The 71,325-nt window shown below is 42.9% G+C and overlaps 2 protein-coding genes across 4 annotated transcripts in view; one reads left to right on the plus strand and one right to left on the minus strand.

Moving 5' to 3' along the window:
• Positions 1–9,406: 9,406 nt before the first annotated feature.
• Positions 9,407–60,583, minus strand: LOC147256975 (dual specificity testis-specific protein kinase 2-like). Of its 3 annotated transcripts, XM_086210706.1 has the most exons (12): positions 60,431–60,583; positions 59,872–60,019; positions 59,305–59,546; positions 43,037–43,158; positions 39,499–39,547; positions 28,783–28,929; positions 28,042–28,124; positions 26,020–26,110; positions 21,784–21,867; positions 21,334–21,420; positions 18,043–18,136; positions 9,407–16,179 (listed from the first exon to the last, which is right to left on the minus strand). In XM_086210706.1, exons 3-12 carry the CDS (start codon positions 59,509–59,511, stop codon positions 14,975–14,977), a joined length of 2,169 nt encoding a protein of 722 aa, XP_086066832.1. In that variant the 5' UTR covers positions 59,512–59,546; positions 59,872–60,019; positions 60,431–60,583; the 3' UTR covers positions 9,407–14,974. The 3 variants fall into 3 exon arrangements, with proteins under 3 accessions (XP_086066832.1, XP_086066830.1, XP_086066831.1); XM_086210704.1 differs by having other exon boundaries at positions 59,305–60,019; XM_086210705.1 differs by having other exon boundaries at positions 59,305–60,019; positions 60,328–60,583.
• An 851-nt stretch (positions 60,584–61,434) lies between these two features.
• Positions 61,435–71,325, plus strand: part of LOC147256976 (thioredoxin-related transmembrane protein 2-B) — a 38,125-nt gene continuing 28,234 nt past the window's right edge. The window contains exons 1-2 of the mRNA XM_086210707.1: positions 61,435–61,716; positions 62,182–62,242. Coding sequence (XP_086066833.1) covers positions 61,528–61,716; positions 62,182–62,242 — 250 coding nt within the window. The 5' untranslated portion in view covers positions 61,435–61,527. The remainder of the gene's footprint in view (positions 61,717–62,181; positions 62,243–71,325) is intronic.

The raw sequence follows: 71,325 nt of genomic DNA on the forward strand, positions 1-71,325 counted from the left end.
ACAAAAGAGATGGAACGAGCAGGTGCACTAGCCCAGCTAAAGGCTAGCAGACCACCAATACCAACTCTTTCTGGACATTGTCCACCAGCATGTCACCTTCCCCACACGGGGAGGCAACACTCTGCACTGTGTGTACGGCAACATGGTACGTACAGAGCTCTTCTCTGCCCCCATCTTGGCCATCTGACCACATCTGCATCCTGCTTGTGCCAGCGTACTGCCCCCTGCTGAGATGAATGAGGCCAGCAATGAAGACAGTCATTGTGTTGCCCACTGATGCAGCCTCTGTGCTCCAGGACTCTTTCCAGTACACAGACTGGCAGGTCTTCAGAGAGGCAGCTACCTATGAGGGAGAGGTCGATCTGGAAGAATACACCTCCTCTGTCCTCGGCTTCATCTCCAATTGTACTGATGATGTCACCACCACCAAGACAGTCACCTGCTACCCGAACCAGAAACCCTGGCTGAATGCTGAGGTGAGAGCACTGCTGAAAGCCAGGGACACTGCCTTCAAGACAGGTGGGGCATCAGCACTCAGAGAGGCGAGGAAAGAACTGAATGCAGGTATTGCGGGGGCTAAAGCCACATACGTCCAGAAAATCCAGGGTCACTTCAACGCAAATGACCCTCAGTGCATGTGGAAGGGCATCAAGTGCATCGCAGACTACAACACCAGGGATGCACAATGCCCAAAGGACACCTCCTTGCCAGAGGCACTCAACCTCTTTTATGGCCACTTCGAGGACCCTGACCCCGCCCCAGCACCAGACTCACACCACCACCTGACGACACGTCCCTCAGTGTGACCACAGCAGACGTGAGGAAGACCCTTCAGGGAATCAACCCCGCAAAGCTGCAGGCCCTGACAACATTCCGGGCTGGGTACTTAAGGACTGTGCACACCAGCTGTCCAAGGTGCTGGCAGACATCTTCAACACCTCACTGGCACTGTCATCTGTCCCCACTTGCCCAAATTTTCACTGTCCCCAAGTGCTCCACAGTGACAGGCCTAAATTACTACCAGCCCATTGCACTCACCCCAGTAATCATGAAGTGCTTCGAGAGGCGGGTAAAGGCCCACATCAAGGACTCCATCGATGTCACCCCCACCAGTACACCTACAGGAAAAACAGCTTCACTGATGATGCCATTTCATCAGTGGTCCACACAGCCCTCACTCATCTGGAGAGCAGGAACTCCTATGTCCATCTGCTCTTCCTTGACTTCTTCTCTGCTTTCATCACCATGATCCTACAGACTCTGGTGCAAAAGCTCTCCTCCCTTGGACTGAGTTCCACATTGGGGAATTGGTTCCTGAATTTCCTGAACAACAGATCTCAGACCGTCAGGATCCACAACACCATCTCCTCCTCCATCACCCTCAGCACTTGCTCACCACAGGGTTATGTGTTGAGCCCCCCCTACCTGTTCACTCTGCTGACGTACAACTGTCCTGTGAGATACTCCAGCTGCCACATAGTTAAGTTTACGGATGACACAGCAGGGGACACATCACCAACAACGATGAGTCCGAATACAGAGAGGAGGTGGAACACCTGGTGCATTTGTGCAGAGTTAACAACCTGTGCATCAATGTGGAGAGGACTAAGGAGATGGTGGTAGACTTCTGGAAGGACCAGCAACCCCCCCCCCCCCAACGCGCTTCCCTGCAAATTGGTGATGCAGCTGTGTGTCTCCAGCAACAGGTACCTAGGTGTGCACATATCCAAGGACCTTATCTGTAATGCCAACACTTCCAGACTGGTCAAGAAGGCCCACCAGCACCTCTACTTCCTCAGGAATCTGCAGAGAGCTAGACTGGGGAGCTCCGTCCTGAGGAACTTCTACGGCTGTGTAGTGGAGAGTGTCCTCTGCACCTGCATTACTGTGTGGCACTGCAGCTTCACTGCTGCTGAACAGAAGTCTCTGCAGAGAAAAAGTAAAGGCAGTACAGAGAACTGTGTGAAGCACTCCTCCCACCATCTCGGACCTCTACACCTCACGATGCAATGGGGGGGGGGGCTTTCCATCATGAAGGAAAACACCCATCCTGCTCACAGTATGTGTCTGCCTCTTTCCTCTGGCAGGTGGCTGAGGACCATCCTGAGCAAGACCACCAGGCTCAGGAACAGTTTCTTTCCTGCAGATGTCAGACTGTTGAACTCAAACCATGCTCTGTAGTCTCCCACACTCTTCCATCTCTCAGTGCAATATCTCCTCCCATTAAGTGCAATATCACTCAAATTACTGTTTACATGTACATACTGTTTATATTTATATCCCTGTACAGTGGTCCCTCGTTTATTGCGGGGAATACGTTCTAAAAATAACCCACAATAGATGAAATCTGCGAACTAATCAGCTTTATTTTTTACAATTATTATACATGTTTTAAGGCCGTAAAACCCCTAACCACACACTTTTATACACTTTTCTCAGACAGGCATTAACATTTTCTCACAGTTCTCTCTTATTTAAACACTCTCAAAGTTCAAACATTTGCAGATTTAAAAAAATTATTACAATATTAGTAAATGAAACCAAAGATCAAAACCTGTTTTCAAGCCCAAACATTTTTAACAAATTTAATTTTAATGATCAATCTACGAGGTTTGACACATAAAAAATTATTACCAGTAACTCACACGTATTTCACAGTTCCTCTGACGGTACCTCTTTGTCCTGGGGCTGCTCCGCTGTAACGTCTTTTTCCTTTGAAGGCCTTGGTGCAAGTTTTCGACCCGAAACCAAGTTTTAAGCTTTTACGTTTTAAGTAGAAAACTTGCAAACATACAGCACTTCAGAGTCACACTGCTAGCGATTGAACATTTATGTAATATATATATATATATATATATATATATATATATATATATATATATATATATATATATATATATAAAACTCCTCCATTAGTGCAATATCTCCCACCCTCAACAGCACTGTTTACATTATACAGACTGTTAGTTTCATTTTGTATTTTATTTATATAGATATACTGTATGTACATACCTTATTCTTTACGTGATTTTATTTAATTTATTCTATTTTTCATCTTCTAATTACCGAGGCTTATACCAGGACCTGTGTCCTAATTTCGTACCCCTAACATGGAAATGTGAAATGGTATGACAATAAGAATCCTTGAATTTATGAAAAAAAAAACCTACCCATTCACCCTTGCTACATTTACCCTCTCCTTTCTATAAAACAAGTTCTCAATCACTCTTCGCCAGGACACCCCTCCTCTCTCTTCTTTTCTCTCTGTTTTGCATTACCTTCTCTCTTCCCCCTCCCTCTTCATACCAATTCTTTTCTCTCCCTCCGAAACCCTCTCCACCTACCTCAACCACTCACCCTCTCACACCTCACACAGCACATCCAGACAACCCCAGAAACACACATGAATCACACACACACACACACACACACACACACACATATTAAGTCTATTTCATAATAATTCCACCATATCTCAAAAGGATAACCCTGAAATCCATCCGATAATCAACTCAGTCGAATCAGCTTCAATCTAACAAATGAGAACAAAACCCAAAATAACAAAAATCACTTACATCAGCATGTGAGAACCCTCACGGAAACTTCATATGCAACTCCATACACAACATAAACAAAACTTTCAACAAATACTAGCAAAAACTGTACCAATCAGATAATGTGCTTAATACCAATTATATCAACTCGTCTTAACAGTATTGAACTCTTCATACAACAAGCCAAAATGTGAGACAAATCTATAACATTAGAAGAACTGAGTAAAGTTCTCTGTCTCTGTAATCAATTATAATATCTGTGTAGATCTCCTAGCTAGGAGTGAATTTTAGACCTCTCTAATTTCCAACATACAAAAGTTCATAAAGGAGAAAAAATTTAGGTCAAAAGTTGGGGTGACTGGTCTGATCAGCCAGTCACTCCAACTCCCAGCAAACCATTCAGTTCAAGATAATAATAAGCTCCATAAATCTCCTGACTATAGGGAGGGAAAAATCCCTCAGGATAAGGACACAAAATAGAAACAAAATAAAAGCTTGTATTAAATCATCCCCTGACTGAGGACAACTAACCAGACCTGACTCAGACGGACTATGTTTGTGTTTGGTAAGTGTTTTATGTTGATTGAGTTTGTGTCCATGTGAGTTAATGTGTGTTAAAGATCTGTAGTGTGACTGAGCTTAATTCCGGAATGTGGCTAACAAGGGAGCACCTTCGGGATCGCGTTTTTCGGCAGCGGAGTCCAACGAAAAGTCCAATTTATCAGCCGGCCAATCGGCGGCTCGCTTTAGCCAGCAGATGATTTGATTGGTCGACGGCATCTGGCTACCTTTTTCCGGGTGTGCTCGGCATTTCCCGTCACTGTTCTTCTGCGCCTCCGACAGGTAAGTCTCGCTAGGCCCTTCCTCACGCTACAAAGACCAGAAACTTTAGAAAAACTTGACCACGCCGAATGACAAACTTTGTGGGTGTCTTATCCTTGATATTTCTTGTGACTGTTTGCACTTTATCACACCGAATGACGGACTACTTGGCGTTGCTATTTCTTGGGACTGTTTTGAGGTTTCCGGCTTCTGCCAGCAGACTTTGCACTGTGCGTTTGAACGAACGAATGAATGAAAAAGTGAGACTCGATATCGGTTCCATGCAAACGACCTACTTTGAGCAATAAACACCACATATTTAAGTCTGTGTCGCGTCAAAACATTTAGCTACCGTTTGTGTGTGATGGAAGTTGGACAACTTCCGCCACAGCCGCCGCCATGGATGGTGCCAGCAGTTGTGACATATTTTTTTAATCAGTTGATGAATATACATTGCTCATTATACTTGAATGCATGAATCAGGCAGGCGTTGTGTGACAAAGAGTCCATTTTCTGTAGTTTGTGTGTGACACTTGTGTCTAATGTACAGAGGGGCCTGGACACCAGAGGGTGGTACTTCATGGGCACAGAGTACCTGGAATGCCGCTTTTGTCGGAGGAAGTGTGCTGCGTGGGCGCAGAACATTGTGAGGCAGCTGAGTCTGGCCCACCAGACAGTGTTCCCAGCTGTCCTTACATACACATGTGAGAAGGCGTTTTGAATATTCATTCTTCCATCCTCCTCCCCTCTTTGACAGGCTGTCCTGTGACAAGTTGGTCATCAGGCAGCTAAAGCAGCGCATCCTGGGGAACTCGAAACGGGGGATTCCGGGAGGAGGAGGAGGAGGAGGAAGACAATGACGAAGACACTCTGAGGGGCATGGCATTTGCAGACCACATTGTGCCTCTGTTGCTGCAGGGCAGACCTCTTCCGCCCACTAGCTAACGATGCTGCGTTGCTACAGTGCAGAGATGAAGCACTGCTTCAACCCAGGAGTTCCTGGGTCAGATGCTGGTTGAAAAACTGGGAAGTACACAGGTATACTGTCAGGGAAGAACAGTCATTTGTCACACAAGCATCTGTTCTCACATTTAAAGTCATGGCATCTGTTCACGTGTACTCCATTCAGGGGAACTCATTGGAGTGCCTGTACTCACAGACGGGTGCTCTGCTAACAGGCCAGGATCCAGACACGCTGGACGAGGGGGAACAGGCGGAAGTACCTTCCGACGAGGGCTCCCAGTAAGAGATTCAGATTCAGATTCAGATGACTTTATTTATCCCCGAGGAGCAATTAATTACACAACTCAAAGCCTGATACAACTATCACAAGCCGACACAATTATTACAGATTGAAAGTAATAATGGTACACTTCAGAAATTTAACAACAGCACATATACATTTGTTGTGTATGTACGCTAAACTTGAGCAGTCCGTTGACCCAATGGAGGCAAGTGAGAGTGAGGCGTCGCAGCAGGGCCGCGCCACTAAGCCTGGGCGGGGCAGGCTGCAGCTAACAGGCGCTGCCACCCCAAGGGAGGTGGAGAGGGCAGAGGCGGGGGTCAGGAACACACGGGGGAGGGGGGGATAGTACGTGCCATTTGCGTCACCAAGGCAGAAGGAGTTCTCCTGGAGGATAAACAGTGGGCCAGATGACCTTCAGTAGCCGATAAGGAAGCTGTGTTTGGGTTTGGGCAGAGGAGCACACATTCCAGTCTGTCTTCTCTTTCAGTCCAATCCAATTTGTAAGTTAAACATTTTCTGGTCTTCAACATCCCTCTCCTCTTCGCAAAGCGGCCAACTGCTCCGAGATGGTTTCCATCCTGCGTTTCAGTTCAAAAGTCTGTTGTTTCAGTTCAAGAGTCTGTTGTTGCCCCGCTTTGCCAGCCTCAATAATTGCGTTGTAAATGACGGTCAGTTGTGGAGATCCAGATCTGGTGGCAGCCGTCGTCTTGCCAATTTTGCGATATGTGAGGGCACCTCCAAGTCCGAGGAGGAGAAGCCCCACAACCATGAACCCAAATAAGTAGAAGTCCTCGATGTCCTCCACGGAGAGAGGTGTCAAGCACGCGGTACGCCATCTCCCCCAGGAATTAAGAACGTAGCCCGCAGGGTCGGTTCCATGCGGACAGGCAGGTTCCTCCGATCCTGATTTCCTTGTCAAAAATATGGTGTCAGTAGCGTTGAGAGACCAGCTGATCAATTCCATGATTAGTTTTTAGGTAGAGAGCTCACAGCTGCGTTGGATAGGAGTTGAGACAAAGAATGATAGTCAGATAGAAAAGAAAAGGAGGAGAGAGGAGGAGTGCGACTGCTCTCGCCAAGTCCCAACCCAGAACCCAGGAGGAGGAAGATGGCGATGACGAAGACCCTCTATGCTGCTACAGGCTTAGACTGCTGGGGGACACATCAGGTTACATGGAGCCCTTCCCTCCTCTCCTCTCCTCTCCCCCTCTCTCCTCCTCTCCTCCCGGCACATTTTTGGAACTGTCACTACCACTACTTGTTGCACTTTGTAGTTTGGCCTTGGTGTCTCGCAGTCTCTCTGTGTTTCCACAGATCCACCAGAGCCACAACCGCCGCCTGCATCGCCGCCCCCCCCCCTCTTATTCCCTACTGTTACACCGGCCTGCGCTCCCCTTCCATGAACCAGTCTGCCATCCAGTCCCCCATCAAGCTGGCTTGCTCTCCCTGCCTCCCCTACCAGAAGCTTCCTTCTTCAGCTGTTATTAACATTTCCGTGTTTCACATTCTGCATTGTAAACTTTTTTCTTGTCTGTAACAACATCTACTGCATGTCTGTCCGTCCTGGGTGAGGGATCCCTCCTCTGTTGCTCACCCTGACGTTTCTCAGATTTTTCCCTGTTAAAAGGGTTTTCTATGGAGTTTTTCCTCAGTCGATGTGAGGGTCTAAGGACAGAGGATGTTGTTATGATGCCATGTGAAGCCCTTTGAGACAAACTGTTTGTGAAAACGGGCTATACAAATAAAATTGCCTTGCCTCGCCTTGCCTTGCCTTGCCTCTAGGGGGCATGGTGTACCGAATATTCGTTCTTCCTCCCCTCTTTGACAGGCTGTCCTGTGACGAGGTGGTTATCGGGCAGCTAAAGCAGCGCATCCCGGGGAACTCTGCATCCCGCTTCCGCGCCATTCTGGAGGAGCAGCACACGACTGTGTATGGGAGGTCCCTCCTCAGTACGTGGGCCAGGACCGCTGCGTCACTGGTGGTGGACATTGCACAGTAAGGAGCCATGACGCAGTGGGGGGAGGGAGAGAAGCGCTGCTTCCGTTCCCGCACAGAGTGCAAATGCATTTTCCACTTTTTCGACAGGTGGCAGCAATGTTCGGACTGGGATCAGGTGATGGACGGTGCGCCTTGATGTGCTTAACCTACTCGCTGTACCCCACCTTCACGGCCCGCTTGTCCGTTGCCATTTTGAGTGGGACGGCGGGGACGTGGCCCACCTGGCGGAGGCCGAGCAGTTGGAGCAGTTGGCAGTGCACAGGTACGCTGTCAGGGAAGTGCGCTGACTCGCTCGCTGGTTTGTCCAAGGGTCCGACATAATAACCAGTCAGGGTTTCTCAATCCAACTAAATTCAACTCAAACAACAAATGCCGGTGAGCCGGCCAAAAGGAACAGAAGAAGAGCAGACACCCAGACCAGCCCACAAAGGGTCGCAGGATCTGAGCCCTGCCCTCTGACCCTAAGCCAAGCCCCCAGCTGATCCTCACTGAAATAAAGCCGCGAAAACAGGACTACCGGACTCACTGGCCAAACCGAATCAAACAAAGAATACAGCAACTACTCTGGCTGCCGCCGCTGCTCAGGCTGAGACCAAAAAGAGGCGAGAGACAAAGAGAGAGAGAGGCCCTCCCCGATCAATCCCATCATCTGATTAGTTTCACCTGGGAGCAAACGTAGACAAAGGATTAGAATTGTGAAGTTGTACATTTACCATCCAGCGGGGGGGGGGGGGGGTGTATATATGTATGTATACGCAGACGCATGCATTTAACATTGGAGGTCATGGCCTGTCTTCTCCCTTCAGGGGATCTAAGAGCCACGCGCCGTCCGTCCCCAGAAAGACCTCCTGGCTTATGAGGAAGCGGGTCACCGAGGAGGAGGGTCGACGAGTCCCCACCCATAAGCAGCCGCAGAGAGAACATTTGAAGTTTTTGAAAATAAAATAGATTGGTATTTCAAAGCCCTGCTGTTGTGGTTTTCTTGCTTGTCGTACTTTGACAGATGGTTTTTATTTCTTTATAACATAAACATTTACAACATAAATCTATGTAGATAGGTAAACAAGCAAACAAACGTTTTTAATGAATATGATAAACAAATTATATAATAAATATAAGAATAAAAATCTCATCTAACAGGCGCCAAATTAAAAATTTGAATATGAATACTGCTAATGTGAATACTTGAAGTTCAGGGTGGCAGCCTGAGCCTCCTCAGGTCTGCTGCCCTCTCCAGCAGAAGCATCATCCAGGGATCTAGGAGGTTAGAAAACACAGACTGTGGGGAAAGAAGTCAAGTTCAGTAACATGCATGTATGGATGAGTACAGGAGGAGAGGTTCTCAGGATATCATTGGAGATCTCTCAGCAGTCTAGGCCAGGGGTTCCCAATCTTTCCGCCGTGGACCGGTTTAGTGTCAGACAATATTTTCAAGGACTGGCCTTTAAGATGTGGCCGATAAATACAAAAAAAATAAAATGATACGACTGGCATAAAAACTGTTTTTTTCTAAATATAATAATAAACATGAATCCACTGTGTGCAGTCTCTTCCAAAAAAACATCTTAGGCTCTTCTTCTGTCTCCTCCCCGGGCCTGTTCTACTTCGTAAAGAAGTTTTCCAAAGAAATGTGTTTCTTTCTTCATTGTGCTGGCTTGTGGGTTTAATTTTATCATGTGACTGAGCCAAGTGTCATGACACGCTGAGGCTGAAACTGGCACACTGCTCCACAGGAGAGGAGCCTGATAACTGACCATTCTATTTTAGGAGACTCTACAAACCACAAGTAATCTTGCATCCATTTAGAAATGAAGATGCCTGATTGCTCAGGGATTTAACTGTGAGAAGAATTTTTAATTCTATTCTCAACTTGAGGGGGAGGGTGGTAGGTTGTGTAGACAAATTTATATATATTTGCTTAAACTGTAGTTAAATTTATACATACATTCACTTAAAATAGAGTGTAGGACACACAAGGTAGTTGTAATAAAGATGTTTCTGTGGCAGTTCCCAAAGAGGTAGGAAAGGTTCCAACACTGTATTTAGTTCATCAATGTACTTCTTTAATGTTAGTAGTGGTACCGGGATCTCCTGCTCATGCATCCCAGGCAGAATCGATGACTTAGCTGCAAGTCACCTTATTTGACCTCGTGAACATCTGGAAGTAGTAAAAGGTGTTTTACAGAGGGGTCCCACAAATCTCCAAAGCACCAGGATTAGTTGGTGCCATTGTGACTCCAGGAAGGAACTTATAAATACTGGAGCCAACACAGACAGACATTCCAAGATATAAGACAACAGAAAAACACTTACTATCAGAAGTAAAGCACAGACCAGACTGTTTAGAGGGGACAGGTGAAAAGGTCACAACAGGGAATAGCGGGAGTGTAGCTCATGCTAGCATCACTCCCACAAGCCAATTAAGTCAGAACAGAGTCCACAAGAATTTCTATGGTAGGATGAGGCCGTGAAAGATAAGAGCATGGCCGTAAATCGGAAAGAGGTTTTAATCTTTACAGCTGCAACAACAAGGCCACGATGGACCAGAAGGGACTGGCATGGGGTTAGACAGAAGATCCTGCAACAGACATGAAGATCAAAAATACACACTTGCACGCAGAAGCGATCACATAAGCACCTCCCCTGTAACACATAAAAACTGGAGAAGATAGTTAGATCGTTGGACTTCTTGCCCCAACGCCAGAGACGACGCATCTGCGTATGCTGACTCCAGCATAGGGGAAGACGATCTCCAGAGCTCTGTATTCTTTCCTGTTAATCTGAATAAATTCTTTTGAACCAACTGGAAGGTGTCCTCTCCGGATTTTGAACAGCGCAATACATATACTCTGTGGGTCCTTCTGATTGATTAATGATGACTTGTTGAAAAATTCCTACAGTTGGTGCAGTGGTTAGCACTGTTACCTCACAGCAAGAAGGTTCAGGGTTCGATCCCCAGCTTGGGCACAGGGTCTTCCTGTGTAGAGATTGCATGTTCTCCCTGTGCCTGCGTGGATTCTCTCCGGGTATTCTGGCTTCCTCCCACAGTCCAAAGACATGCAAGGGGAGGCTCGGACACTTTAAATTGACCGTAGGTGTGGCCTATCCAGGCTGCCTTCAGGTGAGATGCAGGGTACCCTCCAGAGGGGTCGCCAGTCTATCACAGAGCCAACACATATAGACAGACAACCATTCGCTCTCACAGCCACACCTATGGTTGATTTAGATTATCGGATGAACCTAGTCCTCTCTGCATGTCTTTGAACTGTGGGAGGAAGCCGGAGTACCCGGAGAGAGCCCATGAAGACCTTGAAAACTCCACATAGAAAGACCCCATGCTCAAGCCCAGGCTCAAATCCCTAATAATAAAATAACTTCTGAATAAAACCTGATTCATGTGCAAATTATTGCTAAAACTGGTTCAATTTGAAGACCGGCAGCAGGAATAAAACTGTTATGAGAATTAAACTGGATATAAATTTAGGTAAGACTCCAGAGTATGGACCAGGAGAGTAGTACAATATAACAAATAGGAGGTACAGTAGACATTTCCAGGTTGGATGAGACAGAGGATAAGGCTTTCGAATGAACTAAAATTCATTTTGGATTTGAGATTTATTAATACACTTGAAAAAAATGGCAGCAACTCCATCTTCTTGGAATATGATTACGAATATGACTGGAAGGAGTTGATTCATTTAGACAACATACTCTTCATTCCACAGCCAGGGTTCAGTAAGGCAGAACAACTCAATATGATAGTCAGATATGAATTAATTTATTAATACAGCTTTTGATGACAGGATTGTGTTTTTAACAGTCCACATCTAATTCTCATTCTTTCTTTTAGTTTAATTCAGTGGCAGTCAAAATTTTAGTAAACGTTCTGATTAACTCCTTTTCTGTTTGACTGAGCTGACCTGGTTGGGGGATAGACAAAGTCTTTGGGGTTTAAGATGGGTAACTGCCCCGGTGGAAGTACTGTGTAGATGGCAGCTCTGCCTCTTGGACTCAACTCTGAGTTGTCATGGTTTTGGCTCTCTTAATAAGCTCTGCCATATTTTCATACATAAGAACTGCTCCATCCAATGTGAGATGAATGCCATCTCTCCTAATCAGATCACATCTCCCCCAGAAGTTTTTCCAATTATCTATGGAGTCCACATTGTTTGCTGGATACCACCTAGACAACCAGCGGTTGAAAGATGACATGTGGCTAAACATGACATCGCTGGTCAGATTTAACAAGGTTCCAGAGAACACCACGAAGTCCAACATCATCTTATCACATGTAAAGCCTCTTAAAATAAATTGGGTAAAAGTATATATGTTTATCACTAAATTATTGCGCATAATTTCCAACTGTTCAGCAGAGAAGAACATGGAACCATTGTTTACCATGGTCAGTGGTGGCTTTAATGAACCTGTGAGGATCTTTCCTGCTCTCTTTCTGTCCAAAGCAAAAATACAAACAGTGTGTGCAGTGCTCTCTGGAATTAACATTTAGACCTGCTCATATGCCACTTTTTAGGTCACAAGTGTCATCAAAATTCACATGTACTCACATGCATATGTGATACATGTGCGAGATAGTGGATGTTTAATTTTGTGTTTGTTGGGCCAACACTCCCGCAAACAAAAACACTATAGCACAGATTTACAGTATATAAAGCACCAAAAGCCTGGTGTTTTACTGCATAGTGCTTCAAAATGAAGTGCAAAAATAAAAATTTTACATGACAAATACAGAAGTTTCTCTCTTTCTCTCTCACACGCATACATACACACAGTGCTATAAAATGTAGAAAGTAACTCATCTTTATAAATCTTATAAATATTGACTCCGTAACTTCAAATAAATAAAAAGAAATAAAAACAGTCACACTGTTTCGCAGAGATGAACCTCATCAACATGCATTTCTTTCCATGCAGAAGTTTTACAATGCAGTGCAGCACAGAGGTGTTTCCATAAATGGTTGGTCTACAGTGTGTCACTGTATAAGCTGTCATGCTAAACTTCTTTTTATTTTACTTTTTAAAAGTTCTCCCAAACTTCCTCCATAAAAGGGGGACAAAGAGTTACAAAATGTTCCCTTTCCCTGGCAAAAAATATCTCACAGGTGAAAGGATATTTCCAGTTCACTAGAAGAATTTGTACTCAACAAATTTGTTTTTAAGACTGATATGGACATCACTACAATACATGAATCCCAATGTAAGCAGACTCTTTTTTTCAGTTTTTCAATTTTTTTTTAGTTTATAGCAAAAATGTGGGTCATAATCAAACAGACTCTTGTATTTACTGTGTTGTGTGTGCATAATGTTGGTAGAAATCGGAATAAGTGTTTACAGCCTGTCTGATAATGTGACTGTGCCTGATTTCTGACTTCAATGTAATAGATAGATAGATAGATAGATAGATAGATAGATAGATAGATAGATAGATAGATAGATAGATAGATAGATAGATAGATAGATAGATAGATACTTTATTAATCTCCAGGAGAAAGTCACATTACTGAAAAATCAAGCCAGATGAAGAAAAATAAACCCATAATGATGAACTGAAAGTGTCTTTTGGCTCAAACTGTTCTTAAAACTGATGAGCCACAATTTACCTCCATTACAGCCTTTATAATTAGAACAATGGGGTCAGCAGGGATGGGTGCATCACTGAAAGCCAGACTAGCTGGCCTTTCTATCATCGGCATCAGGGATTTGTTGTTGACCATGACTATTCTATGTTTAGTATAATATTTTGCTGAAGTCTAACTAGGTAAACCATCTTGCACAATTATACAATGTCTGTCCATATTCTCATTTCCACAGGTCATAGGTATCTCAAGGAATTGAATCAGATCAACTGGATATGGTAATATGTCTGGAAGAAAATTCAACACACTACAATACACGGTTAACTACACAAATGTGACTGAGTTGCATACCTTGCACAACCAGACCAACTCATATGTAAGGGAACAGAAAACATATGGGTAAAAACCTTTCAGAAAGGAAGCTCACCCACTATGAAAAGGAGGTCCTAGCAAAAGGACTTAACTTCACCATGACACCAAAGCAAGTTCCTACATTTGAACTCATCACAACCACAGACTCAGCATTTAGGAAGAACAACCTAACAGAAACTGAAGCCGAGCAGCTGAGGTTAACAGGGTCAGTGGCCTTGTCCAATTCTAAGAACCCCTCTTCTAACCTTTCCTCCCAAGACAGAAAAGCAGTAACATCCCTGAGCAAGGATGATAACATTACCATCCTCCAAGCTGACAAGGGAAGATACACAGTAGTTTTGAATACAACTGACTACAATGACAAGGTCTACACCCTTTTCAGTGACAATAACCTGTATAAAACTCTAGAATGGGATCTTTCAAGCAGTTATAAGACAAAGGTTATAGAGTGTTTACAAAAACTGCAAATAGATGGTGCCATTCATAGACAACAGCAGCTCTGTCTATATCTGCAGGAGGCAGTTCCATGCCTATATGGACTCCCCACAATAAACAAAGAAGGAGCCCCCTCAGGCCTACAGTGAGCAGTATAAACTCTGTCACTTTCAACATTGCCAGACACATGGCCAACATCTTAGCTTGGTTTGTTGGAAAGATCCCCTATCATATCCAAAATTCCATGGATTTTGTAAACAAGGTCTGAGGCTTAAAACTGTATATAGATGAAACCATGGTATCCTTTGAAGTGACCTCTCTGTTCACTGGCATTCCTAACACAGAAGTAACAGAAACTGTAAGGGGGTGTTTACTGGAGGACAATACTCTCCCCAGATCCAATCTCAGTCCTGACCTCTGCCTCAACACCACACATTTCCATTTCATCAACAAATTTTACAGGAATAAACTTGGCTATGCCATAGTCTCACCAATATCTCCCATTGTGGCCAACATATATATGGAGGAAGTAGAACACAAGGCTTTAAATGCCTTCAAGGGAACCGTTCCAGGCTACTGGTTCAGATATGCGGATGACACATGGGTTGTCAAAACTCTACAGAGCACGAACAAGCTGCATGTAGGCGGTATGTTTACGCAGCTAGTCTATGAGAACAGCATGAACTACTGAAGCCACTTGGATAAGGGTTGAAATGTCTTCCAGACATATAAGTATATCCAGTTGACCTGATTCAGTCCCTTGAGATACAATTACACAATGTTTTTTGCTGTGATTTGTTTTTTCATCCTCCATACCACCAGGTGGCAATCTATTCACTGAAATATTTCCAAATGTTTGCTGTTACTTCATCTCAAGAAATTAGTCTCAATTTGATCAGGTCTGCTAATAGTGCTGGTGTGTGTCAAATGCCTAGCCCACTCAGAGCCTTGGCTAGGTCTGAGCCTCAGGAAGGGATCGGCCAGGTTCACATGGCAAAGACGGACCAGCCATTATTATCACATTTTTACTGCGACACAGTAGAGTTTTGGTTGCTGTGGTGGCTGTTGCTGATGAGGAAGCACTTCCACAAGTTATAGTACCATTTAAGTTCCGGAACTGTCGCTGCCGAGGTAATGAAGTCCTTCGGCGTGTGACAGGGACAGCTGGAGTACCACGAAGGCACACTGTTGGGAAACTCAGACCCACCAGACAGCAGCCTGGGCAGGAAATTACCTCATCTTGCTCAGAAGTGCCAGGTGGCTCAAATGCAAAGACCTGGGTTCCACTATGATCGTTAGCCTGACTTGCTGCACCCAACTGTATCTGCTGACCAATCACAAGGGCTGAGCTGTTGTTATTGTCCAATTGTGGCAGAGGAGGCAAACAAGGTGGTCCGTTGGTGATAGGAAGTTGCCAGCCGTTGGGCCCTAAGGAGGAGGGGGTAGAGGTGAGGAGAGGTCTTGCAGAAGTTGAGTCAAGGACTCCCTCTCCTGGCTCTGGAGACTTAGTGCAGTCCATGGTTTCTGTTAGACAGTCACTCTCCTCCTCCTTCTCTTCAAGCCAATCCAGAGACACCATCTCTAGCTCGACAGGAAGACCGGAATCTTCTTCTGTCCTTTCCTCCTCTTTTAGCTCTCTCCTCTCTGATAACTCTGTGTGATCAACCTTCAAGCATTCATCTCCCATCTTCTTCCTCATGTCAACCTCCACATTCTCCCCCATACTTTGTTTAATCACCGCCATTCTGTCATCCTCATTCCTCACCTCGGACACTTTTGTGTCTCTTGGCAAGGCTACAGTCCGGCTGAGATCTGCAGTACAGGGAAGTGACTGACATCTCCGCGGTGGTGCATGCATTCCCATTATCCTTCTGACAGGGTGGGGGGAAGCACATAGATCCTGAAGTGTTGGGAGGGTAAAGGTCAGGGAGATGACAGATTTGCTTGGTGTGTCTAATAGTTTACACCTGCCTCCATTCAAGTCTTGTCTGAGAGAAAATGGGTTGAATCTTATAGGAGTCCCAAGAAGAGGTGGAGTTGCTGGGGGCAACATATCTGACTGGCTCCTTCCCAAGCTTCGCTGCTGCTTGCTGCGATCACCAGTGTGACAGGGAGAGCTGCGGTGTTGGTAAGGACTGCAGTCTACTGTCACAGGCTCTGTGTAAAAGAGGGAGGGAGAAATACATAATTTAATAGAGAGACCGACCAAAAAGGTTTTCCCTTAATTTTTGACTTTTTTAGGTCAGTGTGACAGGGAGAGCTCCAGGGCCTGTAAGGACTGCAGTCTACTGTCACAGGGTCTTACTGAAAGGATGGAGACCTACATACTTTAACAGAGGGACAGACCAAAAAAGATTTTCACCAATTTTTTTTTACCTTTCAGGTCCTTCTTTCAATGAAAAAAAAAGTTCAGTCCAATAAATTGGAATTTAACTGTATTTCAGTTGTTTGTAATGTGCAAAATAATGTGTTTGGTTAAAATTGATTGATGTAAAATGCTGAAATACAAGTCTTTATCCTTTCTGGCTTCCTGGGCACCCATACAGTAACGCCACAAATAGACAAACATCAGAATCTGAACTGAAGCTGAATTGAATAGGTTTTTCAAAGCATGGCTCACGTGTGACCAATTTCAGAAAGACAAGCATATCAAATCCAAGTGTTTCTAAAGGTCAGGCTTCACATTTATTTTTACCAAAGCATTTCCATGCCTGTATCAAAAGCAAATTTCCTGACAATACATTCTCTGGAACATCTGTAAACACATGAAACTGAATAACAATCCATGTCAAAATTAAACACAAAATATGGAACTAAGATTTATGAAAAGTAATGTGAAGTTGACTAATTTTCATTCCAAAGTATTCAATATTTTGATGGTATCCTGTGATTTTAAATGCTTTTGACTTGTTTCATTTTCAAAATCAAATAATATTGGTGACACATAAATCTAGCCAAAACAAGGAAATCTGACAATGAAATGGGGCCAAGTGGACCCACTATAGATACAGATGGGATATCTGCCTCAGTATGTAACAACAACATATATCCCTCTAATGTAGTTTCACCTGCACTTAAAACATATTTCAAAGTAATACTTCGTCTGGGAATAATTTTACATATACAGTAAGCTACATCTTTGTCCCCTTTGTTGTGGTTGTTGTGAACCAACTGTGATTGGTTTGGAGGGACTACATTACATTTGTATTTTCATGCAAGTAGGCCTATAGAGACACAAAATTATAATCAAAAATATCTATTACCTGTACAGTATCTTATAGACAGGTAAACACATAAATCTCCATTACACATGAACCCAATTGTGTGCACAGTCACAGCACATGTGACATGAAAGATCCATCCATCCATCTATCTATTTTCTACTGCTTATCCTATTAAGGGTTGTGAAAGGTCCAAATGGTTAAAAAAAAAAAAGCAGTACCTGCTCAGCCTTAGGCAGAGCCTGCTGTCTGGTTATTGTATTCAAGTCCAGGCAGAATTTTAAAGTCCATGAAGAGTTTCATATGGGCCTATCTTTCAAAATTTTCAATGATCCAAAACTGAGAGCAAAACAACCTTAAGTGTTGCTATATGACAAATTATTCCCAAAAGTCCCTATATCAAAAAGAAACTAATAAGTCTGTTCAAAGAGAGGCTTTTTCAAAGTGGCATGATCACACATACTAAGCTGAGCAAGAGTGTAACTGAAGATTACATTAATAAAAAGACTTAGCTTAAACAAAATATAGGCTTCCTCAGGACTGCATACATACTTAAACAGCTATACTGTATTCTTGCAAAGAAACAATTCTAAAAACTGAATATATTCCATAGTTCAAATAAATATCTATGTTTTAATCTAAAACAGCCCCTTGCTAGCACTTGAACCGAGTTACACTGTAGGTCTGCAGTTAACTGAAAATATGTGAACATTCTGTGGCTAATCAGAATCAAACAGTTTGGGTATCTATGATTTTCTAACTGTGACGGATCCCTCTCATCCCCACCCCATTCTTTTACCGAGTGCAAAGGGCATCTCTCGCTCTCGGTCTCTTTCCATACCCTCCAGTGTAAAGACAATGTCCAAGAACGAGGGACGCCTCTCTGCACACATCTGAAAACAACACAAGGAAAAAAAGATTCACTTGATTTTGTTACTGTTAATGACAAAGTACCTTAACTACACTAAGACACAGAGAGCACTGGTGGTCGGGAGATGTTTACAAATCTTTTCTTGTTAGTCCCAGTCAAACAAAAATCACAGAGGAAGTTTACAACTACAGAAAACCCTGCAGGGAAATCAGTGATGCAGCGTCACATGGATTTATTTTTCCATGTTAGTGCCTGAAAATGTAGCAAATATCTGTGGACCTCTGATGAGAAATGACAGCAAGAGGACAGAAATTCAGTCATGCGTGAATACAGTTGTCAGGAGTTCATGTATATAAAGTTTTGACAGTTGTGTTTTTGGATTGTGTTACCTGTTGGAAGACCTTTTCTGGTATAAACGCTAACATTATCAGGACCCTAATCCGCTTATTGGCAGCTCCTAATGCAACAAAATGTAATTTCTGAGTTATTCATTAAGGTTAGGGTTAAGGTGTGAATTGAGGTTAGGTTAAGTTTGGGGTTAGGCATGAATTTGTCAGTTTTAGGCTATCCACTATTAAAGTAAATCAATCTAATGTTCCAAGATGGATTTCTGCACAAACATGTGGGTTGTTTTTTTTGTGTGTTGCCTAATAACGTAGCATTGGGTTTGCGTGGTGTGCACCTCAGTGTGTCCTCCTTGACCTCTGTGTAACCTACATGCACTTTTTTTTTTGACTCAATATTGGTATCAGTCAGTACACACATGGTTGACTGGCATAAGCCTATTGGAAGGTATAGTGGCATTCACCATTAACCCTAGAACACTACCGTTAAAATTAGAAACACCATCACTAACATCGGGTATATTTTACCTGATGTAATATTCCAGCAAAATTTATTTTTTCATCAATTTCAATTTCATCAATTGAAGTACTATTTTTTAATTCACCAATAAGCAATGTAACATAAAATTAAAAAGAGTACCATGGGGGAGCCTATGAAATGACATGACAAAAATTGTGTGAGTGAAAATCACACAACATTAGTGCCCTAGGGTTAATCTGTTGTATGCCAAATACATGTGGTGTCCCTGCTCCACAACATTCTGTGTGACTCTGGCAATGTGCTATCTGCAACGTATAAGTCCAAGAATGCAGGTCATGGACATGGATATGAGAATTGATGGAATGACACCTGTGTGACGGTGACTTACCAAGTTCTCGGTGTTGCTGTAACTGTGCTTATCAATATGGATCAGCATCTTAGGCTTTGCTGTCTTTGCTTTAACATGATCAATTGTAGCTGCGTCTGCAATGGGGATGATATCCCTTCTACATTGTGTTGACAGGGAAGCTCAAACTCCTGATTCAGCTGCATTAAAAGCACCAATCACAATCCATGCAAGGACAGAAAAATAGTACCCAATCCGACGAACCTGCACTGTGATGTCCAAAGCCACACATTGGTAACATCCTCTTCCCTTATAGGTTCATCGACACAGGTTCCTTTAATCCACAGTAAACTACATCCAAATCATTTACAGTAAATTATTTCCTAGATTTAGAACAGTTATTCTGAAACAGTGATGCACCTGTGGTACCTCCCCCAATTTTTTTGGGAAAATGAAACAAGGTGAAAACATAAAAAAAAGAATATTATCTAAACAGTAAATACCTAAATGAAAATACAAACTGAATTCTAAGTCACCATAAATTTAGTTTTCTTAATATTTTTGTGTCAGACCACTATGTGGTCATATTCATTCACTTTGCACATGGTGCATGGACATGTCCTCCATGGTAAAACTGGGTGAAAATGGCTATGCTACTTCAGTAGACAGGTTATGAGCAAAGATAAAATGAAAGGTTCAAAAACTCTACACACATGGCTACAAACTGGAGCTATAAAGATGACAGGAGGAGAATATTTCGAGCAGCAGTGTTGAAACTGAAATTGCCAACAGTGAGCCTGCATGAATGGCTATTGAAGCGGCACAGCTGGACTGTCTGCAGTACCTGCTCCTGCTAATATTAGCAACAAGCGATGCAAAATGGTAAGGAGATAACTAAAGTTATCTGTAATTTGGATTAAGGTGAATTGGAATAGAGGAAGAGCTGAAGCCCCAGTTTGTGGGAAGTGGTGTCTGACAACAAACCAAACCTGGATGGATGCACCTTGTCTCGCACAGACAAGAGCTTAGACAATGTTTCCCTATGGTGGCTGAGGCAAATGCTTGGATGAGAAACCTGTTTGGTATTTGAATTGCTGATATGCCCAGTGACTTCACTTGTGGTGAGCAGGAAAATTGGGTAGAACTGTCTTATGATGAAAAACATTGAAGTCTGCTTTCAAAAGAACAGTGGTTTGAATTGTGGATTCAGCAACACAGGGAATATCCAGATTTTAACACTCTAAGGTTCCATGGTCAATTTTCTGTAACTATGAGATATCGTGGCTGTTGGGAGTGAGTTCTTCCTGGTCCAGCAAAATGCTGAAGGTTAAGGACCCTTAAATAATGGACTCAGTTAATTGGAGAAAACCATAGACCAAACAATATGCTGTCATGTCATGGTGGGGATTTGGGCTGAGTTAGTTTTGCTTTGGTTTAGCTGTAACTATGGTTGTCCTTCCTGGTCCAGCAAAATGCTGAAGGTTAAGGACCCTTAAATAATGGACTCAGTTAATTGGAGAAAACCATAGACCAAACAATATGCTGTCATGTCATGGTGGGGATTTGGGCTGAGTTAGTTTTGCTTTGGTTTAGCTGTAACTATGGTTGTCGGTTGTGTTATTTGGTTTTGCCCACATGACATATAGATTCCCTCATGCTCAATTTTATTAGGCCCGTGCACAACTAGTTTAGTCCTCGTGAGTAAAGTATATCTCACTGATCCCTTATATGGGTATAGATGTTATATTTTCAGATTTTACTTATTCTTCAATACTCTTTGGGTAAATACAATTGTAGGTTTTGACAAAATCTGGTGATTACTCATTGCCAGGCTGCTTGGCCCCTAAAAGCCAAGATGGGAAGAAATGACATTCAGCTGGTCAGTTTGTTCCTTGATGTTAAAGCACCAAACAAGTCGCAAAGGCCAAGTCCAAGTCAAGTTTCAAGTCTTCTGAGGATGTGTTTAAGTCAAGTCACAAGTCACATGATTGTATGACTTGTGAGTGATTCAAGTCAAAGTATCCATTCTGTTTTGGGTGTATACTTACATTACAGCATGTGACCGCAAGGCTTAAGAGTGCAGGTGGACAATCGCCAACCATGATCTCAAATGCTTCAATGTCCAGACCAAAGTCCTATAAACGCACAAAAACCACAAATGGTTTCAGTGACTCATTGTCTCTTAATCATTTATTTATGAATCATTGCTGTGCCTCAGTGTATTTTTTTTCTTTGGAGTTGCAGACACACACAACAGCTATCCTTGTTCAAACATTACATTAACTTATATTCATAGTGGAAAGCCAAACCCTAATCAATAAATGCTTAACCCTAACCTACTTCAATTCACAGTTTAACCTTTAGCCAAAACCTCAGAAATGACTTTTTGCTGGTCCTGGGTCCCAAAGAGGACTTCTGATGGAGGTAATATTTATACCAGAAAAGTTCTCAAATAGGTAACAAAACCAAATCAAACACATACACACACAAGCTACTACCTCTGTCCTGGGCAAGAAATCAGGATCAGCTTCAATCCGGGCAATAATCTCACACAGAATGATTCCATACGCAAACACATCCACCTAAGAAGAGGACAGGAGTTAATTTCATTAGCAGTTCTGATGTGTTACCTCTGACCATGCACATACAGCTTAGGGCTAAAACTATACTTTTCACAAATAGATATAGCAAGGACAGTGGTTCAACATTGCTGAATGGATTTTGTTTGGAGAATATTTATTAACTAATTAATACTTACATACATACTTTTATGACCTCAAGCAGTTTTAAGCATTGTTTGCTCCTGTCACATTTTTTCTGGCTACTGAATTTTTCTGTGCAATGTGGTTCCTGCATCCCTATATAAAAGCATCATGGCTAGAAGAAAGGAGAGCTCAAAAATGTATACAGTAGAACAGAGTTATAATGCAGGAATCCTTAAAAAAAATACAAATTCAATTTCTTTGATGATTCATTTAAAAAAAATCTTAAAATCCATAAAAAAATCGTAAAATCAAGTATACAAAATATGTTATGAATATTGGATAAAAAATATACAACTGTTTATGCGTGTACAGCCTTTTTAAATGTGACCAATGACCTCCTACTGGCATCAGATGAGGGATTCATCTCTGTCCTGGTCTTGTTAGATCTTAGTGCAGCGTTTGATTCTGTTGACCATCATATACTAATACAGAGACTGGAACATGTCATTGGCTTTAAGGAACCGCACTGCCGGTTTAGGTCATATTTACTAGGTCGATCTCACTTTGTACTTGCTAATGATAATCCCTCTCAAACCACTATAGTCAGTTACGGTGTTATGTAGATGATACCCAGCTGTACTTATCAATGCATCCACATGAAACAAATAAGCTTACTAAACCTGAGGCCTGTCTAAAGGAAATAAAAACATGATAATTTCCTCTTATCAAACTCACAAAACTGCAGTTATTGTGCATATCTGAAGAGGTAGGTACCTGAGGTGTCCTTTATCTCCTATATTAAGCAAATCTCTAGGACTGCTTTCTTTCATTTATGGAACCTTGCTAAGATCAGACACATCCAGTCTCAAAAAGATGCAGAAAAACTAGTCTATGCTTTTTTAACTTCCAGCCTGGATTACTGCAATTCCCTTCTATCAGGCTGCACCAACAAGTCCTTAAAGATTCTCCAGCTGGTCCAAAATGCTGCTTTCTGCGTGTTGACGAGAACTGGTTGAAGTGACCATGTCTCTTCTGTACTGGCTTCTCTGTATTGGCTACCTGACAAATTCAGAAAAGAATTTAAAATTCTTTATTCTGACCCTTCGCTACCAGGATGCAGGGTTACTTGTGGTTCCTAGAGTTTCTAAAAGTAGAATGGGAGCCAGATCCTTCAGCTATTAAGCTCCCCTCCTGTGGAACCATCTCTCAGTTTCAGTCCAGGATGCAGACACCCTCTCTACCTTTAAGAGCAGATTTAAGACCTTCCTTTTTGATCAGGCATATACTGTAGTTAGGGCTGCTTAGGCTAGCCCTTACATGCAATAGACTTAGACTGCTGGGAGATATCCCATGGTGCACTGGGCTTCTCTCTCCTCCTCTCTTTCCTCTCTGTACTCTTAAATGTGTTGTACATAAATCATACTCATATGTCTTCTTCTCCGAAGCTTTCGGGCTCCTTGCATCCCAGATACCGGGTGCTGCTGGAGGAGGCTACAGACCTGAAAAGGCTCAAGAGGCCACCCATAGCACCACCTGCTCACGTTTCCGTCTGTCCATCAGCCTCTTCGTTTTCTCTCTCTGTTTATCTCTGTCCCTCTCTTTCCTTCTGTATATCCGTCTTTCTCCATTATCTATCGTTGTCTCTGCCCCGCCTGCTCTCTTTCCCCCCAACCGGTCAAAGCAGAAGGCCATCCCCATAGGAAGCAGGTATAAAGTGAAGAGGAATGGTCCAAGCACAGAGCCTTGTGGAACACCGTAACTGACTGTAGTGGTTTCAGACGGATTATCATCAGTGATACAATCTGAGATCACCCTTGTAAATATGACCTAAACCAATTTAGTGCAGTCCCTTTAATGCAAATGACATGTTCAAGTCTCTGTTGAATGATATGGTGGTCAATGGTATCAAAAGCTGCACTAAGATGTAATAGGACCAGCACAGAGACAAGTCCCTCATCTGATGCCAGTAGAAGGTCATTGGTAACTTTGACTAGTGCTGTTTCTGTTCTATGTTGAACCCTGAAACCTGACTGGAAATCTCTAATAAGCTGTTGCTGTGGAGAAAGTCACAGAGTTATTTAGCAGCTGCTTTCTCCAGAATTATGGGGAGATTTTATATTGGTTTGTAGTTGTCCAAAACTTCTGGATACAGGTTTTTTTTGTTTTAAAGTACTGTGGGACATAATCAGATAACAGTGACACATTGATCATATCTACGAGAGAGGTGCTAACGAGGGGTTGAGAGTCTTTAAACAGCTTAGTTGGGATGGGGTCAAGAAGACAGGTGGATGGTTTAGAGGAGGAAATTATTGTCCAAAGCTCATGAAGTCTAATGGGAGAAAAACTATCAAAGTGTATGTGTGGTCCTACAGCTGCCTCTAAGGTTTCTGAGGTTATAGGTGCCGTGTTGTCAGCTGATGGCAGCAGGAGAAGAATTCTCTCTCTGATTAGTTGAATTTTGTCATTGAAGAAGTCCATGAAATCTTTGCTACCCATGGAAAAAGGAATACTTGGTTCAGTAGTGCAGTGCTCCTTGCCGGACTGGCTATAGTACTGAAGAGGAACCTGGGGTTGTTCTTTTGTTTCTTGATTAGTGCTGAGTGGTAGGCTGCTCTACTTTTATGAAGGGCTGTCTTATAGCTTTTAAGGATATCTTGCTAGACTATATGTAACTCCAGTTTGGAGGAGTGCCATATTCTCTCCAGTTTCTGAGTTTTTTGTTTAAGCTGTCTGGTTTCGGAATTGTACCAAGGTGCTTGTTTCCTTGGATTCATAGTTTATATAGTGGGGCAATTGAGTCCAAAGTTGTTTGAAAGGTGCCTGCTGCACTATCGATAAAATGATCAATTTGGGAGGGACTAAGGTTGACAACAGCATCCTCTGATATAATGGGACATTACACTGAATTTAGCACCAATGGAATCACTTCCTTAAATCTAGCTACAGCCTGATCAGACAAACCTCTGGAAACTACAGTTTTCCTTAGTGGAGTGTAGTTGATTCGTACAAATTCAAACGTGATTAATTGATGGTCAGGAAATACAACTAGATGTTCAGCTTCAATTCCATATGTTAGGACGAGGCCGAGGGTGTGGTTGTGACAGTGAATGGGTTCATGAACAGACTGATGGAAACCAATTGAGTCTAGAAATATATAAATGCAGTACCCAGACTCTCGTTACCGGTGCACCCTGGACAGGTCGCCAGTCCATCGCAGGGCCAACACATACAGACAACCATTCACACTCCCATCCATACCTACGGTCAATTTAGAGTATCCAATCAGCCTAGTCCCCAATTGCATGTCTTTGGACGGTGGGAAGAAGCCAGAGTACCTGGAGAGAACCCCCGCAGGCATGCAAACTCCACACAGAAAGATCCTGTGCCCGAGCCAGGACTCAAACCCAGAACCTTCTTGCAGTGCTAACCACAGCATCACCGTGCTGCCTAGTCTACATCTAATTTTGATATTCTTTTGAGATAATTCAGTGGTTGTGTTAATTTTGATAAGGTTTTTCGGATTGACTCCTCTACAAGTAGAATTGGAGTGAATAAACTGACATGGTTGGGGGACAGACACAGTCTCTATGGAGTCTTAGGTGGGTAACTGCCCTAGTGGACGTGTAGAGAAGCGTGTAAGACGGCAGCTATGCCTCCTAGGATGAATGCCATCACTCCTAATCAGACCAGGTGTCCCCCAGAAAGTTTTACAATTATCTATGAAGCCCACTTGGTCTGCTGGACACCACCTCGACAGCCAGCCGTTGAACAATGACATGCGGGTAAACATGTTGTCACTGGTCTGATTACGCAGGGATCCAGAAGACACTACGGAGTCTGACATCATCTTCGCAAATGTACACAACAACTCAATGTTCATTTTTCTGACCTCCAACTGGCATGGTTGAATGTCATTACCGCCAACATGAATAACGATTTTATTGTATTTGGAATGCCATGTCTTGCAGTTTCACAAGAGTACCGATAAGTGTTTGCTTATACTGAAAAGTAATAATAAAGCCATCTTACCTTCTCATCATACAGCTCTCCTCTGAGAACTTCAGGGGCCATCCAGTAGGGTGAGCCAACAATGGCCAGAGGCTGTTTCTCCACACCATCACTGCAAAGAACCCAAGGTTTCCCACAATGTCAGATCGGTTTTCTTTTTATTTCATGAAATAATTATCAGCTCCCATTGTTTTAACTAGGGGTGAACCAATGCCACTTTTTCCAAAACAAGTAGCGTACGAGTACTTGCATTTGAGTACTCACCAATACTGAGTATTTCTGCCATTTATTTATGCCATTACACAAAGTTATTTTGAATTCATTTTCATTTTTCCACAGATATCGTATGTTATTTACATGAGTGACTGTCACAAGTTTCACTGCATGTGTTTTTCACAAAGTCGTGCAGCCACCAAATTTGTCATATGGGTATGGCTAGGAATCTCATACCTCGGCTCCAGTATGCAGAGTATGCTGTGTAATGGAAAATTTTAATATTACATTGTCTTTTCCTATGTTTGAACTTTGATTGAACTTGGTGTTGTTTTCATGTTTGCACTATGTATAAACTTTGTGGTCAAGTGACATTTTAGTTTGAGACAGTCGTATGTGTGGAAAACGTCTTGTGTCTTCCTTTTCTCTGTTTCAAATTGCTGTTTCTGTGTTCCTGTTTTTAGACAGTTTCACACGTCGCAGATGGGCAAGCTGACAAGAGTCCAACTTCAACATTTTATGACAGCAGATTTACATGTTCATCCATCCATCAATCCATACATTTTCTAACGCTTACCCTGTTAAGGGTCGCGGGGGGGGGGGGGGGGGGCTGGAGCCTTTCCCAGCAACCTTCGGGCAAGAGGTGGGGTACACATATAGACCAACAACCATTCGCACTCGCAGCGTATCCAATTAGCTTAGTCACCTCTTGCATGTCTTTGGACTGTGGGAGGAAGCCGGAGTACCCCAAGAGAACCCATGCAGGCACAGGGAGAACATGCAAACTCCACACGGAAAGACACTGTGCCCAAGTCGGGGCTCAAACCCGGATCCTTCTTGCTGTGAGCCTAACCACTGCACCACTGTGCCGCCCATTTACATGTTCATATAACCTTAAAAGGACATCTTAAGGGTAGGTGGGTGTTAATCTGCAGGGGCAACAAAGAATGTATAAAAGCTCAAGTGACTCTGTACTCTGTGGATTCTTCTTCAGCACGTGCTCGTTGTGTGTTGAACAAATTTCCCTCTTGCAAGATTAAAGAATTGCTCAGACTCAGCAGTTTGTTTGAGTGTTGCTTCTCATCTCACCAGAACTTGGAACCTCTTGGCACAAAAATTGTGCCCATCTTAATAATTCTTCCACTACAGCCGGAATCTCACATCATTGACCACCGACAGTGGCTGGTCATCCAGGGCAATATACTTGCATCTGTGATTTTGACTGCATGTGTGCTGTCTCTGGACATTTTCTCCCGCTTAGCAAGCGTCTGCTGCAATGTTGGTTGTCTCTTGTTGGTATCACGAGTGAACTCCATATACTCTGCGTCACGCTGGGATTTCAAATGTTTAATTAGGTTGCTTGTGTTGTAAGTGGTAGACTTTGTCCCTCCACTCAAGAGTTTTGCTGGAGATAATTTGCATTATGCTTTGTTTTTGTTGCTCTCATTCACCTGAAAAATCCACACTGCTGACCTGACTCCTCGCTACCCGCCTTGCACTCAAGTGCTGTAAACCGCACGCTGCCCTTATTATAGTATTGGCGTTGTAATATTGGTGGCAATTTTATGAGTACGAGTACAAGTACTGGTATTGGACCGATCCCTGATACCTGTATCGGTGCATCCCTGGTTTTAACCATGATATTTAAGTATTCAAATGAGACATGGTCTTCTATTGAAAAATAAACCAAAATGGTACATCTTTGGCAAAGTCTCTGTCAACTGTGATATGATACAGTATACCTTTGCAAACATTAAACATTAGGCTTTCTAAGTAAGGAGTTCTTTTGTGAAGGGGTTCTTATAGTATTTTGGATTTCCACAAACCAACCTGTAATCAGGAATCTTTTCTGCAAGGCCAAAATCTCCCACCACAGCAGTGAACATACCGTTTTCACATCGAACAAGGCAGTTCTGCACAGAGAAACAGTCAGCAGGTTAGATCTACAAACAACCACAGTGCTGGTAAAAGTGTGCTTACTAAAATGAACAAACTGACACAAAGAATGAAACTACAAAGACTCCCATTCAAAACTTTTGTTCTAGCCAAGCTCGACAATCATCCATAGATGATTTGCCGGATTAAAACAACCCTCGCCCACTCAGTTCTCAATACCTTGATTTTAATACCTGTTCCGACAGAATTACTTTTTTGCTTCGATACAAATTAAAATCAATTTTAATGAAATGCAAATTACATTACAAAGAAGATATAAAAAAGATATAGATTAATTTAGCAAAATGTGAATTAAATTTGGGCTGGTGGTCAACTTCTCTCCAAAAATGTGTCATGACAGGGACTTAATTTTTTAACTATTTTCAGGTCGTTTAATATCTATTATTTCGATTGAGTTTGCCCTTCCTTATTTAATTTACCTGTAGCAAGCAACTGCATTTCTTGATAATAAGGATACAAGAATTCAGTCTTTTTTCTTGTGTCATGCATCTAACTTGACCAATGAAACTTTGCTGTATTACTTGCTGTACTTTTGATTTGCAACAGCATACCCTATGACCCTGCAGATCATCCATCAATATGATATTGATTGAATCTTGTTTCATTGTACTGTACCTTTGAGGTAAGGTCTCTGTGGAATATGCCCTTGCTGTGAAGGTACTGAATACCCCTTGCTATATCCAGAGACAGACCAATCCTTACACTCCATGACAGGTATAGATCACTGTCCAGAAGCTGCTCCAGATTGCCACCATTTATGTACTACAGGAAAAGAGAAAGGACATATTTAATTAACTCATTTCAGACACCACATATTCATACATATTTCTCCAAATTAATCAAAACTGGACACGTTTATTTTCAGATTTGCAGTCATTTGTAACATGGAAATAAATCAATGCCCAGTGCGCTTTATACATTTCGATTTTTCAATCCATTCATTCAAAGTTCAGTGGTTAGCATATGCTCACCTTAACGCAGGTAGAAACAAGTACAATGCATCAAGAAACAAGAAAGTATTCACTACCCTTCACTTACCCCACATTTCATTATGTTACAGCCAGAGGTGTCAAAAGTATTCACATGCATTACCCAAGTAGAAGTATAGGTATTAGGGTTTAAAAAGACTTCTGTAGAAGTTGAAGTATCAACTCAAGCTTTTTATTTAAGTGAAAGTGTAAAAGAACTGGTTTCAAAACTACTTAAAGTATAAAAGTAAAAGTAATTAAGGGGGGAAAATGCCACTAAAGACAAAAGCTTAGAACACACCACAGTGCACTACCCACCTCCCCCAAAAGCAACATTTTTCTAAAGGCCATAATGACTTTTATGTTATGTTAAAATGTTAATGTTGAAAAATTTGGGATGCATTTGTTTCAGCCACATTTATGCCCATTGAAAATGAATGCATTTTAGTACAATGCAAATACATTAAAGAACCATATGTGTACTACTGACCATTAACATGTGTTTCATGGAGCGGAAGCTATGATGACTCATTGCCTATAAGTATTGTAAAATAAAAAAGTCAAACTTCAGAGGTATGTTATCAATAGCCTTTATTAGAATGTAAATCCAAGCTTAGCTGCAGGAATCCGTAAGGGCAACAGCGTATGTCATTGTCCATACTGTGACCAAATAAGTAATAGCTTATCGACTCCTAGTTTAATAAAACACAGATCAGACACCACAAGATGAGAATTAAGCTCTGCATAATAATAATGCCATTACTACACCCACACACATTCAAGACTCGGAACAGCTGGTGTTGACCAATAGGTTCTTACTCAACACGAAGGCTAGATCGCTTCAAACTAATCTAGTCTAACCAAAATGTTCGATTACTTTATTAAGACACTATCACAACACGTGCATAGATGTAATGAGTAAGAAACTTGGCGGACTGCAACAAACCATAACAAATCACCAGTGCTCAGATAACATGCCTCCAAACTTTTGTTAGTGGTTCAACATTTCCTGAAAAAAAACATACACTCTACATCAGAGTTACCAATAGGCTTTGTTCAGCAGCAAAAGCAGCTGGTTCTCAATGTTCTTTGAGCCAGTGCATGCTCTTGTTGGCCTGAAGATCAGCCCTGCGACACGAAACAGTCTTTCACAGGCTGCTGAGGCAGGGAGTGCCGTATTAAGCTTGAGTGATAGCTGGAACACAGATGGGAAAGTCTTCAGTACTTCTACTGTGTCTGCTGGGCATCGCAGGTCTACATCCAACTGCTGGGATGTTTCAAGAGGGCCAGTCCTCCTCAAGGAGGAAAAGAAGTCCTCTTCCTCCGATGACTAGGAGCCCTCACTGAGGCGATTCACAGCCTGACAGTCCAAGTGGCTTCTGATATAGTGAAGGCCTGTGGAATAAAAAATGAAAATCAGAACAATTTAGACTATATGACAGTATTGTAAGTGTGTGTGTGTTTAAATGTTATTTCAAACTTATTTCACTGCATTCATAGAAACTACACATATTAAGGGGAAGTTGAGAAGTGAGACTCTTACTAAGTTTGAGGATATTTTCATCACATGTCCAGCAGGTCCTAAACTTGGGAACTAGAATGGCTGCGGCTATCAGTTCTGGATCTGCAAGCATCTCTCCGAAGTGTTTCTCAAGGCCTGAAAGAAGTGCAGCAATTAAAGGCTCACAGAACTTGAAGGTGCTGGAGCTTGGTCCTTAGTAGAGTTATTGTGGGGACCAACCATTCCATCTGCACACTGGTTTCTCCCTGAAGAACATTCAGTGCCTTTGCAAATGGGCTCATTGTCTTTGCATATTCTGCAAGAAATTCAAGTTCCACTGGAGTAAACCTGTACAAAGAAGAAAAGAAAAACACAACATAGAACATTAAGCCTACTTGATGTAGCACCTTCAACTGGAGGAACTGATAATTAAAAACATTGTCATCTGAGACTTTTAGAAATGAAGTTGTGTTACTACATATCACATCCATAGTAAATATGGGGACTGCATATTGGCTTAGTCCATATGTGGCACCTGTAAGGAAACATCCTTTTGTAACACCTCAATTTTGCATTTCATTTGTATTATATTTATTTCTGATTAAAAAGTTAAGTCTGGTGTATTACAGTCACCAGCAGGGGGCAGTGTACAGTGTTTCATGGTGTATTACTGCAAGCTGTCTATGAGAGTTTTTTAGTTTAAGAGGCGGTGCAGAAAGAGCGCAGACTGAGTTTCTGGTGCTGATGTATAGTTGAGCTTGTATGTTTTTGCTGAGTCTTGCTGGTGAAGGAAATAAAATTAACACTTTTCCACATCATGAATGTCCTCCTGTCTTGGTGGTATTAGACATGCATGTGTTCTACAGAATTAAACCAAGCATTTACTTGGCTGTATCTGGTTCAGTGCAGACAGCTGCAAGGGCTCCTTCGCCTTATTCTCTTGTTAATCTCACTATTCTTTCTACAGCTGAGAAGAATGAATTCAACCTTGTAGCAACAGGCCTTACAAGTTGGAGTTTGCAGTGGTCTTCAATTGCTTCAGATGCAATGCTTGATCTTGAACTTTTATTCCACAGGCTACAGCATTTGGCAAATGTGGACTGTGACATGCACTTGTACAGTGGGTTGACCTCTGCTTTTAAAGCATCAACTGTGGACACTAAATTGAGGAGGTGGCAGGCACAGCAATGGTGCTTGGGTAGCTGGTATTCCAAGCAGTCATCTTCTTCCAACAGGGATCCGGCATCAACAAATTCAACACCCTCAAGGCTTTCCTCCTCTTAATTGTAATCATCATTTTGGCCATCATCCTCTTCTCCATCACACTCTCCTCTCTTCAGGATTGTTGTTCTCGTCAGTCTGCCCATAAACTCGGAAGGCTTTCAATAAGTTTGATCCGTTGTCAGTTGTAGTGCGAATGATCTGATATTGAATTCTGTGTAAATATCATTTAGGGCACTAGCCAGGGCAGAAAAGGTATGTGACCCTTTAAATTGCTTGCATGCCAGGGCAGCACAGGATCTCTGCATGGTCTGGGGGTTGAACCAGTGGACAGTAACACCAATGAAACCACGACGGTGTGCCATCCAGCACTATGTTGTTGTTGCGATGAACTCAATTTCACTAAGGGCAGCTTTCAGTTTTTGTTTCATTTTAACAGAGGCCTTTAGGACTTTGTTAAAAACAGCACTGCGCGTTATGACATTTGTACTTGGCTGAAGATGTTGCAAAAGCTCAATGAAGCCCAGTTCCTGAAAAATGTGAAGTTGGTGCAAGCTTTGGACCAAGAATTTGAGGACTACTTCATCCACACTTGCCTGGGACACTCTTCGAGTCTCCCACAGCTTGGTTTGTTTGGAGGGTGGGGTCAAAAAACCTTCAGTGGATGACTTCCTTTCGAGGGCTGTTGAAGAAAGTTGGGTGTACCTCTCCAGACGAGTGGGGTGTTTCTTCTGTGGAGAAAATGAATACACAGGCACAGATTGAGATTCATATTATTTCTCTCAAATCACAAACTGAGACTATCTAGGACTTCTGCTGTGTTGAATGTCATACTGGAAATTCATGAATGAAGGTCAGAATACAAGTTAGGGAGCAGTTTCACTGGTCTATGCAATTATTTTGAGCAGAACAGAATAGTGCCACTTAAAGCTGTTTTAGAACCACAAGCAGCAGCAGGCATGACTGAAAAGTAGCATTATCAATGAGATAATCTGACTAAATTCATTTTTAACTGCATTTGGCATTTAGCTCTTTACAAGGACCCATAAGGCCTGCCCCACACAGGCACGTGTACTCCTATACGTAGACAGGATCATCATGCCTATCCTTAGTACATGTTTTATCAACCAGCTGAGACTATAGCTTTGCACAATTAACCTACAAATATTGCATATAGCAATAATATAAGCTCAGATGACATTTGGCTACAGTTGAATTTCAAATCTCACACAGAGCCCACCACACGAACTTGACATGATGAATCATAGCCTACTGCTAGCAAGCAAACCATGACATGTCTTTGCATGTTCCTAGCCATAGCAAACATTGCAAATTTACCATTAGTAGATAAAACGTGAACCCAAAATACCCCCCCCCCCCCCCCATGTCTGGGGCTCCATAAGTTGGGTTACTACAATATTTTGTCGATAATCGACTGACAATAACAAACTTTCAGCTTACCTCTATGTGCTTTTTCAAATTGGACGGCGAGTTTTTGATGGCCATTAGCTCATGGTACTTGTGTGCGCAGAGCTTGCAGCACATGTGAAAGGAGTTGTATTTGCATCCAAACATTTCAAAAAATTCTTCCAAGTACGGCCAGGGATGTAGAAGGGTTGACTTGTCTTCCTGACTATCAACCTCCTCGCTGGTGCTTGGCTGGGACATTTCGCTCGAAGTGTCTTGAGTCTCTGCTACCAACATCTTCATCTGCTTTCCTTGCTAGAGTGTGACATAATTTGTGTAATGTGAAGGTGCGATGAATCGCGCACAAACCAATAGGGTGTCAGAATGGTACATGTTTATACTTCTCATCCAACCACAATCAAATTTCTCTATCTGGATGGCATGATTTATCTGGATAGGTTTTTTTCTGTGCATGTGGGTTTTTTTTTGAATGATGAAAAGCTGTAATGAAAACAATCTGAAACAAATAGGAGTAACAAGGCTATTTTTAAAATATAAGAAGTAGAAAGTACAGATAATTGTGTGAAAATGTAAGGAGTAGAAGTAAAAAGTCGGCTGAAAAATAATTACTCCAGTAAAGTATAGATACCCAAAATTTATACTTAAGTAAGGTAAAGTATTTGAAAGTTGGTGCCACATCTATTCCATCATAAGCCATCAGAAGTCACTGACATTCATAAAAGCGAAACCATAAATCTATACAAGTACCTCGCTTAACTAGATTTTAAAGATCAGACACAGAGACTGCCCAATACAAACAGTCCATATACAGGTGTTTCATACAGCAGAAGACATTATAAATACAAAAAATCATATGCAGATATTTTATGGGAAGCATGACGAATTCCTTTATGGCAAAAGGGCTCTGCTGTGTCTGAGGTAAAAATCCAGTATCCCTCCCTCAGGAGCAGTGAGTTAATGATGTCAGCAGCGTAGGGGGGGGATTTTTTTAAATGCACCAAAACTTTAGGGATGCTGCAGAGCCATGGCTGACCTGCTCATAGTGTCGGGCCATAGCATTGTCTATAGCTCTTTTTAGACAGAGAATGCACCAAATTTGTAGCAAGGCAGAGGCGGGAATTTGCCGTCTTGTCTGTGTGCAATGGACATAATATTCCTCTTTCCAAAAAAGCCGCCACTTGTGTGGGCGTAAATATGTTACGTGACGTGCAGTACGAAGTTGTACGTGAACAGTGACGTACAACATATACCTCGGAAGAATATTCAGCCCCCTAACAGTCTGGTAAACCTTGTAGTGTCACAGTCCAATCTCCCTTTGTTGCTGCAGCTGTTGTGGTCACAGACTTGGAGGTACTTTTTCCGTAAGTTTATCAACTTGCTGGTGACGTTCCGTCATCCGGCAATAGCCATGTCACCCAAGCTCCTCCGCAACCTTTTTATACAACAAGCCATCCTTCACAGTCCCATGTGGTGGCTATCCACGGTCCACTCGCAAGTGATGGTTAGCAGCTCCCTGATCTCAGCGGCTCCCAGGTGCTCATCTTGCTGATGTGACGATGCATCTGAATAATATTGAGCTCTGTGACAGTCTGTAAGTTTCAAAACAGCAGTTTGCTGCTCTGGCTGCTATTTTGAGTCCCTATCAGTCTAATGTTAAGATATGAGGATCTTTAGATCTCTTTTTTTTTTACCAAAATATACCAAAACAAAGGACACTTGAAGCCATGGACCACATGGGTGATGCTGCATAAAAGACTATGCACAGGGGATGGTCTACAACTTGGCACTGGCCTAAGAAGAAACTGTCTAACAGAGACCAAGTTTTTCTGTAAGCCAAGTGGTCAGTAAGGATATAAACCCTGCTGGCAACATTTATAGAGAAGCTACTCCCTTTCAGAAAAAGTCTTCTTTATCATCTAACTACAACATGAAGAAATCTCTGTCCATCTAACCCTCAAAGACCATCTCCTCCCTGGATGGCTGAATCCATATGGAATTGTTCATTTCTTGTTTCTATTATGTACTACTGAGCTGTGTCCTTGCACAAATTTAAATTGAGATAGTGAGAGTGGAACATGTGATGTAAATTATAAAGGACAGTTTGTACATTGAAGAAGCACCATCAAAGTTTCTACACTCCATGCAGCTGACCAATCACAGCATCATTTCTTAACTGGCAAGGAAACAAACAGTTATAGTAGAGTGTTTCTCAGGCCACATCAGTTGAATAAAATATGAATTGTCCACTTAAAAACAAGAAATGTTGTCCCTACCTTTTCTCTGTATTCTAAGATGCCACTGTGTTTTGTGAAATGTTACTGTTTTCGGAAATGTCTTTGCGTTGTCTGAAATGCTTTGCTGTGTTAAATGTTCATGTGAAATGTTTGTTATCTTATACATTATAGTGTTTTGTGAACTGTTGTGTTTTGTGAAATGTTAAGGTTTTGTGATGAAAATGCTTTTGACCTTCAGGGCCACTGTAGAATCAACTGTAAAACATAAAATATTACATAAGTTTCCACAGTGTGGATGGATTTTATCAAAATCAGGGTTTCCCTGTTTCATTTTGGCATTTTGTACAACCACATTAATATCAAAACAGAAAATGAAAAGATAAATTATACAGTCCCTACACAGAGTCTCATAGTACTAAAATGTTCTATTTTTACTCAAATTGACAATAAAAATGTTTTAAGACTTTTTGGGTAAAGACTCAAGAAGGGTAATTTATCAAACAGCTATTCAACAAACAAAATATATTTTAAACTGCTTGAACTGTAAGTATGGAAGTTTCACACATTCACCTCCCATCCATCCACTTTCTATACCACTTATTGGTGGAGATTCATGGGGGAACTGGAGCCTATTCCAGCTGACATTGGGCGAGAGGTTGGGTATACCCTGGACTGGTTACCAGTTTGTCACATGGCCATGGCTGGGCCATCAGCAGCAATTAGGGGCTCAGTATCCTGCTCAAGGATACTTCAACATGGTCACCAGGGGAATTAAGGATCGAACCAGCACCCCCACATCTACAGTCTGGATTGGGTAATCTTCTGGTTTCCAAGGCCAGTTTGATTTACAGATTTAACCCAGTTTAAATATTACAACATGTTCTGCTGGCATTTTCCATGATAATCTGTTCTCAAAATGTAAAAAAAAAAAACAGCATATAGGTTCCTGGAACCGTCACCTTTTTGTGGTGGAGGAGTTTGAGTGCCCGAGTGACCCTAGGAGCTATGCTGTCAGGGGCATTTTGCCCCTGGTAGGGTCACCCAAGGCAGACTGGTCCGAGACGAAGGGCCAGATGAAGAACGGTTCAACAGACCCCTCATGGAAGTAAAATCAAAGAATTTGTGTACCCAGCCCAGAGGGGCACCAGGGCACCACCCTGGAGCCAGGGGTAGGGGCTCGATGGCGAGCGCCTGGTAGTCGGGCCTGGATTCATGGGGCCCAGCTGGGCCTAGCCTGAACAGGAGACATGAATTCGTCCTCCCATGGACCCACCACTCGTAGGAGGAACCAGAAGGGTCAGGTGCACTGTGGTGGGTGGAAGTCCAAGGCAGGGGCCTTGGCTGTCTGATTCCCAGGCGTGAAAGCTGGCTTTTGGGACATGGAATGTTACCTCTCTGGTGGGGAAGGAGCCGGAACAGGTGGAAGAGGTTCAGCATTACCGGCTGGATCTAGTTGGCCTCACCTCAACACCTAGCTCTGGGTCCGGAACCCAAGTCCTTGTGAGGGGTTGGACTTTCTCTTTCGCTGGAGGTGTTCCAAGTGAGAGGGTGAGAGGCGGAGGGTCAGGTGGGCTTTTTGATCACCCCTAGACTCTCTGCCTGTATGTTGGGGTTTATCCCAGTGGACGAAAAGGTTGCTTCCCTGTGCCTTCAGGTTGGGGAACGGGTCCTGACTGTGGTCTGCGCTTATGCGCAAAAAACCAGTTCAGAGTACCCACCCTTTTTGGAATCCTTGGGAAGGGTACTGGATGGTGCCCCAACTGGGGACTCCATTGTCCTACTGGGAGACTTCAATTCTCACTTGGGCAATGACAGCGTGACCTGGAAAGGCGTGATTGGGAGGAACGGCAGGCCTGACCTGAACCTGAGTGGTGTGCAGTTATTGGACTTCTGTACAAGTCGCAGTTTGTCCATAACACCATCTTCGAACATAAGGATGCCCACTGGTGCACGTGGCACCAGGACATCCTAGGTCGAAGGTCTATGATCGATTTTATAGTCGTATCATCTGACTTGCGACCGCATGTTCTGGACACTCGGGTGAAGAGAGGAGCTGAGCTGTAAACTGATCACCATTTGGTGGTGAGTTGGATCAGGTGGCAGGGAAAGACGCTGCGCAGACCCGGCAGGCCCAAACAAGTAGTGAGGGTTGGTTGGGAACACCTGACAGAAGAACCTGTCAAAACGATCTTAAACATCCACTTCCTGTAGAGCTTTGACCACATCCCGGGGGCGGTGGGGGACATTGAGTTTGAATGGACCATGTTCCATGCTGCCATTGTCGAGGCAGCTGTTGTAAGCTGTGGCCGTTAAGGCTGCTGGGGCCGGTCGCAGCGGTAATCCTCAAACCTGCTGGTGGACACCAGAGGTGAGGGGAGCCGTCAGGCTGAAGAAGGAGACTTACAGGGCATGGATGGCCTGTGGGCCTCCAGAGGGGGCCGACCGGTACCGGCAGGCCAAGTGTTATGCAGCCGTGGCAGTCGACCAAGGCAAAAACTTGGGCGTGAGAGGACTGCGGTGAGGCCATGGAGAATGACTATTGGTAGGCTCCAAAAAGGTTCTGGCAAACCATCCATCACCTTGGGGGGGTAGGTGGCAACTTGCCCACACTGTTTACAGTAGGGGCAGGAGGCTACTGATGTCAACTGGGGATATAATTGGGCGGTGGAAGGAATACTTTGGACAAAAGCGTCTGCTAAATGAAATTGTAGAATTGAAATTGTACTTTGAGGAATCAATCCCACCAAAACGTACTCTGTGAAGGAGACAGAGTTTGGGGAGTGCTTGGTGGGGGCATGGGAGGGTGCTGGAAGGGGCATGGGAGTTTGCCCAACCAGTTCACATGTGTTTTGTGGATCTGGAGAAGGCTTATGACTGTGTTCCCGGGATCACCCTGTGGGGGGTGCTCTGGGAGTATGGGGTGGATGGCCCCTTACAAAGGGCTGTTCAGTCCTTCTACCGGAGGAGTGAGAGTTTGGTCTGCATTGCCGGCAGTAAGTCGGACTTGTTCCCGGTGAGGGTTGGACTCCGCCAAGGCTGCCCTTTCCCCCGGTTCTGTTCATAAGGGAGAGTGTCGTCTCTGCTCTTTGTAGCTGATGTTGTCCTCTTAGCTTCATCAGGACACGACCTCCAGCTCTTGCTGGGACAGTTCACAGCCGAATGTGAAGCGGCTGGGATGAGAATCAGCACCTCAAAGTCTGAGGCCATGGTCCTCAGCCAGAAAAGGGTGGTTTGCCCACTCCAGGTCGGGGGGGAGGGGGGGGGTCCTACCTCAGGTTGAGGAGTTTAAGTATCTCGGGGTCTTGTTCATGAGTAAGCAGAGTAGGATGGAGCGGGAGATTGTCAATCTACGTTCCAACCCTCACCTATGGTCATAAGATTTGGGTAATGACCAAAAAACCGAGATCGCGAATACAAGCGGCTGAAATGAGTTTCCTTCGCAGGGTGGCTGGGCTCTCCCTTACAGATAGGGTGAGAAGCTCAGTCATTCGGGAGGTGCTCAGAGTAGAACCGCTGCTCCTCCATTTTGAGAGGAGTCATTTGAGGTGGTTCGGGCATCTCGTGAGGATGCCTCCTGGATGCCTCCCTCGGGAGGTGTTCCAGGCATGCTTAACCGGGAGGAGGCCAGAGGCCAACCCAGGACACGCTGGAGGGATTATATCTCTCAGCTGGCCTGGGAACGCCACGGGATTCCCCCGGAAGAGCTGGTGGAAGTGGCTGGAAAGAGGACAGTCTGGGCTTCCTTGCTGAGGCTGCTGCCCCGCGACCCGGACCAACTGGATAAAGCGGAGGACGAGGACGACGACGAAGACGATAACAGCATATGGGCCGTGCAGCTAGGTGCCAAGCCAAAGGGGAAACATTACAGAAACATCAGGGGAAGATGGGTCAAGATGGCTAAAAGGATTACCGGTATCTTTTGATTGACAACATAATGTGACACGACAAAGTTGGTCAGAGATATGAGAGAAGGCTTTACCTCAGTCAGTGCATGGAGTTGACCCTCATGAACACACACCCCAAGGAACCTGAGGAGAGGTAGAAAAGGGTTTCATAGGCTGCTTTTCACAATTTATTATCAGTCCACCTTCTTCAAATTATCTCGATATTTTAAAATAAAAGACGTCTTCTATTGATACCTCAGCTTGTCCAAATGTTTTCTCATAGCATATTGCTGGTTAGATTTGTTCAATTTGGCCATATGTATTCTGATTATTTGGATTGAAAAATCAGAGAAAATTAAAACTCACAGGTTTCTGGTAAAATGGGAACAAACCTGAAAACTGCAACTGGACTAGACAAGTAGCTACTACTATCAATATACAGAAACCTCAAAACTGAGTTGATGTCAGAAAAAGTTCTTCAGTTGAAATCTTCATATCAACCAGTGACGTGCAGTGAGGTTCATGGCTGGTGAGGCACTGACGTCATTAGTCAGATTTACAAACATATAAACCCACAGTGTAGCTCATCTGATTGGCAACAGTTGGCGGATTATGTTTTAAGTCTCATATCAGTATTCTTTACAAATACAAACTGTAGCACACAAAAAATGGATTTAATTTAAAAAAAAGCATTATTATGGTCTTAGCATCCGAGTCCAGACATTGTCAGAAGTTGAGAAAAGCAGGCAAGAAAAGCAGAAAAGACGGTTTCTTGCTGGACATCCACACACACATTTTGCGTGTACCACTCCATTTAAAAGAACGGGTCTGTACCGTAGTCTGAATCAAGCTACGTAGCTCCGGCGTTGGTCTGCCTTTAATTATTGCATCCTGCTTCAATTGAAAGTCCAATTTATAAAAGTGCCTGAGTTTGTAGATGTAATCCTCCTCCATGGACACACTGGGAAAACACACAAACTGTTGCACTGCACTTGTTCATTAGCTAGCTTACTGTCACTTATTCTCTCGCATGATTACATTTGCATCAGCATCCCTGGGATCACCAGTGTCCCCTACAGTGAGGCTGGAGAACTGCATGCCTCACCAAGCGCCTCTTCCCAGATGTTTTATGATTTCTTGGCACATGAAAAGACAAAGTAAATTATATCAGCTAATAACTACGGAAATTTAGTTCATCGAGTTAAAGTGTTTGAATAGTTTAATACCTTCATACAAGGAGACAGCAATATACTAGGTTGCTGGGTATTGCTCAGTCCATGGTGAGGCGGGCTGCTGCCTCACCACACATCTTGAGTCCGTGGCGCTCAGTATTTCAACGCTAAATGGGAAAATTCAGCAATTTTGAGTCAAAAATGATCAAAAACTCGTGGAGATAACTGGAAAATAACTTGGATCACTCAAAAAAATTAAACCGTTTAATTTTTTTTCTTTCACTTTTTTTCTTTTCTCTGTCCATGATGTCAGGTGAGGCACCCCTGAACTGCACGTTACCGATATCAACCCACAAACAGACGTTTGTTTGGTCTTTTTGTTAGGTCTCAGAGATGCCTGGGTTTTAGGAAACTACAAATAGCCTTTTACTGATGCAGGTGTGGTGAAGGACTGCATAGGAGTGGTGCACAGTGCTTCGTAGAAGAGTAAGGACTTCTAAGGACCAACTGGAGATGCAGACTACTGGAAACTACGCCCTTAACAAACTCACTTCCTGATGAAGACCTAGTGACACAGTTGATATCAAAAATCGATGTGCATTTAAAGCCCCTTTCACTCTGCACCGAAAACGTGTCAACATGGGTTTTTGGGCACTCTGAAAGGGTCAACTCAGTATTTCGACCTGTGTCGACCGACTCGCCAAGTGACCCGGTTGTTTAGCAGCTCAGCTCGGCTCTCCTGCAGTGTGAAAAAGGCAACCTGTGTCGTCTCAGGTTTCACACAACCTTCCTGTCGCATCCTGATTTTGTCACCGTGCTGCCTGTCAGGATTCCCCTATAAAACTCCATCCTCCTTCGCTGCATTAGCGCTCAGACATTTTCCAATTTGCGCCTAGTTTGTATGCTTTGCAAAAGAGACAACATTGCAATGCACGAAATGACAATGCTAATGTTTGACTCGACGACGTCCATGTTGTCGTTTGTTTACCTGTCAGTGTTCCGCCGCAGGTTTATGTGATGATGTTGACAGTGCAATGACGTATGAGAGAGAAAAACACAGGCCTTTACAGCGGGAGTTCAGATCCGGGTCTTCTGGAAGCTTGAATGAGCCCTAATGCTGAGCAAGTTGACACGCGTTTTTCTGTGTGAAAAGGGTATAACTGACTTTGGATGAATTAATTGACAGCACTGATAAAGCCTAAATACGCTTGGCCTCAAACTACCCCATGGCCATACCAGGGACGGGATCATATTTAAAGCAGAATATTTGATGACCTTTTACAAAATTTGTGAGTTGACTTTAATCCAAAAACACTGAAATCCCTGACCTAAACTCATTTGATAAAATCGAAGGCAGGGTTCGAACTAAGGGGAGGCCAATGGGGACTTGGCTCCCATAGCTAAAGTCTCGGCACCCGTAGATAAGACCCCCTGTGGCAGTCTTTTTTTCCAGATTTTGTTTTTTTTTGTGTGTGTGTGGCGTGACTGTGTTTTCTTAGTCTGGTTCCTACTGCCCATAAATTGTTTCATGTGTTTTTACTTTATTTAATTTTAATACAGCATTTAACTTCACAATATTTTCCTTCCCCATTCACTTCCGTTTAGTGCGAGTGCTCCATTCAATGCAATGAAGCTTTATTGACACAATTTGTCAGACAACATTAGCGATCGATAGCTAGTAGACGGAATGCCACAAAAAAGACTGTGACCAAAAGGGACAACAACAAGCCTTGAAAATTTTGGCTTCACAAAAAAATTAAACGAACAGCATCCAGCACGGCGACAGCTGACGACACCGGCTGTGGGCTGGGCACCAGTGCTGCTCCTGGACCCGAGAGAGCAGACTTAACTAAAAACGTTAGCTCGGCTAACGTTACCAGTGCCACCAATGATGAAGGTAAAAACCTTTTCGGCAAAGATTGATTGATTGATGAATAGCAGTTTGCATAGGAAAAGCTACAGTTTCATCGTGAAAGTACTGTACAGGGGACTCACTGGTACACTGGTTTATTTGTTTAAATTGGGGTCCATTTTTAAACTCTCGTAACATTGAATGACATACAAATACAACAAAGTACTATGCAGTAGATATGAAAGAAAAAAGGTGCATATACAGTATATATATATATATATATATATATATATATATATATATATATATATGTCAGAGGTGAGTGAGAAAAGGAACAAATATTGATGGTAAAGACTAGAGTAAGACTGAATAGGGACATCACACAACATTTAAATCCTACTGTTAATTTTAAAATAGATATATCCTCTAAAACTGGCTTCAAATGGTGACCTTTTTTGGAGACAAAGTGCCAAGTTTTTTAAAAAGGGACCCCAATTTAGACACCAAATGGGGAGCTATGGGGGCCAATTTTTTCCAGCAGCCCCCATAGCTCTCTGGGTATAATTCGACCCTTGATTGAATGCTTTATAGATTACATAGATTACTCACCGGAGTATGTTAGGGTGGCAAAGCCTGTTCATGAGTTGCACTTCTCGTAACATATTTGCTTTATTGCTTGCCAGTGTGTTCATTTTCAGTGCCATCACCTGCCCGGTAATTCGATGCTGCACCTGGGAAAAATAAAAAAGTGAGACAATGTGTGTGTGTGTGTGTGTGTGTGCGTGTGTGTATAATCTAACATTTATAAAGTAGTGATATCATACTCTTTCTGATAATACCAATATAATTTCTTACGTGAGAAAGAAGTGCTGTATGGAGATGTAAACTGTGTTCATACAACATAATATATAATTGCACATACAAATACTCATACGAAATATTTGTTTATGATATAAACTATATTACACATCTAGAAGTGTCACATAGATTTGACAACAAAAGCAGCAACCTGCATCCCCCATCATTTTGAACAAAGCCCAAAGTTTCATACTTTCGACAGTGGCATGTCTGAGATATTCCATTTGAGCTGAGCCTCTGTTTATCATTGTTGCATCTGAGCATCGTAAAATATATAGAACACAAAAACATCTCCTCTCTTTCTTCTTCAGTATAGCTAAGAAATGCTCATTCTATTGAAGAATGTATCTATTCTCTTGAGATGTGGCTCAAGGACATAATCAATTTTCTCCGTTTGATAAGGATAAGATACGCACAAAATAACCTATGACAGTTTGATCAGACCAGGAAACCCCTCTTATTTTGCTGCAACAAAATGTAGTATATATACACACACACATATATATATATATATATATATATATATATATATATATATAAATATATATCTTGATTTTGTCTAATTATCAGCTATTAAATCATTTTAATGTAATATAAATATTTATCTTTTGAGCTGTAAAGTCTGTGAGATAGCGCTATGAAACAATTGCCCAAAAAGTACATCATGTTGAACAGAATCAATGTCACTGATTTATTTCAAGGTATGGTGAAGAGGTACAGTAGTTTGTGGGGAGTTTCGCCGTTTTTCCTGATATACTACCTTCCAAGAGTCGAAACAAATGATTCAGGACCAATCATTTTCATGTATTTTGTGTAATCTGAGGTGACATAAAACAAGAATATTACAATAGCTCTGCAAATAGGTGACAGTCATTGGACCAATTCACATTAATAATGATCCAGGCATCCAGAAACACAACTGAATAAAATAACAATGTAAGAAAGGGTTCGGGGAGTGCCTTGTATTAAAGGTTTTGGACTAGGCTAGGTCTTGGTTTCTTTCACCTGTTCAAATGGGTTTGACGGATAGTTTTAGCCTGCAGAGTACAGACAGCATCTGGACATTCAAGAGCATACATCTGTGTGTGTGTGTGTGTGTGTGTGTGTGTGTGTGTGTGTGTGTGTGTGTGTGTGTGTGTGTGTATTTATAGCTCGGCACTAATAGGCTTTCTGGATTTCTCCATCACCCTTCCTGATCTGCATTAATCCATCAGTTAATTAGTGAGCCCTTCACCCTGCCCAGACTGGAGGGTGTACACATTGCAGCTTCGCACAGAAGACTGGTAAATACAAAAAAAATTCAGCCACCAGAATTAACAGTATTTTGAACAATTAACACTTGCAATACTCAATACATATTGCATTACATACGCAAGAGTGAGAAGGCAATATGCCCCAATAAAATAAAAACTCTGAGAGAAAGGGGTGAAATCACATTATTTATTCAGCAACTTTGAGAGATTATGGAGGTAGTGCAGGACAGGTGTACAACTCAGCGTAGGAGGCAGCTGCAGCCCTCCACACCCAAGGCACCATCAGTGAGGCCCAATACCTGCTTGGGCATAAAGAAGCTACATCCAGAACCCAAGTCGGACACTCGCAAGTGCTGTTTGAACAATGGAGCAGGCAAGGGAAAGGAAACAGGACAACTGCAGACTTCTTGAGGGAGTCGGGGATAAGACCTGAGCTCAAACCCTTTAAAGGTAATGGGCCACACTTGAGCGAGTGGAACATGAGCGCAGTCCAACACTTTCTCACCTTATCTATCCATCACTCTGTCACACATTCACTCAGTTAGATATAAAGCTACAGCTACATATAAAACATAATTGACTATTAAGAACTGGTTAAATGTATTGCAAAAACAAAATTTAAACTAGCTTCAGTAGTGCTTAAATTAGTCATCCTCTGCTTCAGTTATGCACTGCTTCTTTTATGCTCCATAAAAATGTTGAACTTAATCTTGAGTTTGTCGGACTGAACAAATCTTTGTTTTCAAATAAGGTTTTAGTGTAGCTTTTGATGTTTCAGTGTCAGTTTTGTCCTTCCATCCAGATGCCACTGTCTAATAGAGACAATTTAACTAAAATGTACTAAAACACACACACCCCAATCCAGTGACCCAAATAAACTGAAAACATATGAGCCAAATGACCCACAGGAGACTGCTCAACTTGCTACGTCTAACCCAGAAAGAAAAGATGAGAAAATATCCAAGTGACTTGCAACGATAAAGAAAGAAAAGGCAAAACTGTGACACCTATGCATGCATAGACGATGAAAACGTCCACATCCTTGATGAGAAACTAGCTAAAGTGCCTTAGTGAAAACAGCAAGCATTTCAGAGTTACTGGTCAGTATAATGTGCAATGCAAAAAAACAAAGGACTGCATGTATCATGTCTGTGTGGACTGCTGTTATAAGGAGATAGAAATAAATCTTTAAAAAGACAACATATTCACAATATGGCAGCAGTTGGAAAGAGTCATGACCACATGTGGCAATAAGGAATACACAAACAACATCAAAGAAAATGAAGGCGAAACATGGCAGGACCTCACTTGTGTGAGTGGTGGCCTGTTGACGACTTCCACCAAAATGGAAAGCATTGCAATAAAATATTCCTATTTTTTCATACTTCCATTCATAATTTTCTACCTCTTATCCTATTAAAGGTTGCAGGGGGCTGTATCCCAGCAGGCTTAAGGCGAGAGGTGAGGTACATCCTAGATGGGTCGCCAGTCCATCGCAGGGCCAACACATATAGACAGACAACCATTCACACTCACAGCCATGCCAACAGTCAATTTAGAGTATTCAATGAGCTTGCCCGTCTTTGGACAGTGGGAGGAAGCCAGAGTACCCTGGGAGAACCAACATTGGCACAGAAAGATCCCGTGCCCAAGCCGGGGCTCGAATCCAGAACCTTCTTACTGTGAGGCGACAGTGCTAACCACTATACCACCGTGTCGCCCAATTTCCAAATCCATTCCTGCTATCCATTAAGGACAATTTCCCTGGGAGAAATCACGTGAGTCACTGAAAAATGTTAATTCTATTCTTAAAATGAATCCCTGTTGTTGAGTTGTATACATAATACTCTAATAAAGATAGAGCGTGGCTAAATGGGCATTTTTAGAAAATTTGATTTTTGTTTCATTTTTGAAAGCCTTATTTGTCTTTGATCCTTATTCACTTTTTATTTATTGTGTTGTACTCACTGGTTGATACACTTATTCACACATAAAAAAGAAATGTCAGAGCTGCATCATAGGAGACAAGTAAAAAGTATGAAATGAAACAATGACATAAAATAAATTATTTTTACTGTCAGGGTTTTGTTGCAGGAGAAGTAACAAATGCAGGGACAGGGAAGCACGCAGGACTTGATGTAAAAGTCAAGTGTTAATTAATTTCAAAATGAAAAAAAAACTGGAAAACTAAACTGGAAAACTAAACTCAATTAAAACACAAGAAATTCAAAAAAGCACAGGAAGGTGAACGGCTGGATGTCAAACTGACCTAACACACAAGCTGACCAAGAAAGACACACAAAGTGAACTTAAATACACACTACTAATGGCACAGCAGGAAACAGGTGAGACGACATGAGGTGTCAAGATAATTTTCTTGTCATTTAAGACCCGTGTATCTACCTGTAAGCAACTAGAATATCTGCAGAGGAAGACTGCAGTCGAAACATGTCAAGGTAATGCCAACAGTTTTGTCTGAAAACAATAAACCGAAAATTATTGGTACGATTTGACACACTATTTAAGTAATCCGTAGTGCTAGGTGATTGGCAGCTTAGTGGAGGATTTCCAGTCAGGTTTCGGGGTCCATCATAGCACTGAAACAGCATGAGTCAAAGTTACCATTGACCTCCCACTGGCATCCGATGAGGGACTTGTCCCTGTCCTGGTCTTTTTAGATCTTAGTGCAGCTTTAGATTCCATTGACCATCACATCCTAGAGACTGGAACATGTCATTGGCATGAAAGGAACCTCACTAAACTGGTTTAGATCATATTTACTAGGTCGATCTCAGTTCGTATTATCGAATGATAACCCCTCTGAAACCACCGTTGTCAGTTATTGTGTTCCACAAGGCTCTGTGCTTGGTTAAGAGGACTGGTCCAAGCACAGACACAACACATGATTAGGAAATACTCGATTAATTTTCACTGCTATGCAGATGATATGCAACTGTACTTATCAATGCTTCCACATGAAACAGATCAGCTGACTAAACTGGAGGCCTGTCTAAAGGAGAAAAAAACTTGGATGACCCATAATTTCTTTTTATTAAACTCAGATAAAACTAATGTGATTGTGCTGGGCCCTAAATATATAAAATTAGAGACACCCTATCTAATGAGATAGGTATCCTGGATGGCATTACCTTGGTCCCCAGCACAACCGTAAGGAACCTAGGAGTTCTCTTCGATCAGAATCTGTCCTTTCACTCCCATATTAAGCAAATTTCTAGGACTGCTTTCTTTCATTTAAGTAACATTGCTAAGATCAGACACATCCTGTCTCAAAAAGATGCAGAAAAATTAGTCCATGCTTTTGTCACTTCCAGGCTGGATGACTAAAATTCCCATCTATCAGGCTGCACCAGTAAGTCCATAAAGACTCTCCAGCTAGTCCAAAATGCTGCTGCCCGCATGTTGACGAGAACTAGTAGAAGAGACAATGTCTCTCCTGTACTGGCTTCTCTGCATTGGCTCCCTGTCAAATTCAGAATTGAATTCAAAATTCTCTTTCTAACATACAAAGTCCTCAACAGTCAGGCACCTTCATATTTGACAGAGCTCATAGTCCCTTATCTATCTTATTAGGTTTAGCTAGAACCCTTCTCTCCCAGGATGCAGGGTGACTTCTGGTTCCTAGAGTTTCTAAAAGTAGAATGGGAGTCAGAGCCTTCAGCTATCAGGCTCCCCTCCTGTGGAACTGTCTCCCAGTTTCAGTCCAGGATGCAGACACCCTCTCTTCCTTTAAGAGCAGACTTAAGACCTTCCTTTGTGATCAGTCTTATCGTTAGGAGTGCTTAGACTGGCCCTTAGATATGCTGCTATAGGCTTTGACTGCCGGGGGATCTCCCATGGTGCACTGGGCTTCTCTCTCCTCCTCTTTTTCCTCTCTGTCCTCCTATATGTGTTATATATAAATCATACTCATATGTGTTACTAGCTCGTCTTGTTCTCCGGAGCCTTCGGGCTCCCTGCATCCCAGATCCCAGGTGCTGCTGGAGGATGCTACAGGCACTCAAGAGCCCACCTGTAGCACCACCTGCTCAAGTCCCTGTCTGTCCAACAGTCTCTTCCCTTTCTCGCTCTCTTTATCTCTCTCCCTCTCTTTCTTTCTGTATATCTGGAGAGGAGGGTCAGAGCGAGTCGAACCTCATATTGAGGAGGAGCAGTGTGGCTTTGTCCTGGCCGTGGAACTGTGGAGCAGCTCTTTACCCTCACTAGGGTGCTGGAGGGGGCATGGGAGTTTGCCCAACCAGTCCACATGTGTTTTGTGGATCTGGAGAAGGCTTATGACCGTGTTCCCTGGAGCACCCTGTGGGGGGTGCTCTGGGAGTATGGGGTGGATGGCCCCTTACAAAGGGCCGTCTGGTCTTTCTACCAGAGGAGTGAGAGTCTGGTCCGTATTGCCGGCAGTAAGTCGGACTTGTTCCCTGTGAGGGTTGGACTCCGCCAAGGCTGCCCTTTCCCCCGGTTCTGTTCATAAGGGAGAGTGTTGTCTCTGCTCTTTCCGGATGATGTGGTCCTCTGGGCTTCATCAGGCCACGACCTCCAGCTCTTGCTGGGACAGTTCACAGCCGAATGTGAAGCAGCTGGGATGAGAATCAGCACCTTCAAGTCTGAGGCCATGGTCCTCAGCCAGAAAAGGGTGGTTTGCCCACTCCAGGTCAGGGGGGAGGTCCTAAATCAGGTTGAGGAGTTTAAGTATCTTGGGGTCTTGTTCACGAGTGAGCGTAGGATGGAGCGGGAGATTGACAGGTGGATTGGGGCGGCATCCACAGTGATGTGGGTGCTAAACCCGTCCGTTGTGATGAAGAGGGAGCTTAGCCAAAAGGCGAGGCTCTCAATTTACCGGTCAATCTATGTTCCAACCCTCACCTATGGTCATGAGCTGTGGGTAACGACCGAAAGAACAAGATCATGAATACAAGCAGCCGAAATGAGTTTCCTCCGCAGGGTGGCTGGGCTCTCCCTTGGAGATAAGGTGAGAAGTTCAGTCATTTGAGAGGTGGTCAGAGTAGAGCCGCTGCTCCTTCATGTCGAGAGGAGTCATTTGAGGTGGTTTGGGCATCTGGTGAGGATGCCTCCCAGATGCCTCTCTGAGGTGTTCCAGGCATGCCCAACCAGGAGGAGGCCCTGAGGCTGACCCAGGACGCGCTGGAGGGATTATATTTCTCAGCTGGCCTGGGAACGCCTTGGGATTCCCCCAGAAGAGCTGGTGGAAGTGGCTGGGGAGAGGACAGTCTGGGCTTACTTACTCCCGCGACCCGGACCAACCGGATAAAGCAGAGGAGGAGGCAGGGCGGGGCTTGTGTGACACTTTTTTTCAGCCATTGGTCCTATGACAGATACCACAGATGGGCAGCTGAATTGAATAAAGTTAAAATTAAAATGATCATTGTTTTCAGTTGACCTCACTAACTTACTTACTTTGCTGACGACAGATAACTCTAATAGTCTTGCAGTCAAGAAGCTCAAACAATGACCCACTGAGATACAGATCCCCAACAGGTGAACTAGCAGAGATTACCTCCTTCCTGCCACATATTGAAAACAGAACTGTAACTTCATGATGTCAAATGAGGATGAGACACAATGTAGTAAGTTAAGATCTTTGATTTAGGAGACAGAGGACTCCCATACCACAGTCACAGTGACAGTTCAAATTCAGGTTGGTGGATGAATATGTCAGGATCTGTGAGTAAATGTCGTACAACATGGGGATGGGATTTGTGACTGGACAGGGTGATGACTACATTTTATTTGAACATTTGAATTTATGGTTTAAGAATATTTAAAAAATGAAAATCTAGATTCTCTATTTAACTTCCACCGCTGCACCCTTTGGACTCTCTAGGCGGCTTTGCCCCCCCCCCACACACACACACACTTATTTCCTATGGAGATGCATACAGGAATGGTTGCAAGCATATGAGGAGTACTTTCCGAAAAATGGATTTGATTTTGGTGATCAAGCAAACCATAGTCCTCTGCAAATTTGTTTAAAAACTGCTCCAATCAAAGTATCTAAGTAAAGTAACTATTGACCCCAGGTATGTACTACGTGACTGCTTACTTACTGTAGGCTGCAAGTCACTAATGTTGCCCATCCTATCTGTACAACTGTACACATAAAAAGACCACTTGAAAGCTGAGATAACATGTTTCTACACTATAACAAACCTATGATCCGAACCCAAGACAGTGTATTTTATCAGTGACTGTTCAATTCTGCTAAATTTCTGGTTCCAAACAATGAATTTCCATGATGACCAGAAAGATGAGTTAATTGCCCAGGGGCTAGAAGAGGTGCTCTGCTGTTGGAAACTTGCTGAAGCCCAACAAATCCGTATGAAAACAGACAGTGGTACCAACATGGTCAAAGCTCTGACAGACAATAGGTAGCCCACACAAAATGAACACTTGGTTTAGTAATTTCTTAGTTGTCTGTAGTTTGTTTTAGTAAGGAAAAAAAATCTTTTCAAATCATAAATTGAGTTTAGTGTGGACAAATTTTAGTCTTTGTTTTATCCATATTGCCCAGCCCTACTTGTGACTGTGTCAGTGAACGTTCTCAGTCATAGGGGTCATGGTAATTGTGTTGTGCTGTATCATATTCAACATCGTAATCAAAACAATGGAGTTAACTATGTGTCTTTGCATCTTCGTGCTTTGTCCTTTGGAAGGATAAGCTTCTGCCTCAGAAGGGGGCGTTGGGACGTTGTCCTTAAGAGGATCTTCAACAAACACAATATTCCAGTTTACTTCCAACAGAGCAAACCTCCAACTCACCAAACCACTCAGCCATCTCAAAAACCATGAAGCTGATAGATGCAGACATCATAGTGACCCTGTAGTACCTGGCAAAAGTGCATGAGGTATTACATAACACAATTGCACAGATACCTCCAAGAGCAACCCCCTTAAAGCTGTGTGTGAAGTGGCCTGAGAAATCACATCCACCAATCAATCAAATAGACGCTGTTTTCATAACAGGTAGCCCAACTGTTAGCCACCATAACACAAAAACACAGACTGTCTCAGGAGTACATACATTGAACAACCATGTTTTGTAGTGCAGGAGCTAGATTGGGTTATTATTTATCATTTATAATCATCAAAGATGATGAATTATTAATGGAAATTAATAACAGAACAGGGCACCACTGTACAATATCCAAAGAGTAAATGCAGACTCAAAGGGTGTTCATCGAGAAATGTCAATATTTGCACAATGCTAGCATTTCTAGAGAGAACAGAAAGTGACTCCATCAAACAAGCTTTTATCACAATGTACAAGCAAAAACACTCAGACAACTTCTCTTTATAACACAACACGATTTATTGACATCAGCAAATTTAATTTCCAATCGACATCACTTTTGTTTGATAAATCCTATCATATGCTTTAACTACAAACAGATTGTGTGTGTGTGTGTGTGTGTGTGTGTGTGTGTGTGTGTGTGTGTGTGTGTGTGTGCGTGTGCACACACGCCTAAGGGGAGGCGGAGCAAGAGGGCGGGCGTGACTTATCACAGTCATGTCAGGCTAGGGTCAGCTGGAAGGAGGGCTGCAGAATGTAATGGCGGCTCACTAGTAACATGTGACTGCAATAAAGGAGAACAACTGAACATGAGGTTTGAACTCTCTGGCACTCCAATGTTCATGTCTGTGATAATGCATGTGTATGTGTGAGTGAAAGTGAAGAGGTAGAAATGTTTGGCAGCAGTGCTCTGACGATCGTGGTCAAGGAGCAGTATTTCTCTGCATTACAAAAAGTTTCGCTTGGCTCAGCTGATGAGCAACGTGAGTCTGGACGTTTAACTAACATAGTAAGTGCTGATCTCGACTGCAAGTGCAGAGCAACACAAAGTTGATCCGCTGCAGACGGATCAAATCACAGTTCACTCAAGTATGTTAAGACAAGCAAACAGTGGCAACAACAATACAGTACAAACAATATTTTGACAATACTGTTAAAAGCAGCAGCGGACGTGGCGGTCCACATAACAAAAAAGCGAACAAAGCTACAAGCCCCTTACTCTTGTGCAGGGGAAGCGATGAGTTTGATCTGCTCTTGGCATGCTTCGTGAAGCAAGGTAGCGATGGTTCGAGATTGGAATTACACTGCCAAGACTGTGTGCCCGAGTGGTGCAAAGAACAGTTCAACAGACCCTTCATGGAAGTTAGTGCAAGGGATTTGTGCACTCAGCCTGGAAGGGCACCAGGGCCCTGCCCTGGAGTCAGGCCCAGGATAGGGGCCCGGTGGCGAGCGCCTGGCGAGCCCAGCCCAAAATGGTTCCATGGATTCATCCTCCTGTGGACCCACCACCCATAGGGAAGGGTCCAGTGCAATGGGGTTTGGGCAGCAGTCCAAGGCAGGGGCCTTGGCTTTCCGATTCCCCAGGCATGGAAGCTTGCTTTTGGAACATGGAGTGTCGCCTCTCTGGTGGGGAAGGAGTCCGAACTGCCGGAAGAGGTTGAGAGTTACCGGCTAGATATAGTTGGCCTCACCTCGACACATAGCTCCGGGTCCAGAACCCAAGTCCTTGAGAGGGGTTGGACTCTCTCCTTCACTGGAATTGCTCTGGGTGAGGGGCGGAGGGACGAGTGGGCTTTTTTACAGCCCCCAGAATCTTTGCCTGTACGTTGGCATTTACCCTGGTGGACGAAAGGGTTGCTTCCCTGTGCCTTCAGGTCGGGAACGGGTCCTGACTGTTGTCTGCGCTTACGCACCGAACAGCAGTTCAGAGTTCTCACTCTTTTTGGAGTCCTTGGGAAGGGTGCTAGATGATGCCCTGACTGGGGACTCCATTGTCCTACTGGGGTACTTCAACGCTCATGTGGGCAATGACAGCATGACCTTGAGGGGTGCGATTGGGAGGAACGGCAGGCCCGACCTGAACCTGAGTGGTGTGCAGTTATTGGACTTCTGTGCAAGTGGCAGTTTGTCCATAACTAACACCATGTTTGAACATAAGGATGCCCACCGGTACACGTGGCACCAGGACATCCTAGGTCGAAGGTCGATGATCAATTTTATAGTCGTATCATCTGACCTTCGACCGCATGTTCTGGACACTTGGGAGAAGAGAGGAGCTGAGCTGTCAACTGATCACCATCTGGCGGTGAGTTGGATCAGGTGGCAGGGAAAGACACTGCGCAGACACGGCAGGCCCAAACAAGTCATGAGGGTTTGCTGGGAACGCCTGGCGGAAGTACCTGTCAGAATGATCTTCAGCTCCCACCTCTGGCAGAGCTTTGACTACAAAGGGGGACATTGAGTCCGAATGGGCCATGTTCCACTCTGCCATTGTTGAGGTGGCTGTTTTGAGCTGCGGCCGTAAGGCTGCTGGGGCCGGTTGCGGCGGTAATCCTCAAACCTGCTGGTGGACACCAGAGGTGAGGGTAGGCTGAAGAAGGAGGATTATATTGCATAGTTGGTCTGTGGGTCTCAGGAGGCAGTTGTCCAGTACTGACAGGCCAAGCGGTGTGCAGCCATGGCGGTTGCCAAGGCAAAAACTTGGGCGTGGGAGGAGTTTGGTGAGGCCATGGAGAATGATTAATGGTCGGCCCCAAAAAGGTTCTGGCAAACCGTCCACCATCCTCAGGGGGGAAGGGGGGGACTTGCCCTCACTGTTTACAGTGGGGATGGGAGAATGCTGACGTCAACTGGGGAGATAATAGGGCAGTGGAAGGAATACTTTGAGGAATTCCTCAGTCCCATCAACAGCTCCAGAAGTGGATGAGATGGGGCTGTGTCCTGTGCCCAAGCCTGTTTGAGACAGTGCACAGTTGAGTTCCTCAAGTCAGTCTTCAACCCTTTTTGCAGGAAGGCGGGATCCATTATTATTTTATAACTTTGTCTGGACCATTACCTATAGATCTGAATACATTGCCAAATCCGTTTGGCCAACAAAACTCAGCCAACTTCCTCCAACTGTCCAGTTCTGATGATCATAAAGCCAATGTTGCTTATTTTATTCAGACCCATAGGCAACTACGTCTTATGTATGTTCTTACACCTTTCTACTAGTTTCATCAATTTATGCAACAGTCGCTCTTCTGTGGGACTGAAATCACAGGCTTGGCTTCACTCTCCACTAGGGTTGGGTACCGAGAACCGGTTCCTATTTGGAACCGGTTCCTAATGTCCGGTTCTGGAACAATTAAGCAGCTTCATGAATTTCGATTCCTTTTTGTTTTCGAGTGCCCACACTAGTTTGTTTTCGGGGCATTACCAGGCTCGGCGTTCTCTGTGCGTCCGCAAGCAAAAATATCAGTTGTGATAACATGGGCCGCAAAAAAAAGCTTGAAAGTCTGCCTTCATTTTAATATGAAAGAGGAGGGAGTAGCACAGTGTACCATCTGCGAAAAATCAATTTCTGCCAAAGGAGGATACACCACAAACATGCGGAAACACCTTCGCCTGCATGGTGTAACAATTAGCAAATGAACTTTGTTCAACTCATTGCATCACTCTCCTGCTCCTGTTGTTTCCTCCAATTTGTACAGTCAACCTTCATCATCAGCCTGCAACTCCTCGTTGCAAACAGTGTCTGGTAGGTAAAAATTATGGTTGTCTCTTCTTAACAATCCTGCTTAAGTGATAGACTACCAATTCTTAAAACTGTGTATATCTGTTCATAGTTGTTGAACACTTGCAAAGTGAGGCGAGGCAATCCCAGCCAGCAAAGTCGCACATATATCATATATATCCATCTGGACTGCAGATCTTTGTTTTTTGACGAAAACTGGCAATATGAATAAATAAATTTGCCTGTGTTAAGGCTTTTTCAAACAAAAAATTCTCTTGATGAATAGGCTGTGACCTGTTGACTTCCATCTCAATGAATCTGAATTGAGAATCGTTTAGAAAAGGAATCGATATTCAGAATCGGAAGTGGACTCCGAATCGGTGAATCCCAAACCATACCCAACCCTACTCTCCATACATATTTGTAAGTCTTGGGCACCCTTGATCCTCTTGCTAGTTTACTGAGTATTCTTCCTTAAACCCCTTTTGGTAGGTACAAACTACTGTAGGCCAGGCACACAAAACAAGACATGCTGTTTTGGAGATGTTTTGATCCAGTGGTCTTCATTTAACGCCTAACATATCCTCTAATGCAGGAGTGGGCAACCTTGCTGTGGCTCCCTGTGGCTTGGAAAGTAAACAATGAGTATTTGATTTTAAATTTATTTTATTTTAATTCCTGAGTTTTTTGTTAATTCTGAATTTGAAGGTTATGGTGATCTTGTAGCATCAAAATAAAACACGTCCAACTTCTTGTCTTACAAAAAAATTCCTACAAACGTTAAAACAGTCCGATCATTTGCAGTTGAAATTCATCTAATCCTTGTAGTTGTATTCATCACTGTGTTGCGCCTCCAGAGCCTGAAAAGATTTTTTTTTAAACTTCCTATTTTAGGAAGAATATACATTTCTAAATGACATGATAATCAAAGGATATGCTGAAATTTTGCCTCCTAATCAGCTTAAACAAAGAGATGGGAAAATGTGGCATATCCCACATCACGAGGTTTATCATTCCTAAAAGAATAGTTCAGAGTTCTTTTTGATTGTGGAGCAACATACCAAGGTAGATCACTTAATTGTCACCTCTTACAAGGCCCTGATTTACCAATTCTTTCACTGGAGTATTTGTTTTATGTTGGCAAGAGAATCAAATTCATGCTATGTTTCAACAAGGCCATATCTTTGATAAGCATATCAACTTCTTCTGCTTCCTCTGTTGGCCTGATGGTAATATTGCAAAGTCTCCATTGGAATTGCATGAAAATATGTGTTTGGAGCTGTATCACAACAAGCTGTGCAAATTAAGCTTTGAGATGAACTGCTGATGAAAATATCCTCTAGCAGTTGTCGGTGCGATCAAAAAGAACTTTTTTGTGGATTACTGCCTGAAATCTGTGGCTTCAGAGGAAGAATCAGTACTAATGACCAAGGACCTGATTGCTCTCTGTCAAAGGGGAGGATTCAGTCTCTCCAAATGGATAAGTAATAGCTATGAAGTGCTTCTATCAGTTGCTGAGGATAACAGAGCAAAAGAAATATTGAAGCTGGATTTGGATGAGGACCAACTTCCAGTTGAATGAGAGTTACAGTGGTTGCTGAAATGGGCATTTTCAAGCTCAGGACTCTGGCACTGGAACAGCTAGATTCTTAAACCCCATTTCCTGAAAAACAGGTGACAGATTTATGGACCAGTGTTTCTCTATAAATCGAAGGAGGAATGGCCCAAACTGGACATGGATCTTTGTGATTTCTGTGGATGACCCAGACCCAGTGAATATTATTGTCAAGAACTGGGAGGGCACCACCAAATGCCTTTTTTAAAAAATTATTATTTTTCGTGTTGGATGAGGCTTGAAACGTCTTTTGCTTGGTTCCTGAAGGTGAAGAAAACTCTCATGTTGCTGAGACAGAACAGGATGGCGCTTCATGCCTCTGAAGGCCATTGTAAGGAAGGCAGAGAGACTCCAGAGCAAGAAGTTAAAATTAAAGCTGCAAGCAGCGTTGTTAGGGCCTGAGCCCCCGCGCAAGTGCGGCCAGGTTCAAATCGCCGGCCCGAATCCAACGGTGTAATTGGCAATTCCCTAGGCCTTGTAGTTTAGGAGATAGAAGCCTCAGTGTGCTGCACAGTGTTAGTGCAGAGAGTGAGAGCAGAGCTGCCAGCTGGCCCTTTAAGAACCCCTCCCCCGCTGCACTGTCTTTGATATGTGCTAGAGTGGAGAGGAGAGGAGGATTAACAGATTTGTACTGTGTAAAAGCTGAATAAGTCAGCATACGTTGGTCAAAAGTAACACATAATACCATATTTTTGTAGGGATTTTTGTCAGGAATACAGTGGTGTGTTTGTAAAAGCTGTGGGATGTATGGTGTAGACGTGAGAAGCATTTGTTTGACAGTATGTACCCTGAGAAGATACGCTCTCCCCATAGACTTCCATTATAAGTGTGAAACGTGTCTCCCCCACTTTGACGGCTTATAAAATCCAAACCGAGCGCGTAGTATATTAACCTTGAACAACTTTTAATCAGCACAGTTGGGAGAGTAATGTGTGAAAGTTTGGAAGCCCTGGCATATACGGTTTAGGAGGAGATAGATTTTGTTCGGGGAGTAAAAAAAGTCAAGATTTTGACAGTTTTCTCCAATTTGTGGACATTCTGTTGGAGATAGGTGAGGGGTCGGAGTGTAAGAATTTTTCGACGTGATGAGACGAGTCCAACGGTGTTGGTCCCATGTTTGTGGGAGTTTTGTGTGAGGAGTTATAGCACGCGAAATTAAAAAAAAAATGTTTTTTTTGTGTGGCTCCCTAGGTGGCGCTATAGACTTTTGTGGTGTTTTTGGTTTTGATTAGTGAATGTTGAGACATACCAAACGATTGCGCCGAATTTCAGCGAATTTCATGCATGTTCAGGGGGTCAAATTAGATTATGCGCGTTATGCGCATTATGCGCATATAGCGCACACTCATTGAGAGCAAGAACAGTATAATACCACCTAAAGCAGAGGCACGCAACGGAGTGTATTTTTTAATCATTATTGTGTTAGTTTTATCAAAAATGACTTTTAAACTTAAAAGTTTGAAGGTGTACTGTGTCACTGCCTGGAGAAAGCTTTCTAAAAGTTCTAAACGTGTTTACGATGGTCTGCCATCTCACCTATGAGCATGTTTTTGGGCTTGTCAGATTGCACTTTTTCCTTTTTTCATAGTGCAATATCACTGTACATACACATATTTAAGACTGTACATTTACATATGCATATATTTAAGACTGTGCATACTCCACTGCTGTACATACTTCTTCCTCTTTTATTTGTGAATTACTTTTATATATTACTTATTTTTACACATTTGCACACTTATTTTTTGTACATTTGCACTATCCCTTATATTTATCTTCTTTTATCTTCTTCTTCTTCTTCTACTTATCGTGGGCGGCATGGCTCAGGGGTAGAGAGGCCATCTAGCAACTGAAGGGTCGCTGGTTCGATCCTCGACCCTGGTGACCATGTCGAAGTGTCCTTGAGCAAGATACTGGACCCATAATTGCTCCTGATGAGTAGGTTGGTGCCTTGCATGGTAGCCTCCACCATCAGTGTGTGTGTGAATGAGATGACACTGTTAAGCCCTGAGTGCCGCAAAGGTAGAAAAGCGCTATATAAAATTGAGACCATTTATCTTTAAATACTATTTATGTTAAATTCTCCTTTGTTCTTGCTGCTGTAACAATGTAAATTTCCCCACTGTGGGACGATTAAAGGTTTATCTTATCTTATCTTATCTTACCTTAAAGTAAAAAAAAGAATGAAATTAAAACTTCCGTTGAGCCATTAATTGTCATCTTTTGTCTGTGTTTGAGTAGGGCTGAGAAATAAGTTGTGTAATAAAAAATCCCATTGCCCTAAAGGGCACACCTGCACTTAAACCCCAGCCTTTCACCCTATTCTCCACCAGATCATTGCGTTGTTTCATGCGTCTTGAACGCAAGAAACCTGCATTTCAGAATCTGGCCAGTCTCACCAGCTGCCCTGCCGTGCCCTGCCCCTGCCCGGACCGGACTATCAGTGAGGAGGATAGAGTCACTGTGGATCTAATAAAATTCAGAGGAACATTCTGCAAACTGCACCTTAGGTACTGCATCATTACTGGTCAATATTGTGTTTGAAAGTGTCTGCAACACTGACTTCCTCTTGGTTCATTACAACTACTCAACATATAAGGCACTTAGATTTACCTTGAAGACTTCAGAGAAGAACCCCGAACCTATCTTCTCACAGAAGAAGTCATCAATCCTGGCCAGACTGGAAACAGCACTTCTCAGGGCCCTGTATGAGGATGGGCGGATCCGGTTGGGTGCGTGGATGTTGTGGAGTTGTGGCTCGTCCAAGCCATTGTGCCCCTCCTCCAGGTCATAGAGGCAGCACTCAGCATGATATTCCATGATGTTAGTGGACAACCACACTCAACTGCTCCTTTCTGTTCCAAAGAGGAATCAAAATGCCTTAGACTGCAAAAATTCTAAGGCACAGGGTGACAGTGGTTCTCCCGATCATTGTGAGTGATCAAAATTAAATGGATGATCAGGTGACACAATAATATAGTTGGCAGCTGAATTTGACTAAAAGTTTCAATTCAAATTATAAACAAAATATTATCCATATTGACCCTTTACTCCCATTCAACGTATTTGAAGTGAGGCTCCCTGGTGAAATCCAAATCTCCAGCTGCTCAAGGTGTTGTTGTTCATCCTGATCTATGACAGGGAAAATCCCCTAATTTAAAATAAAGTCGTTCAGAATACCCAAGTCTCTATCACCGCGACTGCACACATCCTTGCAGCCGATGAACAGCGGTTCAATCCACTGTCCCGCCCGACAGGGATTGTGCCGGTTGTTGATGTGCAGTAATGCAGAGGAGGCTGAAGGGGCCGGTATATCGGGCGAGGGTCCCTGCAATAACACGAGTGCGTTAATGAGACAGTATACCACAGCAGCACAGTCAGCCATAATATAAGACATGTCTGTTATTGTAACCAGAAAAATATCCCACAGTAATAACATATTTCTCCAACTATCTTTTATGTGACCGTATGTGATGGTACAGTTCGTAGCAAACGGGCGAGAAACGATAGCCTCCACGAGATAAAAATGCACCATATCCGTACAGAGGTTAGCACATTAAAAACAGGCCCTATTCAGCTTTAGTTTGAGTCCATTTCAATAATTTTCAAATATCGAAATAAGATGAAGACGTTTACCATATCATAATCCCGTATTCCTCACAGCCAATTAAAGAGCCTAGCTAACTGGGGCAGTCAATAACAGGCGAACTTCAAATACAGAGTCGAAAGCCTCAATTACCTCTCTGCTCGCGTCTGTCTGGAGGGATATGTTGGGTGTTTGGAGATTAATTAATGATAGAAATATTGCTGTACGGTGGTGTCTGCTGGTGATAATCCTATCTGAATTCGTGCCTCACGAGCCGCCTGTAGGGGCAACTACCATTATCATGTAGATGGGCTAGAGACAACGACATCAAAACATGTTCCTGTTATGATTTTCATAATAAAAGCAGTTCCCATTAAATTATTATGATGACATAGTGAGCTATGATTTTGTATAACATTATGAGTGGAATATATGTTTTTGTCTGACAGTTTTTTGTTGTTTATATAAACAATAATATGACAGTTTTTATATAATTTCAATTGTGTTGCAAAGTCATCATGCAAATAACAATGGTCTGTCCTGTTGTTCCCATTTTCAACACTTCAAGGCTAAGCAACAAGACAAAAAGTAAAAATTCTTAATGTAATTATCTTTACTTCATAAATGACTTCTGGTATTGTTGTTAAACATCAGAGAGACCCTTGGTGAATGGAAGTTGAAAAAATAAAGTAATCAAATGGCAAAGGACAGTACATCCATGTGTAACAACCTTTGGCGTTAAAAATACAACAAAAATCGTTGTTCCCAATATGGTACTGCTTATGCTATCTGTTCCCTGGTCTAGTCAATTATCATACATTACAACTTTACAACGCATTAGACCGGATTGATCTCTGCTCCTATTTCTGTCCCTTTAATCAGATTTAACAATTTTCCCAACCGGAAAGCTGACAAGCTAAAAAGAGTCAACCACAGAGAAAACAGGAAATACTTGTTTTGCATTAAAAGCAGTTTTGTATTCGGGCATTAAAAACCCAGTGGATGTAAACACATGCTGTATTACATGTATTTTCAAAGAATAAATTGAAATAACTTCAAAATCAGTCATGAGACAACGGTGAAATACATGTGATTTAAACAGTTTTATTTTTAATGTCAAAACCGGATGTTCCATTTTGGTGTACCCGCATTCTGTTAACAATCTGGTTTGCTATCATCGATCTTGGCATTCATTATTTAACGATATCAGCGTTCGCTGTGTGTTTAGTTGTACGCTTGGCAGTAAAAGTATGGCTTTGCTTACACCATTATTTGCTTTTCTGTACCATCTGCCTCAGGTGTATAAGTGGCTTCTGAAGCCCTACTATATAGCTTCTCTCTTCATGTCAATAGCCTTTCTGGCTGTCCGCAAGACGCCTGGCATCTGCGACCATCTAGCTACACAGAGGGAGGACGGGAACTCCTGCGACTTTGACTGGGTTCGTGGAAAATGCTGGGAAGTCACCAATTGCATTTGGATGTTTAGCATCAAAGAGCTTGTCATGTGATCAGTGTGTGTGTACACTTGCGAAGCGTTGTACTGGTTGGCTCTAATAGGGGGATTTATACCGCTCCCTCTAGCTAGTGTAATGGCTCAGCTAGCCCACGTTAGCTCATGTTGCAGTAACGTACAAAGAGATCGTTACAGGGAACCATGAGTCAGGGATATTGCAAAAATTAGAGCTAAATATTGTGTTGACCGAAACGTAACAGTGTATCCCTAAACTGTTAATAATAATTCATTTCTGATACCCCTACAAATACCTACATGTTTTCCAAAAATGTCTTAGATTTTCTCAATTGGAGAGATTATAATACAAATTTATTATCATAGAAATCTTTTGTGTCTACACTCGCCATCGTCACTGGTGTCCTTGTGCAATTATCATGTTTTATGCTTTCAGAGAGAGGTGGAGATCCTCATGTTCCTCAGTGCTATAGTCATGATGAAGAACAGACGGGCAAGTGAGTAACTACATTTTGTTTCATTTTTCTTCATGTGTTTGTTTTCAGCAGTCTTGTTTGTTATGAAGTATCCATTGAAGATGCATGGTAAGTAATAATGAACTGTTAAAGTAACTGGAAGACAAATAATACAATGTGACATTATATCTACATACTGGTAAATTGACTCTTTTATAAAGTGCCTCTCCACCTTAGCTGCATTAAAAGTGCTCTACAAATCTTGAAGGGCCACAAAGGATTTTCAGTGAGTCAAAGGTGCGTTTATTGAGATTGGTCAGGCTACATGCGCTAATACTGCAATATTCATAACAAAATGCCCTTCTCATTCAAAACAACAACAAAAATACAAACTAAAAATGTCAAAACTAACATAGCTGCTAAAATCAAACCAAATGTCCCTTTCAGTTTAACAAACTGATTACAATTTCAAAAACTGCTCCAAAAACAAAAGTGAAATTTAAAGAATTGCACTTGCAGCGGTGAACTCTGAGTGACCCAGTAACAGGCTGTCTATGTATCGTTGGCACTGTAACAAGTCCTGGGCAGTATATCGCATCCCTGGTGGTAGAGGTGCAAGTGAAGTGCAAGTGCGGTCGCTTTTGGATTATTGGTGTACCTGTCTGTATATGCTGCGAGGGCAGGGTGTAATATAAATGCAATGTTTGGGTTACAAAAAATAAATAAATAAAAGAAACTTCCTAAACCTCCCTAGGGCCACCCTGCCTTGACGTGCTGACCCAACTAAAATACACAGTGAAGAAACAACAGTTCGGGGGCCACAAATAGGCAGCCAGAGGGCCTCCTATGTTGTCTTCTTACTGTCCTGAGCAGAAAAAAAAGTCTATGATGTTCAGTCCTACTTCCACACGTTCCAACATTTCACTTGTATGTGATGGTTTGGAGACTATTGCTATTTATGAATTACTGTTGTAGAGATTGGCTATTAGTGGGAGACGCCTTTCGGTTTTGGTCCTCTCCATAGTCGGTACAGTTTCGTACAGAATCATGCCGTTTGCTTAAATCTGGAAAACAGTGTATGCGCGCAAATTCAGATGAATAAAACCATGCATAAAAGTTAATCCAGTTACATTTCCTTTGTACATTCTAGTCAATATGAATCTGAGTACATATGCCCAAACACGACTCAGCCCTCACACTGCCCTGATTTTGTTAAGTTAGAATTTATTGTCCCGGATGGGGCAAATTGATCCCTGAAACCTGAAAAAGGCAAAAGAATTTCAGTTAAAAACTGAAACTTAACCAAACACGAGGTTGATATATTGCACCTATGATTACCAGACAGGTTTTAGTTGTCCTTGCTAGAGTTCCTTCCAGGAATGGCGACCTGTCCAGGGTGTACTCCCTCTAGCACGTAGCTGCTGGGATAGGCTCCAGCCCCCCCGCGACCCTTAACAGGAATCAGCGGAAGACAATGGATGGATGGAGTACTCCACTTTCTATCAACTTTCTTTGTTGTAGAAGCCCCTGGTGGGTTAAAATCCTCATTCAGTGGTTCTAGGTCTACCATAGGTTGATCTGAATTTTCTGATGGCTCAGGAGCTACATCTACATAAATCAGAACCTGCGGAGTGTTCTCCATAGATAGCGGTGTGAGGTCTTACACAGAACTTGCCATCTTTTTTTCTTTTTGCCATCACTACATCTATACACCTGAATTGTAACAATCATGTTAGACTGCTGTTTGTGGATTTTTCATCGGCCTTCAATACTATACAGCCACACCCGCTAATTCAGAGAGTGATCAACAACTTTGGTCTGGAAGGTAGTATTGTCTGCTGGATTCTGAACTTCCTGATTCGCCAGTCACAAAGGGTGAGAGTAAATGGTCAATTTTCTGATCTGTATGTAGTATCTACTGGTTCACCTCAAGGATGCATCCTTTCCCCCCCTACAGTTCATTCTGTACACTGATGACTGCTGCAGCACATTTGAAAAGTATCATTTACTAAAGTTTGCAGATGATACAGTCATAGTGAGCCTGCTGAGCAGTGCAGAGAACTTTCATGGTCCTGTAGTCGATAAATTTTTAAATGGTGTCAAGAATTGTCCTTATGTCTGACTGTATCAATGACAAAGGACTTGTGCATTGATTTTAGATGCTCACAGCTCCTCCCTGACAGCACAGTGATTGACGGACAGAATGTATAAATGTTTGAGTCCTACAAATGTTTGGGAACCATACTAGACCATAAGCTGACATTTGAGAGCAATACTGACAAAATTTACAAAAAGCCAGCAGCACCTATTTTGTCTTCGGAAACTTTAAAAATTTCAAGTTGACTCAACCCTATTGATCATGCTTTATCATTCTTTTTTCGAGTCTTAAGGTCAAACAGAGAAATTTACTCAACAGGGTGGTTAACGTCTGCACTAACATAACTGGCACTGCTCAAAATACTCTACTGGACCTTTACAATGAACAGTAAGAAAGCAGAATTCATCTTCCTAGATTGCTCTCATCCTCTCATCAACAGTTTCAGTTCCTTCCTTCTGGTTCCCTTCTTAGATTTCCATATGCCAAAACTAACAGATACAAAAATTCTTATTTTACCTTCAACTATCTCCCTACTGAACTCCAAGGCCTTTCTCTTCCTTTTGGACTTGGACTTAGTGCTGCTTCTAATAACCCCCCCCCCTCCCCCTTTCCCTGTGGTTTTACATCTACACTTGTATGTATTTTTTTCCATACCAATTGAGTATTCTTATTCTGTTTATGTATTTATGATATTGAGTGATTGATGTGGACTAATGTGTGGCTCCCAGTGTTGCACAGCAGTTGCCCCATTTGGGACAAATAATAAAGGACTGATAGATTTTTCCTATTCCGATAGGCACTTAATGCAGCCTTCTATTTCTCTATCTGCTTCATACTCTTTCTGTGTGACAGTTCACTTGACTTAACATAAGGAATCTTTCCCTGCTGCTTTCTTCTCTGGTAACTGAAACAAATGTAGCATTGTGTCAATCTACGGTGTACACAGATGGTCTTTTTTCAGATTTAGTCAATTGATATTTCAATGACATTCTTCTTATTTTAAATGTCCTCCACCCAAAATACCTTAATGTAGTTCAAGTTGCTTTTCAATCTATTGTATTATTTTTTTCAGCTTTTACAACAAACCTTTCTCTTCTTCTTGCAAGGTACTCTGCTCTCACTGCAGGGTCATAGTTGACCCACTGTGGCGCACTGTCTTCTCTTTACTTGAGAGCAGCATCTAACACAAATAGAATAAAACCATTTAAAATGATGACATTTTGGCAAAATGACGACATTTTGGCAAAATGACATGCTCCAAATATTTTTTAATTATTTTAATTAATCTTATCAGGATTTCACATAAACCATTGTCTGTAATTCATGACAAAATGAGGACAAAGCATAATTTTATCTTTTAAATAATGTAAGTATTAAACTCTTAAATCGTACATAAAGCATCAAAATGATACTAAAACACAAAAACTTTCTTCATAAGATGTATACATCTCATTGAAACCTCACTGCAATGGTTGCACCACGATATTTTCATATTCATTCAAAATTTACAGGCATATCATTGGACACCTATACCAAACTAGCTATTTTCTCATGAGATGTCACTATGACATTTACACTCAAAATGTGAATTTGTGAAAGTAAATCAATATTTATCATCTTTTTGAGGTCAAACTGCATGACATACATATTCAGAAACTACCTATCAGTCATTTAAAAAGCTCTATTTTTTTAAAAGATGATAGAGGTTTACAAGCCTGCCTGCTGCTTCCATGGGTCCTTTGCAAAGTGTGGTATGATGGAACTTACCAGCTGTGTCCGAATTGCCAAGTAGGTCGGATCGTAGGTCTCAGAGTAGGTTGTAGGCTGTCTGAAACCACAACTGGCGTGAGTAGTGACCTACTTCGCAACCTTTCCAGCCTAAACACGCCCACATTGTAGGTCGGTTCAGGCATAGACAGGTGCATCCTACGGAGCAACCTATGGCCCACAATGCATGTATCTGAAATTTATTTTAGCAGTCTTGAAACGGGTCACCACCTGCCTTCTTGTTTTGATGACTTCGGCAAGGCACATTATCAGTCTCAATTGTTTGATTTTAGGGAGTTCTTGGTGGCGCGCAGTGACTTGAAGTGCTTGTCAACAAATCAGATCAAACACCGACATAATTAAAAGAGGAACAGAACCCTAAGCTGTGTCTTGGAGTGATAAAATACGGGAATTTGTTTTCAGGTTGCTTGCTGCACCTGTCACAAATTAATGTAGAGGTGGCATTCTACGTAAGGTTGAGTGGTGGGGAGATTATTGCGGTAACTAATGCGACATCCAACTTTATGACAGAGTGAGATGTGAGGGTAGATACTGCTTACTTTCAGGAGTGTCACGGGTCCACTGTGGGACAGACAATCTCCGGTGTTCGGGGAATGGCATTGGGGAATGTTATTCCTGAAGGTCCTAGGTGTGCATGATGTATTCGTTGAGTACGTCCCAGCGTCTGGATTTTGGATTAAAGTGTCACAGACCAGGATGGAGACCCTACGCCTCACGGTCTTCCCCCAAGATTCTTTACTGGTGTATCAGCATTAGTCAAAGTTCTGGAGCTGAATCTTTTCTTTTTTTTTTACCTGTCCTGTTCAGTAGCTGAGGCAAGCAGCATCAGTGTTCCTGGTGCCTTGTTGTACTGAAGCAGTTTTATTCTGCATAGGAGGAATCTGATAAACTCCTCCTATTGCCATTTATGTTTAACTTTATTAGGAATGGTGTTGGTTCATTGATGAAGCTACCGGACTGAGGCTCAGGAGTGGACAGGAAGAGAGAACAGGGACAGGACAGTGAAGACAAGGGGGAGGGGGGAGACAAAAAAACAACAACAGCAATAGCAGAAAACAACAACAACAACAAAACAAAAACAAACAAAGACAAAAAAGACAAACAAAAAAACAAATAAACAAACAAAGAAAAAGTAACAACAACAAAAGAAAAAAAAACAAAAAAACAATGGTTGCAGAATTTCCGGTGCAGGCTTACCATTTGGTTTAATATAAATTTTAAGATAAATGTCTGAGTGTGTGTTTATGGGTCACTTGTGCGCTCCATGCGTGTATGTGTGTGTATACGCATGTGTATGTGTATGTGCTACGGTTTATCTTGGATGCTGTGCGTAGCTGGCTGTAGCTGATGTGGGGGGCCAGGACATCGCACCCCCAGTCCAGGATGGCAGGTAGGTCAGGACCAGGCCACCAGAGCACCCCGAAACCCCCAGGACACGGGGAGCCCCAGGCCACCCCTCCCCCAGGAGACAGCCACAGGCCCAACCCATGCCAGGACCCATAGGGAAGCATAGGAGCAGCAACCCCCACCCGGAAGCAACCCACAGAGAGACGGGGCAGAGATGACCCCGGTCCCGCCGGGCACTCCCCCCCCACAGCATGAGCAGAGCCCAGGGGCACAGGGCCCCCCAGCCTGAGACCCGACCAGAGCCCCCCAAGGGGTCCGCCAGCGGCGAGGCCGACACCCACCCACACCCCACACCCAGGCGGGGCAGCCACAGCCCACCACAACGACCAGGCCCACCGCCCCCGAACAGAGCTATCCCCCCCCCAACCCTTGATCCCCCTCCCCTCTACTCATCCCCTGTTCTCCCCCTCCCCCCAGAGCAGGAGGGCTTCAGGCTATAGGGCACCACCAGCCAGCCAGCCGGGACCCCCCACTCCCCAGAAAGGTCCAGCCCACCCGCTGGGGTGAACAGAAGGCACGCACGCCCAGGACCGCCACCCCCGGACAAAACAATCATACTCTCATCTTCCTCCATACAGGGGCTGAGAACTCCATAGATGCTGATACGGTCCAGGGCACCTCAGACTTAGTGAAACCGCCAGCAAGCGATCCACCGTACAACAGCAGGGCCCGTGACCAACCCCAGCCCAACCACCATGCCGGGAAGAGGACCCCCCCCCCCCCCGAAGAGCCCTGGCCAGGCCCCCAGGCCCGCAATGGTGCAGTTAGCAAAGGAGGCAGCACTGGACCCACTCCCTGCCCCAGCTGCCCCCCCATCCCAACATGGTGCAGGGTGCGTGTTGTGCATGGGAATGTAGATGTGATGATGTGGATGACTAGAGTGTGGTTAAAATTGGCGGAGGCACCCAGGGCATGGGAGCCCCGCCGGTTGCAGACGGCAGAGTCTCCCAGTACATCCTCATGCACTCCCCCAAGCCCTAAATGTCTACGCTGTGATTAAAATTGGGGGGTCCAGCCCCTCAAGGCCTAGTGATACATAGGATGTGATGTGATGGGACAGAGAGGCAATGAGAGGGGCTGAGGAATGGGCCAGACCTGCAGGGGGTCAGCTTCCAGAATGGCCCCGCTGACCACCCCGTCACCACTGCAACCAGCCGACAGGGAGTCTAGCCTCCCTGGTCCAGGGGTCAGATTGGAGCACCAAGGGGCACTGTCCGGAGATCCGGGCAGAGGGCCCACCACCGTGCAGTCAGAGGGCACGGAGGGCCCAGGCCCCCAGTGCACAGCCTGGAGCTTAATCTTTCTTCGCAACCAATAACCTTGATCAGGTGGAATTACAAGTTACTTAGATAGGAGATGGTTGGCAAGCAAATTAAAAATGAAAAATAAAAATAAAAAACAGTTTTGGAGCCACAAAGTTGTGGGTTTCTGGATATTCATGGAGATTAAAATTAATCTCTGACAAAACTTGGTTGCTTCTGTTGCATAAAATGGAAAAGGAATAAAATCTTGCAGTACTGAGGCAACAAAAATCTGGACTGTTAATGAGAACAAAAGCAAGTTCAAAAGAAAACAAGACAAAGGCTTCACTAAATTAGAAAACAAAGGTAAATGGACTCAATTTTATATAGCGCTTTTATACCTTAGCGGTACTCAAAGCGCTTTACAGTGTCATCTCATTCACCCATTCACATAGGACAGAGGGTAACGTCTCGCACAGCCAATGGGAAAGCCTATCCTTATACCCGATGGTTGTGGATCATCTTTGGCTATCTGCATTTAATGAATATGTGTATGCTGCGTTTGGTTCGTTGCTTATAGAAGAAATTACTACAAAGATAAGCAATAAAATAAAAGAACAACAGGATGAGGAATGACATTGATTTTGGCGAGGGTACAAGGCACAGCTAGTGTACCCATCCATGTAAGTATGATCACTGCTACCTCACAATCCTTCAGTATTCACAAATAAAATCATATATATAAATAAAGGCTGATGTGAGGTAGAACCTGAGGAAAGTTACGGAATTATTGGAAAGTTATGGAACTATTCTGGAATATGACATATTTCAAAGCAGGAATATGACATATTTCAAAGGACATTGAAAATATATACATAGGGTCTTTTTTTTGTGCTCCGGGTCTTTTTATTGATTTTTGTAGATAGACGGTCTCGGTTAAAACCTCTAAATTAGTCAAAGTACATGCTATTCGCTGTCAAAATCCCATTGAGTCTTAAGTGTACAATGTATTCAGCTATGTGTCTTTGAGGTGTCTGTGGTGATTATACAGTTTTTGTACCATTGGTAAGTGACTTTCCAGAAGAATCTTGTGTTGGAGAGGACTCCTAAGGAATGTCCTGCAGGGAACCATCACCACATTATTGGTATCTTTGCAACATGGTGAGCCTAGGGAATGGTCAAATAAGTCAAGAGAGGAGAAAATTTCTCTTCATAAGAAAGGATATGGTTATAAAAAGATTGCAAAGACATTAAACATCTCAAGAGACACAATTGGAAGCATAATTCGCAAGTTTAAAACTAAAGGCACAGTGGAAACGCTACCTGGGCGTGGCAGAAAGAGGATGCTAACGGCAACTGCTGTCCGGTACCTGAAGCGAAAGGTGGAGAAAATTCCCCGGGTGACTGCTGAGGAACTGCAAAAGGATTTGTCAGATGGAGGTACTCAGGTTTCAGCTCAGACTGTAAGACGCACACTGCAAGATGAAGGCCTCCATGCCAGAACTCCCAGGCACAACCCCCTGCTGACTCCAAAGAACAAGAAGAGTCGACTCCAGTATGCCAAAAACCATGTGGACAAACCACAAAGGTTTTGGGATACTGTTCTCTGGGCGACAAAACAAAATTGGAACTCTTTGGCCTACGGATCAACGGTATGTCTGGAGGAGGAAGAACAAGGCCTATGAAGGAAAGAACACCTTGCCTACTGTGATGCATGGTGGGGGGGTGAGTCATGCTTTGGGGCTGTTTTGCTTCTTCAGGTTCAGAGAATCTCCAGAATGTGCAAGGTACCATGAATTCTGTTGACTACCAGGAAATCTTGGGTGTAAATGTCATGTAGTCAGTCACAAACCTGAAGCTTGGGAGACATTGGACCTTCAAACAGGACAGCGATCCCAAGCATACCTCCAAATCTACCAGAGCTTGGCTGCAGATGAAAGGCTGGAACATTCTGGAGTGACCATCGCAATCACCAGACTTAAATCCAATTGAAAATCTCTGGTGGGACTTGAAGAAGGCAGTTGAAGCACACAAGCCCAAGAATGTGAATGAACTGGAGGCTTTTGCCCATGAGGAATGGGCTAAGATACCTGTGGATTGCTGCAAGAAACTTGTGTCAAGCTATGTTTCACGTCTGAAGGCTGTTATAGCTGCCAAAGGATGTTATACTAAGTCCTAAGGATGTATGTGACTAAGGAGTTGAATAATTTGTTAATGTTGTGAACACAGAAAGGACAATTGTTGGTATATCACCAGAAATATTGTTGTAATTTAAGTTGCATTTGTCTAGTTTACAAGTCCTTCTTTGATCTGATTACAAACAAGAAAAATATAACTGTCTGTCTGAAATTTGCTGAAACACTTTATTGCAGCTGGGGTTGAATAAATAATTTTGAACACAAATTTTATATATATATATATATACAATTTGTGTATACATACATATTATTGTGTATTATTATTATGTATGTTTTTATATATATGTATATGTATGTGTATATGTGTATATATATTTGTATGTATGTATGTATATGTGTATATATATATATATATTAGACACACACACCCTAACCCCCTAACCTTGCTTTGTC

This window comes from Aulostomus chinensis, chromosome 8 (assembly GCF_037954235.1).
Source record: "Aulostomus chinensis isolate RoL2024-O1b breed Wild chromosome 8, RoL_Achi_v1.0, whole genome shotgun sequence".
Classification (NCBI taxonomy): Eukaryota; Metazoa; Chordata; class Actinopteri; order Syngnathiformes; family Aulostomidae; genus Aulostomus; species Aulostomus chinensis.

Excerpts from the sequence above, each read along its gene's own strand:
- LOC147256975 (XM_086210706.1), bottom strand. The coding sequence starts at position 59,511 with ATGGAATATCATGCTGAGTGCTGCCTCTATGACCTGGAGGAGGGGCAC. Across the intron at positions 26,111-28,041 it reads GAAAAGATTCCTGATTACAG|TGATGGTGTGGAGAAACAGC; the intron begins GTTGGTTTGTGG and ends GGTTCTTTGCAG. Across the intron at positions 21,421-21,783 it reads ATTTCTTGCCCAGGACAGAG|GACTTTGGTCTGGACATTGA; the intron begins GTAGTAGCTTGT and ends GTGCGTTTATAG.